General features: G+C 28.1%; 1 protein-coding gene across 1 annotated transcript; it reads left to right on the plus strand.

Annotated features, from left to right (window-relative positions):
• Positions 1 to 5,562: 5,562 nt before the first annotated feature.
• Positions 5,563 to 54,266, plus strand: LOC129960936 (protein LMBR1L-like). The gene is made up of 21 exons (XM_056074687.1): positions 5,563 to 5,766; positions 10,296 to 10,383; positions 25,432 to 25,465; positions 26,403 to 26,542; positions 27,872 to 27,975; positions 28,913 to 29,039; positions 30,737 to 30,805; positions 36,271 to 36,335; positions 37,594 to 37,671; positions 38,558 to 38,647; positions 39,597 to 39,686; positions 40,612 to 40,701; positions 41,207 to 41,296; positions 42,234 to 42,323; positions 43,261 to 43,413; positions 47,140 to 47,215; positions 47,866 to 47,942; positions 49,749 to 49,826; positions 51,949 to 52,022; positions 53,033 to 53,190; positions 53,291 to 54,266. The coding sequence occupies exons 1-21, from the start codon at positions 5,704 to 5,706 to the stop codon at positions 53,491 to 53,493; spliced, it is 2,037 nt and encodes a 678-aa protein (XP_055930662.1). The 5' UTR covers positions 5,563 to 5,703; the 3' UTR covers positions 53,494 to 54,266.
• Positions 54,267 to 72,089: the final 17,823 nt, after the last annotated feature.

Consider the following 72,089-nt stretch of genomic DNA (forward strand, 5'->3'; position numbering starts at 1 on the left):
CGTTTACGTATTTTATGAGCTGGCATGCGACTGCTCAGTGGTCAGGAAACAAGGATGTGTCAATTTTCTTTCCCGAGCGTGGCAATAACGAGCAGCTTTCCAAAAAGAAATTTATAATATATAGTATAGTGAATTGCTAGAAATAGCTCTAGCTAAAAATTTAATTTACATAATTAAATAATAAGTTTCTTATGATAAAATATTTTGTGATCACTTGGTTTAAAGTCGGAAGCTGCTCACATTATTTATAATCCAGGGCTCAAACTGAGTATGAAATGAAACTTAAGTGTGGGAAAACAAATAATATTGAGTTCAATCTTATAGAGCATAATTTCTTAAGACTCGGTCAAGTAATTGTCGCAGTTTGCAAAAGCAACTTAACTAGACGTTAATTAATGTTAGGAGGTAAGTTTAAGAGAAAAAGTAGGCACTTTACTAGAAAGGAGTGATTCGAAATTATTTTAATCAATTTCATTTATTGATGATAATCCCATCAAAATAGAAGGGAGATATGTTTTTAAAGGTTCATGTTAGTCTCTTCCGCTTAAAAGAATGCTGTAATTGAAAATTTCTCTAAGCATGGTTCAGATAAGAAGTGCTAAGTATCACCGCGGCCTGCTTCGACTTGTTAAATGAAAGAGTCAGATTAAGTAATGTACAAACGTATGTCTTCTTTTGTATTTGGAAATTAGCTGGCACTATGTAAGCGGAGAATCTTCCGCCAGCTGGGTTCGAAGTCGCAACCAACGTGATGCAAATCCAACGCACTATCACCCAACTATCCCAGCGTGTAGGTTGAGCTAATAGAGTAAAGCGAGAACTGGGTGTCGTTTTTACAGCGTAGTGTGGGATTATAATTATAAAATGGAAAGAAAAAATGAAGGTCTAGTTTAATGCAGAAATTGATGAATGCTTATTATTAGTACAAAGTAGTAATGGCGAGCTGAATAATCAGAAATGAAGGGGGAAATGTGCTGAAAATCGAGTAAATGTAATGTTAGAAGGAATTTCGAGTTAAAATGGCTTGTTTCAAGACACTGAAATATTTTATGAAGAGAAATTAAGTTAATTTTATCAGTTGGAATTGTTGATTCCGCTGGCGTTAGGTTAAACCAGTTACGAAGAAACTTAGGCAAAATTTCTAGCATGGTGTATTGAGACCTTACGCTTGTATGTACAAGTGGTTAGAGGTTCGTGAAACGGATTTATATCTTTATGAGGAATACTATTTTAATGTTCGGATTTACACTCAGAATTTCGGAAATTAACCCGTTGCACTCAAATGGTGCCTCATTTTGACGTTTTGCTTATTTTTCAATTTTGATTGTCTAAAACGCTTACACCAATTAAAACTGGACTAGAGCGATGAGAATACCTTGCCCCATGTTAATCGTTTTATGCGGGGGAAGAAGTGACATCTTTCCTTGGGGAGGAGGCGGGAAAGTTTAGAAGCCTATTGCGGCTGTTTTTAATAAATGGTTTTAGAGAGTCATGATGCAGTAGTTAAATTCATATCCAGGATTGAATTTCGGTACCTGATTTTTTAGTGCTTCCCCCTCGTTTTAGTACCGATTTTAATTAAAATATTATATTTCTCATAGAACTCGGCGATTGAATATAACTTGAGTTTTTTTTTTTTTTATTCAGCTGTGCTGTTGTAAACCGAAGCGCTATCCTTTTTACAAATTAACCTTTGTTCCAGGATTAAATTGGAGCCTTGGTATTTATTTTGAAAATATCGTATGTCAGAGACATCCCCTGGGACCTGTCGTATTGTAGATAGTAAATTTTTTTTCCAGTGCTTTTAATTTGCATGTATAGGTAGGATATTGAGCAAAGAAAGTGTCTGAAATAATCTTATTTTCAATATTCATTATGCATGCTTATTAGCACCACCGTTTCATATAATGTATCGACTTGTTGTCGATTTACCATTGATTATAGAGAGCTTCATTTTGTTCCTAAATTTAAAAATGGAAAATCGATTTCTTTTTAGGAGGGTATTTAAATGCTTGCAAATTGACTTATCTTTTCTACTTTTATATTATTCTAATACTACGTGTTTATTTTTTATAAGAGCAAGATTTCAGAAGATTCTAATAATCTCGAATTTTTAAATTAAAAAAGTGCTTTCGTTTCCTTATTACATATTAATGTATCTCTCTAAAGTAGTTGCGAATGTCAATCTAACGTTTCGAACAAATAGTGCTCAATTTTCATAAAAATATTCAAAACATCATTCTTCCTTAAATTAAGTTCATTAATGCAATGAAAAGGAGAATTGTCGGAATTAACTAAGTCACGTTGCATAATTTCAAATTAGTTTTGATGGCTAAACTATTAGCATCTTAAAAGCACTCTCGGCAAAAAGAACGCCGGTGGAAATTGAATTTCGTTGAAAAGTAGGATATTGATAAATACTAATTATATAGGATCCCACAAGCCCCTGCCCCTCCTTCTTATCTCGCCGAATGAAACACCAAGACAATCGAGTTGCGTAAAAAACTGTGCTACCGATAAATACTAGTTTAAATTAAACAACACACTTTCCCCCCTTCCGTGATTAATTTAAGTAAACCGGGTGTTCATCAAAAAGCTTCAATTTACTCAGATAAAAGAAAGCAAAGCAAAGAAACAGAACATCGTTAGAAAACAGTAGAGGCTTTATAAGCGCATTGATTTAATCCTATTTTCAGGCCTACGTAATGAATTCTTAATGTCTTTATGTAATGTCTCTTCAAACAATGGTTTGACTGATCAGATTGAAAGGGTTGTTTCATGAGCTCTCGGAGCTCCTTCCTTCCTGTAACACAAATAGTAAAATACGATTTTAAGGGTTTGCATTGCTAAAATTAGTAGAATGTTTTTGAAAATATGTTTTGAATAAGGATGGGTTGTCAAAAGTTTTCTTCAATATTCTTATTTTATACTCCATGATCTCAAAAACAATAGTTGTAGAATTACGTTTTTCTCTGTTTTTAAAGCCAGTTATTCAATAACCAAACGAGAGAGTCGGCATACGGTATACAAGGTGGTTATATTTAACCTTCCCCTATAAACAGTATCCTACAACACAAATGGATGAACGGATTGCAAAGAAATTTGGTATACAGACTATACACGAAATACGCTCACAGAATTTTAAAAAAAAATAAAAATAAATCCAAAATTTCCACCAGAGGGCGCCTTTACGGGAAAAACATTAAATTTAACACAGTAAACGAACAAAACGGAATACAGAAACAGTATTAACGTATATTGACTAGTTTTTGATAATCTTGCTATCGAACCACATTAAGTAAAGGTAAAAATAACAGTACGCTGTTTGAGGGGGGGGGGAAACAAGCAAAAATAAAAGTTTAGTTGGCAGAAACAAGAACATATTAGGACGAAATTGCACAAGAGGAGCAGTTGTTAATCGTGTCTAGGACAATGTAGGGAAAGATGCTCCATGTTACCAACCCACTTCATCTGCAAAATTTCAAGTCAGTGGACAGTGTGTTCAATAGCAGATCGTAACTGATCTGTTGTGATGCTTCGTGCATGAAGTGTTAAGGCGTACTTTTAGACATTCAACGTCGCAACACCTGCACGATACACCAGACTTTTTAAGTGGCCCCATAACCAGAAATCGCATGGACTTAAAACATGACAACGTCTGCAAACGTTTCATACCCTAACCTGTTTTGCATAAAGCTTCTTCTTCGCAAGCATATAGATCTCGACATTTTTTTTTTTTTCCCTAGAACTGACAGCTTTTTCCGGTTTTACATTTTATTACTCATAATTCTTTTTCTCGATTGTTAATATTGTTTTTGTATTCCGTTTTGGTCTTTTATTGTGTTAAATTTAATGTTTTCCCGGAAAAGGTGCCCTCTAGTGAACATTTTGGAACTTTTTTTTTTCGAATTTCAGTAAGCGTATCTTGTGTATAGACTATATACCAAATTTCGTAGAAATCTGTTCACCTGTTTGCGTTGTAGGATGCTGTTTATAGAGGAAGTTTGATAATAAACACCCTGTATGTACTGCATGGCATGTGATGTCTAGTTGTAAATGATTCAAAAGGTTCACAAATTTTATCGAAGGGAAGTTGTGTGTCATTGTGCTTATAAATTTGAAATCTCAAAAATACTAAACTGAGTAACTTCAAAATGGACTAGATCTATAAATTTAGACTTGTAGTTTTCAGATTTGTATTCTGCATCAGATTTCGCCTAACGTCAGCTGTTTAATAAATTTGTCCTTCCCTTTCTCTGCAAGTAAATTGCGGAAATACAAATAGATGAAATTTGGTGTGGCATACTAATACAAGAACATAATACTATCTGCATTAGATTTTGAATTCATTTTTATAATTTTCTAACCCACTTTGAATGCTGCTGATGGGATATTTTTTTTAATAAAAGGTTGCTGTTCGCTGTTTACATAAAATTGTCAAAACAAAGATTATGCGATTTGTAGAGGTGACACGACTCTTCTTCCAAAGCGTGACCTCCGATAGATATGTCCCTCTATTTACCGGAGATGACAAGCTAACAACCCAAGTTTTCAACAGCTCAGCATTGTTCACAAGTAGATAGAATTTCTTTTGTCACGATAATCGCAGTTTTATTTTGCGTTACAGCAACAAACAATATTTTATCTTTTATCAGAGAGGGAAAGGGATTCAAAAGTATAACCTCAAACGTTAACAAAACATTAGCTTAATTAAGCAGATGTTTAGTTTACATATATTACAACGGGCGGAGAGTTTGCTTTTACTTGAAAGTATGGTGAGTCAGAAGAGTGGCTAGATAGAACGTGCACTTTACACGCTTAAAATGATATTAGCAAATAAGCATTCAGAGTCAAACTTGCTTTAGTAGAATCGGAAAAGAAACATTTCTAGTTCATTCGAAGGTGCATCACTCCATTTCGCCGCTTGCATGAATTAAGAATATAACGTCAGTCCCATCGAAGAAAGCGCTGCGGATGAAAGTTTAAATCACATGCATTGATCCCATTAATCACCAATGAATTTGTAATTTCTTAATGAATTAAAATTAAATAATCAAATGCTTGACTTGAAAAGGGAAAGTATAGATATCGTAAGCAAAGATTCAATTTTCAAGATAAAAAATCTACATTGTTAAAAAAAAAACTTCTGACTTGCAGTCCTTTTCTAAGCTGAGGTTTCGTAGGCACTGATCCAGCTTCTCCGTGTTAGTGACGGACCTGCAGTTTGACTCCTTTTGCACAGGAAATTAAAGCAAAGATGCACCTGTTGGTAATCAACTGTATTATGTGATTGTTGCTACTGATAATTTACTTCAACGTTTCGAGAAGGTGGGTAATGCAATCTGAGCACCGAGGTATTTAATTTAGAAATTAAGCCGTTCCAATTTGATTTGTTATATATTAAAAATTATTTAGAATTAAATCGCAAATACTTTTCTGAGTTCTAAAATTTAACACTACTCTCCAAAAATGACAAACGATTCGGGATATCTACTCGTAAAAGTATGGCTAATGTCAAACTGAAATGAATTCAAAAACTGTTTTCCCGTGCTTGAAGTTTTTACTTGACAGTCGGAATCGAAAGTGAGGCAGTTTACCTTACCTCTGACTAAACAAACGTGCGTTTTTAAGTCCGATTTCTGATGATATTGGAACCATTCCTATTTTACGGAGTTGGTATTAGAAAATTATTTGAATTCTAAAATGGAATTAGATGAAGATCCCGAAGATTGGAAGAAGTTTTACGATAAAACTAGAGAATACGTGGTAAGTGATATGATATTTATTTTTGTAGAGAAACTTTGTTACCTTTTCTCTTTAAAAGCAATTCAACTGCAATCGAATAAATATTTTATCATCTTAAGAGCTATTTATTTAGTATGGCACTTTTTATAGTCAACTTTTGTAACTACCCAATCTGATTTTGCTTTCGATTCATTGAAAGTTTTTAATGACAGTTTGACTGACATTAAGAATACCCGTCAATAAAAGGATATTGTTTTGCGTGCAAATATTAAAGTGATTATAATACAAGTGAAATAGTAATAAATGGTATGAAGGAATTTTTATTTTTTCAATGGAATCATAATTTTTGCCATTTCGTTAATGTTTATTGAGGGTATTCTTTTCTCGTTCGTAATAATTGTTCAAATCCGTTTTTTTTTTATTTTAAAAAATTTCAACTGATCATTTGCATTTGCATTAAATTTTATGTATTAGATTACATAAGCAGTACAAGTTGTTAATGCAATATATGCAATTATACTGTTGTAATATGTATTTATACTGTAGTACAAGTCTTATGCTAGACTTTTTATAAAGTTTCCTTTATTATGACTTGTGCATGCTATGTATTTGTTATATGCAGCTTCATCTTGTACTTTTAGATAAGTATTGGATCTAGTTGCATTTTTTTTATTCCTTAAAATTTTTTTTTTATCCTGATTAATAATTAGCTGTATAAATGTTATTCAGTAAAATCTAAGATAAAAAAAGAAATTTAATTATATATGGGAGAAAGTGTATATTTTTAAATCAATGAATGTTTAAATATATGTAACTGTTTAAGTATAAAAATGACTTATTTCATTAAATTCCTACTTGTTTCATGAAATAGCTGATTGTATTTTACGAAATAACAGATTGCGTATGTTAATGGCAACATATATAACATTTATGTAAATTATTTATTCTTATTATATTGGCTGTTAGTTGAAAAATATTATGTCAAATCATATAGAGTTATGTGTTTATCTAGCAGAATTATCTTACTTTTCTCAGATATAATGCATTTCCGCTGAAAAGTGGATATAACCATTTTTGGAATCGAATTTTATCACCCTTGAGATCAATTAATTCTTTTATGTAATAATTCTACAATATTTTTATATCTCAAGTATTTTTATATAAATTTATTCATTTTATTATTCAATTTATTATACATATTTTACTTCTTTGTGTTTATGTGGCACAATTATTTTACGAGGCTCAGCTTTTTATGCGCAAAGCCTATGTCATGTCATGTCTTGTCTTCTATACTTATGATAGGAAATATATGTGCGCATGTCTGCAGCATCTAGGTAATTCTGTTGCATTAAAAACATGATATTTTCTCGCAACTTTTTTCAATAGTGACTCAAAGCCCAAATTTTAAAATTTAATTTAGTAAATTTAATATTTTGTGTTGTTATAGATATTTTTTTTGTACTTATTTGCCCGTATTATTATTCCTGTTAATCTTAGAAAACTGATGTATCATTGAATCGAACAAAATATTGTTTTTCAAATGAAATTCGTTTTGAAGGCCTAACCTTATTTATTAAATTACCAAAATTTTTTTAAAAAATTGTTTTGCTAAGAAATTTTGAGAATTAGACTTAAATTTCTGCATTTAACATTACTTCATACTTTTTTGAAGTAATAGCAGAATTATTTCTCCCAAATTTAAAACAAGTACAGCAGAAATATCTTTTTTTATTCATTTTAAATTATTTCTCTAAGGAATTCAAAGATTTTTATAGATCTTTGGTAAAGCAGGATGAGAAATATTACTTCTTCTTTTAGTATGCTGCTTGTCTTTTGAATCTTGACTTGATAAGGATTGAGATGTGAATCGATGTTCCAAGAATCATGACAATTATTTTTACACAGTTTAAATTATAATAGTATTGTTTGCAACAAAATTTCTAATTTAATCTAGACAACTAAGGTTCTAAGAATGATGACAATTATTTTTACAAAAGTTAAATTTTAATTGCATTTTTTGCAGCAAATTTTCTAATTTAATTTCCTCTTTTTATTAGATGTAAGCATGCAGAATCAATGCTACATTTTAATGATTTTATTTTGGTTTGTTATTGTTCTCTTGATTTCACTGACATTCATCGCAGTGCAGCCAATAATGCAAAGTTGCCATCAAACCACCTGAACCGGGAAAATACAGGGAATTTAAAATTCATCTAAAAAACAAGGTAGATGCAGTGAAATTTGGAAATTTCCATAAAAACAAGAGAAATACTGGAATTTTTAGTTTCTTAGTTCCTATCTAAAAAATGCTGATTTCTAAACATTGCAAGAATAAAATGATCATAGCCACAACATTGAAAACATAACAATTATGTAATCGCTGGAACTCGCTGCTTTTTTTCTACTTGCTGCCTTTTTTTTCTGTATAGATCAGTTTAATTTCGATTTCAAAGACAGTTGTTTTCTTTCCATGAAATTTCTAGATTGCAGTTAATGAGAGTGCTATAAGTGCGTGAGAAAGAATAAATTTCTCTGATGGGCATAGCAACATTTAATTTGCAAAGCATTAAGGTGGTGTTTAGTCATTTGTGATTATTGAGTGATTTGTTTATTATTTGAGAAATTGTGAGCTTATTCAGAGTAGATTAGAGAATTTTTTTTAAACAATGAGTTGTTCAAAATCTGTATTTAATATAGATTGGACGAATAAAAATATGAATCCTGACTTTTCTGAATGGTTAGAAAAGTTCTGCAAAATTTGTTTGCTGCATTCTACTTTATTTGTAAGAAGATAAAGAGCTTAGGTAATATGGGAAAACAGTTCAAAAAAGTCGTAATGGAAAGGAGTACGGAAAATGATATGACAAGTCCGAAATTGTTAAATTTAGTGTCTGAAAATAAGCCAATTTCAAACTTTTACAGAACATTTTGCTGAACATTTACAGGCATTAAAACTTGTTACATTACATTTGTCTTTTAATGCATTCACTGATATATCAAATATATTCACATATGTTCTTCGATAGGTAAAATTGTCAAAAAATATACTTGGCGTCATTCAAAAATATTGTGCATTATTTGTTATGGATTAACTCAATTTTTTAAGCAATCTCTTTAAGACATTTTTAAACAATTAGAAATTTGTAATGTGCTTTGAACCGCATTTCACTAGAATATCAAATGGATCTTATTGTAAGATATTGGTGTCAACCAACCAATTAATTCTCCACAACATATTGGAATGTTCTACAAATAATTCATTGAGTGTTTCGGTGTAAACATATTTAAAGATTGTTCAGCTAGACGTGTCCATTTGCTAAAAGTTGCTGGTTTTCTGAATTTTCGTTGAAGTTTTTCTTTCTTTCCTCTGGGTATAAAATATCACTGTTTGTGAAAGTACTCTAAAAGTTTTTGACAACAGAAAGATATACATTGATTTCATTAAAATTTTTTTCCCCCTGGATCTGCCAAGAGTGATAAAGTATTAATGCTTGTTAGGATAAATTAATTCCGATTAAAAATTGGCTTCTCTTGTATTGTTAATATTCTTCAGCCATTTCTGTAAAAAATTCAGACATCGGAACCAATAGTGATTTTTTTATATTAAAATCTTTTCATGTTTGTTAAACATTTAATGAAAAATGTTGTCAAAAGAATCATAACTGAAGAAGCAAAGATATTAGACATTTATTTTTGTTAGAGCTTGATTATTGAGACTGAGAAAAAATAACAATATTAGAATAATGATTTCAAGTTACTTGATTAGTAGTGGAGCTAAAGAAACTGGAAAAAAAAAAAAAAAAAGAGGCTTTTTAGCAGAATATTTTATATTTGTGAAGATAACTATAAAAATATTTGAACTCGTATCCAAAAAATTTTACTTTTTTAAAAACGGTGTCATGTTTAAATCCCCATTTATTAAAGAACTTTTCCTTTACCACTTTTTAAAACTCTGGAGTACTTTTATTCCGTTATAACTAGCATGAAGTGCTGTTAGCACATTTCCTCTTATATTGCATATAAGTGCAGGGAAAACGCAGGGATTTTTTTTTTCAAATTTGAGTGGCAACCCTGTAATGCATGAAATAAAATAAAATATAAAGAATAACTAGGTTTTGCCTTCTGTTATACTATCTTTTGTTATCTCATAATAGCAATGATAATAGCTAATTTTTTCATTCTTTAATCTTAAGTTAAGCTCTTTAACTGTAAAAAGATATGGAATGCTGTATTTTATTTTTAACTAAAGAAAATGACAATATATTGATAATACTAAAGAGCATATAGACCTCTAATGTATGTTTATATGATAGCTTTCTTTGCTTACATTCTTCTACTTGAATTCTGTTTAATATTAAACATCAATAACTAGAGTTATTATATATATATATATATATATATTATTCTTGCATAGTAATTAATTGTAAAGCAAATAATTCCTGGCCTACTATATTTTTCTATCTTATGTAAATTATTTGTATTTTTTTTTTTAAATTTCATGTTTGTTTTTAGTTTGATATAAACAATATTTTCTTTGTTTGTACTTTTAGGTGTTTCTCCTACTTTTCATCACCTTGTATTTTACATCTTACTGCTTGATTGTAATTTTTAAGAAGAAAAATAATGGTCTTTATGCGGGTAAGGAACTATTTCTATTTTAAAACCTTTTTCTGCATTAGCAGAATGTAGGTATACTGTAACTGGACTATATTATTTTCATTATGCGCTTAATAAACGATAGATATAGTTTGCTATTTGACCTTTACTGTTTTGTTTCCCTTTGTGGATCAGAGCTTTTTAAAGCAATGTTTTAATTTTTGAAATAATAACATTTTTATTAAGAACAAATAGTTGAGTTTAATTTTTCAGGAAGAAAAATAGACATATTTTTTGTTAAGATTCTGATGAGTGTTTTATTAATTTGCATTTGTTGGCAATATGTAAATAATTTTAACATAGACCTGCTCTGCAAATTTTGCAGAACAATGCATATTTTAGATTCTTAACATTTTTATTGAAGGTGTGGAGATAAAGGAATTTGAGTCCATTTTATAAAGTGCATACTTATTAAAGTAGTTAAAAATATGATGCACCATCTAGATATATATAGAAACATAATTAGAATGGAGCTGTTGTTTTGCTGATGAATAGAATTATATAAAAGTGAGTGAAATGATAGTACCAGTCTATAATGCCGAATTTTTATATATTGCCATTGTTTGCCAACATTTACACAGGGTGCATGCATCATGAAAAGTGCTGAAATTCGAAAACCGTTTTTAAGCATCTTAAAAGTATTTATTTTGAAAAAGGTTTAAAAAATACTTATTTTTATTGATAAGTGCAACAAAAACTTTTTGTTTCTCCAGGTGTTATATATGATAAATTGAAACCATGATTGTAAAAGTTTATTTACTGGATATATCAAATAAAAACATGAACCAAAGTGGAGAATTTGGAGAACGAATTCAGAGTGTAAGAAATCCAGAGATGCCAACATATTTTAAAATAATGTTTAATGACATTTCCCCCCATTCCCTTTTTCTTTAATAACGGAATTTGCTTTTATGGAGATACTGGGATGGTTATTCCAATGAGGCAGTTTGAAATACTCTCCATATCATACTTGTTGCAACTCAATACACATTCAAACTTTATTTTTTAGTATTTTATATGGCGAAGAATAAATTTTAGTTATGCCTGATAAATGTATGTTTAAACTTTTATCTGCTGGTTCAAACAACAGAAAATAAGAATATTGCAGTTTCTCATTATTCACCTTGTTGCACCTAAAATTTATGTTTCGTTAGATTGAAAAAAAATATTATATATACACACACACATACATATATATATGTGTGTGTGTGTGTAGTTTATATATAAAGTAAAATGCATAAATAGTTTGTATGCTACTGAAATACAAATTATTGAATAAGTTTTTGTAAAATTTTGCTTTCAAGTACTATAAAGCATATAAAAAATTATGGCAATTGATTGAAATAATCTTTTATCTCTACTAATAATAAAGGATACTGTCCATATTGGTACTCTACGGTATAGATCATATGACCTAAAGTTTTTTTTTCTTTATTTGGAGTTTCATTTCATTTTTCATTGGTATTCTGTGTTTGGCATAAATATACTTTGGAACCTAGGAATGTGTACAATCATAGAGTTAATGGTGCATGGTGGGTACCTTTAGGAAATTTTATTTTTAGTAAAAATTTTAAATAATTAAAAATTAAGTAGGATTTGGGTATTTTCCCCTCTATAACTCCCAAATATGTTACTTCAGAAAACTGATTTTTATACTATCTTAAAACTTAAAATTTTTAAATCATACCATGATTAAATGATTAATATTATGCAAAAGTTGCATAAATTTTGCAATTTTTTCAAAAACAAAATTTTTTTTTTGTTTAACTTTATGCTTATAGGTGGTATAACTGCTTTACCAGAATTTTTTTTTAGCTCTCCTTACTGGATGGTACACCTGTTGTACCAATAATGAATTGGGATTTTGTAAGCTTTCTGGCAGTACTCTAACTGCTCCATAAAATCTCTTCCTTATTTTATCTTACACCATAGGGTCAGTAGTTGTTATAATTTGTGTTGGTACTAGTGAGATTTGTGAGCTTTGTTCTGGCAATTTTTTTTTCAATTGAGCATTTTTAAAATGGATGGAATGAGTAAATATAATTTCATTCAAAAGTTATAATCAACTAAATTGAAGTGTCTTTTTATCCATTCATTAATTTTGCAGTATCATTTTTTCCTGTATCAGTAATATTAATCTTTGATAGTAAATGCTGACATGTAAGAAAAATTTCACACAGAGAAAATTTGTATCATATTTTCAGAGAGAAGACAAAAGCCTTTCGGAATTAAAGCAAATTCCTTTTAAACGTAATAGTATCACAACTGTAATATCATGCTGAAAAGTATTAGTTAGGATAAGGTCTCTGCTTACACACATTTATAAGCATGTTTTAAAGTATAGGCAATTCTTAACACCTTCATATCAAATTCTAAGTAAACCATACTTTTAATCTTAATTTGGTTGAATTAAATATTTAATCTTAATTTGGTTGAATTAAATATTTAATCTTAATTTGGTTGAATTAAATATTTAATCTTAATTTGGTTGAATTAAATATTTTGTAAATTGATAATTATTTATTTTTAGTGAACTTTTTGATAGAAAAATATATTTTTTAAGTCACGATTCTGTGATCTATTGTATATAAAACTGATTGCATTTTTCAAAAGTCTCGTATATGTAATGAGTAATTAAAATTCTCTGCAAGAAATTAAATTTTCAACCGGCATCCTAAGTATTAAAAATATACTATTTATTTATTTTACAAAAGATTTAAACTTCTTTAAGTATAAAAATATAATCAATTTTGTGCATGGTATATTAATATTAAAATGTCTAATTATGATTTTAGTCAGTGGAATAGCAGAAGATTGTAACTTGTGTGATGCCCAAAGAAATAAAGTGAATGCTCTTAAATAGAAAATACACGCAACTAGAATCTTAAAATATTATACATGAATCAATAATTTGTTATCAAAAAGTGATTTGATAGAATTATAAAAATTATAGGATTTTCACATTTTATTGTTCAAGCGTGAAACAAATTAATTTCATAAGAACTAATTAGTGATCCTTGAAAAATTTATTAAATTTCAAATAGTGTTCGCACTCCAAAATAATCTCAGTACAATTTTGTCATTCATATTTTGCATATAAATGATTATAAATGTTTTAAATAAGCATACAGCAGAAAATCTTCATATTATTTATTTAGTATGGCAGCATTTAATTTAATAGTCTCTCTTGCAAAATTAGTGAATTATTGTTTTAGGGAAAAAATGAAATAAAATTGTGATACAAAACCTGCTTTTGGATTCATATGAGGTCATAACCATAACTTGCTTACTATAGAGGAGATAAATGACCCATTAATAGAATGTCAAAACCAAACAGCTTATTTTAAATGAACACAGGTAAAAGAAGGGGGAAGCATCTTTATTCTCATTGAGAAATTTAGAATTTAGAGAAATTTTGCAAAGCGTGGTTTCTAAAAATTAAAGGTGGATTTTTAACAATAGATATCATTGTTGCAATGAAATTCAAATTGTTTTCATTGTTTCATTAATGTTTCAGTTATTTGGTTTTTGTTTGATGTTGAAATGGGAAGAAGTATTTTGCTTAAAGTCTATGTAGTTTACTTGAAGAAGCTGACACAACTGATTGACCTCATGGACTTGGAAAGAAACCAAACATTTATAAGCTTGTGAATTTTTGATTTCTCGTCCTTTGACTTCTACCTCCCTCCTCTGTTTTATGCTGTTATTCCTCATATCACATATTTTTTCAAGATCGTCTATATCAGTTGGTACTGCAGTTATATTGGAGATGAACCTTTATTAAAATGCATTTGAAAGTTTTTCTTATTCACTCACATTGCAAAAAGAGTAAACTAGTTACAGCTTTTATCTTGTCTTGACCTTGATTTACAGTAAATTTTAATTCTTATAAGGGGCAGTAAAACTATCTTCATTCTGAAAAAATGTGGCAAAATGTGTTTCTGAAATTCAAATTGTAAAAAAAGACAGTTATTTAGTATTTCTACTTTAAGGCCTATTTGCATTTGAATTTTTACTCTTCATAAGTTAGTGAAATGTTGAATACTGCTTTTCGCTTGTTGAAGCACTAGTACATCCTAACTGTCACTATAGGGTAAATAGGTTTGTGCCAGACTAGCAGATGCTTCATTTTTTAACTAGGAGAAATAGAAGCAAAGGGGTTAAGTTTTTAATCTGAAAATTAATTTTTACTTTTAAATGTGATTATCTTCAAAATAAATCCTTTTCAGGTATATATAGTGTTGCCACCTCCTTTTTCTAACTGTTAAAAACATCTTAATAATTGTTTTCTAAAAACCCATAAGCATTTTACTTTTTCATTGTAATCTTTTTACAGAATTTTTTATTATCTTCTTATTTCCAAATAGCATTCTTTAATGATTTTTTTTTGAAGGGAGAGGAGTGTTTAAGGAAAAGAAAAATCTCAGTTGCATTTAAATCTGGTAAATAAAGAGATCACGGCCCTGCTTTGTTAGCAATTTCTAGACATGCATTATTTTAGTGAATCACCTGTTTTCTACATTTCAAACTCATCAAATCTTGACAGTAAAGATTATCATTTGCTATAGCTTCATACTGAAAATATTCATAATAAATTATCTTAGAGTTGGTAGGTAGAGGGAAAGCATTTAACATTATTTTGGTGTTTATTTGGCTGCTTGATTGTGCTGCTCAGATACTTAATGATAACATTTATGATAATTGGTATTTGGGGACACTTTATTATTTGAATATTTGTTTCTGATAATTTGATGGGTTACTTCAGTTTGCTCTTAATACTTTTGGCATCTGACAGTATCATTTGAAAAAATAAAAGATTCTAGAGCTTTGCTTTTGTAGTAACTAAAGCCATAGGGTAACATTAGCTACTTTCTGATGATAAATTATTATATATTTAATTTTAAATAATAAATCTTTATTGATGTTTTAAGTGCATTTGACATAAACTTACTATTTGTGAATTGCCAACTCTGTTTCATTTTGTATGTGCACCAATATAATATCCTTTGTGTGTATTTTAATGCTAAAGGTATTAAATATACTGTTAAAATAATCCATACCAAAGATGTGAATAAAGCTGTCAAAAGAAAAAAACATTCTGGGATTTAAGTACAATTTGATGCTTGGTAACAAAGATATTTTTAAAGTTTCTTTGAAATTAGTCTAGATTCATGATTGTTCTATGTATGGTAAGAATTATTCAGAAATTAACCCTGTTAAAAGATCAAACCTGTTTTTTTTAAATCTATTTAAAAATGAACTATTTACTAACAGATAAAATAATAAAAAAAAAAAGGTTGCTTAATTCAAATTAGAGATATTTTTTTAAATGAGAAGGGAAAAAAATCTCCTCCTTATCTGGTTTGTTGACAATATCTAGCTACTTCAGTTCATTTCCCAAATATCCATATACTGGATTTTCCTTTTCTCTGCTTTTAACTTGCACACTCTGGTTTCAAGTTGGATTGTTTTTAAAAAATTGTTAAAAATACGCTAAACATCATGTGTTACTGGTACTGATATATTTGGAAATATAAGTTTCTGCATTTTAAGATAGAGTAAAAATTGCTGTTATGCTATAATTATTTCTGAACTTATTGGAGAAGAAATGAGAAAATTGGAAATTATGTTTATTTTCTAAATAATTAGAAATTTGCAAAAAAAAAAAAAAAAAAAAAAACTTTCCTTTATGTTACTTCGGCATCAAAAGTATGCTTATGCGAAATTAGGTAGCTCTGTGTTCTGGAGTTAGCTCTGTAGAACGCCAAGAAACAGATAAACCGAGAGACTTTGATTTTTATTATTATTGGGTACATAAATAAGGCAAAGTTTTCAAACTTCTTTTAGGAGCTTGCGAATTTATTTTAATATGAAACTCGATAAGAAAAAAAAAAAAATATTTTATTAAATATTTTTAACTCCTAAACATTTCTCATAATCTGATTTGAACCTGGATGTGTCTGATTATACTATTAATCTATGTCAATATGCTGTTATTTTAAAATCGGCAAATGGCCTCATAGAAACCTAACCGATTCATAGTTTGCCTATCACAGAAATAAGCTGTTGGCTAAATATTTATTTGACGTACCTGTATGTGTTAAGGGAGAATTTAAAATATTTTTAATGAATTTTTTTAATTGAATCGGAAAAAATATTGACAGTTCTTTTTAACCGTCTATATATACGTATATGAATGTATCCTTTAGTTTTGGTAGCAAAGGAAATACTGTTTCCGAAAATATTTATTTTATGTTGTTTAGTTTTACTTGTCGGTGGATCTTATCTAATTTTTGCGGTTGTTATTTTTATTCATCTGACCCAGTTTAATGAAGAGTGCTGCTAAGATTGATTGTAATTGGGGTTAGTGGATTCTAAAGCGTAAGAATGATGCTTAGTAACATTTTATTTTTATACTACGTGTTAGATTTTATGATAAGGTTTTGAAATGTATGTGTATGTTTTTAAGTATACGTAAAGAGGCAAGAACGAAGTTGTAATCCTGTGTTATTGATATTGACTAACTATTGGAGAACGAAGTGATATGGCATTATCAGGCAAATTAATAAATTTTATGGTATCTTTAATCGATCTTTTTTCTTTCTTTTGCTTCTTAATGCATACTTTTTACTTTATTGTGTACAAAGTCTATAGTACTTTATATACGAAGTACATAAAGTATTGTAATAATAATATTAAAACAAACCCTGTTTGACATTATGATATATCACCATATTACAGACCCCCATGAATGAGGAAAACACATTTTTGTAATTATAACCGTCGATTTAACATGATGACTCAAATTAAACAGTTTGGAATCATTAATTTTAATATGTGACCATTTCGCCAAAAGTTTTCTATCAAATTTTGGAGAAAATGCATCTGTGAGAAGTTAGTTCGTTCGTTTGTCTATGTCCACGTGAAGCCCTTTTTTCATGGCTTGTGGTGAGATGGATATCGCTATAACTATATGGAAATCTATATGCTTTTATTTTCTATATGCATTGAATACGTGGAGATAGAATATATAATATAAAATATGTAAATGTATCAACAAAATCAATCGCGGATCAAATAACCCCAGTCTAACAAATGTCACTCTCATCCGTGTTGCAGAATTACAAAGTCTTTCTCAAATAACTTTCGCATGACTTCAAGATGTTCCATTAATTTTAATAAAGCCATCTTTTATGCTTTAAGAGACTGTAGATAATCGATTCATTTTCAATGGATTGTTTTCAAGGTGAATGGGAAATGTTTTGGAAAATGTAATGTTCAAAAATTTATGAGGAAAAAGAGGTAATCTGGACAGATTAATGTTATAAAGCAAAATTAGTTACTCATTATTTGTGTGAATTGTTTTACGTTTTTTTTTCACGATCCATAAATATTTTTTGTGTGCTTCAATGATTTTAAAATTTCTACCAAAAGAAAGATTTTTTTACAAATTTTTATGTGAGTAACGCAGTTTATCTTGTTTCGTGAAATATTTTGAAAATCTCAAATGCATTAATCGCGTAGACGTTGAAATTTATATCAGAGTCTTAAATGTTCTTTTCAGGGATTGTTGTTTCTTCAAAACTCCATTTATTCTAAGAATACATCAGATATAATCAATAGGAGTACTTTTTCATTTATTAGATTAGTTTATATGATTTAAATATCGCCACCGAAGGTATTAGTTTTATTGTGTTAATTTATGAATTAGGTATTAATTTAATCAGGAGCTAATCATGAATCATTATTGATGTTCATTTCAATTCTGACAAAAAAAAGTTTTCAAAATTTTTATTGAAGAACGTATTCTTGCTTAGACTTCTTGAAAAATATTTTGTTCCTCTGCTTTAAAATTTCATATTTTTGTTATAAGCCTTATAATGAACAATTAATTAGAAGGAACCTATATTCTTATATGGCAAAAAGTATTGATCCTGATATTTGTGATACATACTTTGTAGCTATAAATTGCTATTGCTTATGTTATTTAAAGTTGGGTTTCACGTCTAATGAGTATATACAAAAATAATTTCTCAATGATCTTAAGGTTGTTAACCTCATCAAAATTTCTGGCAAATGCAAGTAAAAAGATTCAAAATGTATAATATTGGCTATTGCGAAAAACTGTGTTTCTTTAATTATCAGGAATATTTAATTGCTTCCAATATTAGTTCATATTTGCTATTAATGTTAGTAATCCCGACATTTGCAAGGTTTTAGTTTTATTGTATTGTCTGTGTTATTTAATTTCAATTTCAATACAATTCAATAATTTCATGTTGTTGGTAATTTCAATTTCAAGTTAATTCCAACTTTGGTAAAGTGAAAAAAGTTTTTAAAAACGCATTTTTATTAGTGTACTAGACAACCGATTTTTTTTTTTTCTATTTTTTTGATCTTGAGATTTATTATTTCTCAAACTCGCTGACAGGTGACTCTTCTGGGACGGAATCAGAGTTTAATCTAACTAAGAGTTAGCTGATAATTAAGTTCTGGAAATATTAAAATAGTGTATTATTCTCAAAAATATAAAATTATACAAAGTTTCAAAAATTTTAGCTCACGTGGAAGTGAGTAAAAAATCGATTGCAGAATTCCTTCTTTACGAACTTGAAACAATTCAAATGAAATAAAAGTGTTTAAAAAATATGCACCTCCCTTAGCTTGAATATATTTGTAATAATTTAAGAATCGAACTCCGCCACCATTTTATTAAAATAATATGTTGGGAACCAATTCCAAACAGTATGTAAGTAAACAATGGAAGATATTAACTCTTGATTACGCAGAGAGAAATAAAATCTTCTGTGAATTGAATCCATTAGATATTGAAAATTATGTATTGTTTTCGGAAAGAATTAGGATTCAGAATTATATGCATAATTATTCATGTGAATATAAGGGATCATTTTAGAGATGAAAAATAAAATTTTATAGTCCCCCCCCCCCAAAAAAAAAAAAAAAAAAACAGAAATTAGTAAACAGCTTCTTGCGACTTTTCTTATGACTTTCTAAGTTGAGTAATGTCAAATGATGCACCGTTTAGAGTGACGCCTGAGAGGCGTTTTACGACTACAGAGGATTAAATTAGTTGAAACGAACTTTCGTCTTTTTAAATGGTGTAATTTTTCTTTTTCTTTCTTTTTTTTTGTATGCCATTTTTTTTATTTTTAGCTGCTGCGTAGTGAAACGTAATTTTAAAAATTCAGTTTTTTTTCCCTTTAATTTTAAAGATAACTTTAAAATCATCAAAACAAAGCAGGCAAATAATAACCCCTCTTAGTTTCAAACACTATTTAGTGGAACAAATAGAAGGAAAATTTTATTAATATATTATATTGTGCAGAATGCTATTTTTTTTTTTCTGTAATTTGTGAAAAACTTGTGATGTTTAATAATTTCTACTTTATTTCTCTTTAATGGAATAGCAAAAATGAAAGTTTTAAAACTTGTGAAACAGCCCTCCTGAGCAATATTGATGATATTTAAAAATTTTCGTCGAAATGATAAATATAAGTAAATAATTTAATAATGTTATTAATGCTTTGTAATTAATCCATTGGTACTGTAATGAGGTACCATTGAATTTTATTCACACTCTAGATTTAGTAGATAAAACGAATGATTGAGATACTATTCAAAGAATATTTTTCATTCATTTTTAAATTACATTTTAGATTATATATGTATGATATTTTATCATTAACTTCTTTTTCTGGTTTAATAAGTCAATAGTTTTGCTGCACTTAAGTACACGATAGGGAATCTAGATGGAAAGAAACTGTAGGAGGAAAAAATAAACAAACAGTGAACGGTTGACAAATTCTATTCTCTATGCAGACTGCGTGAGTTGGATAAAATGCAAACAAACTCGGATAGAATTCGATATCTGTTCAAGCATATGCTTAGCGCTGCTTTCACTGATGCTGATGCAAGCATAATAATGCTGAATTTAAATGCTTCGGTTTTTAAAAATGATCTCAACCTTGAAAGAAAAAAAAGAAAGCCTTCTAGGTGACTGTTTATAATTTTTAAGCTAACAATACATTATGCTTGAAACTTCATATTTAAGATATAAGAAAGGTTTTCAGTCGCAATGATTAGCAAACTAACTGAAGAAATATATGAACAGCTTAACCAGCCGTTGCAGAATAAATCCTTAAGCATCGGAAAATTATACTGCTTAACAATTCTGCATATTTCAGAAAAGTGTCAATGCTGTTTCGAAACGAAGTGAACTTAAATCGGCCTTTTCTATCGTGTCACTCTTAAGCAAATAAAAATTGAAGGTCACACTTTTTCCTCTTCTTTGTGTGGTCACGAAGAGGGAAAAAAAGTTGTTTTGAAATGAAAACGGAAGTTTTACAAATATGAGAATGATCTAACTTTCTTGAAACTCTTTAAAGGAGCTGCATATTTTTTGATTCTGAGATATAAGTGCAGATGATTAGTTAATTTCAGAATGACAGAAAATTATGTTTACACCTTGACCCACGAATTTATTTAACTCTTTAATTAGATGATACATCCTTAAGAAGGACATTTGTTTTATAATTTCAATCTGTATTAGAATGGAAAGAATACCTGTTATACCTAAGCGTTACCAAGTGATTTTTTCGTCTTTTAGATTGCTAATTAATAAGTACAGATTTAAATATTCAAAATTCTACACTCTGGTACACGAATCGCATGTCATTGTATATAAAGAGTTTGAGCTGTGGGATGGGCTCAGAATTGGCTCTTTGGTTCGACGAGAGGACAGTATTAGTTCACCTTACAGCTATTCATTAATTACGGAGTGAAAAAAAAAATATTGAGAAAATAGTTTTGGAACACAATGTTCATAATCAAAAAGACAGGGGAATTAAATAGTTTGCTACGTGTAATTTACCGACAGTAGCTTGTATTTTAAATTAAAAAGTTTACACGCACACGCGCGCGTGTGTGTGCTCGAAATCCCTCGAACAACAAACGTTAACGCTGGTTGAAAATAAAGGAATGGCCGATTCTCTACTTCAAAACTGATAACATTAAACGACTTAGTGATTACATGAAATGAGTATATTTTTGTGTACATTTGAATACGTTGGTTTGAGATCAGAGGATTTTGATAATACAAAGCGAATTATAACTTTTTTACTGCGATCATATTAATCGGCATCCACAGTAAAGGCTTGTGCAGCCTTAGGGGCAAGCATTATTGCACGGGAGAAGTATTACGTAATGATGACACTCATGTTGAGGTCATTTAAAACCTACGTGCCGTTGCGCTATTTAACTGATTTATATCCACTTATGAGATGTTGATTGCATTGCCTAATTCGTTTCTAATTTATTTACTTAAACGTCACTAACTCTTGCTTAACCTAAGGTTGTAAGACGCATTTAAACCGGCTAGGAAGATACACAATAATTTAAAATTATATGTAGAATATGCTTGACATTAATTTAGGGAACGAATTAATGTAATTTTAATACATTCTAAGCCGGATAAATGATTCATAATTTTGTTCTCAATAACATAAATATCGTTGAACATAATTAAAAGCAGCAATAGTTATAATTTAGATCATAATATAAACAGTAATTCTGATAATATATAAAAAACGCAAAGGAATCGGATATGCATCAATATAAAGTGTATATAAAAAGGAGTTGCCTTTTCATTTAAAAAAAATCGTGACATACGCTTATGGGAATTTGAAATACTCAAATTTTAAGTAATGCAGAACAATTTTTTAAGTTTTTTTTAACCAAAAGTTTTTAACTGATTCATTTAGCTTTTCTAAATGATAATTTTCAATTTATATGCATTCAAAAAATATAATGTACATCTACTTTTCTGCAGTTATAGTTTGGGGAATTCGAAGATTTAAAACGATCTAATTATGATGTAAAAGAATCGTGTATAAATTAAGTACTTATTACTAATATAGAACTTGGATTTATAAGCTCATCAAATGCCTTAACACTAGTTCACTGTGTTTGTGTGTGTTGCTGGTATTTGATTTGAATGAGATTTTAAATAGGAATAAGGGCCAGAACAATTTTAAGTCTCACCAGCTTAAATAACAATTTTTGCTAAATAGGCAACCGGCTTATTCCTTCATCCAAAAGAAATAATTCGGCTATGATTTAAATTCGAGTGAAATCTTAAATTTACGTCCAGTTTTGAAGTTACATCGTCTTGGTTACACCATGTAATTTTCTTAGCTCTTTCTCCAAATTTCCACACGACGCCTACGTAAACACGTAGGACTCATGAGAGATTTAACATGCATTAGACCAAACACAAAGCAGTTTTTCAGTGGTATCTGATTTTAGTACTTTTTGAATTGAAATCCTGCCTTCTAAAAATTCAGTGCAACCAAAGTGGCTTTGTTAGGTCAATTACTCTTTTGCTTCTCACTCTGTCTCTTTCTTCTTAATATATATTACAGGGATGTCCCATGTGAAAAAAACAGTGTAATATTTTATTGTAATTTTGACCCGTTTGATGATTGTAGCTTATTATCTCTCGTTGCTGTACGGACATAATTTTTAATGAATAATGCAAAAATTGCTATTCGTGTTCTTGAGTGAAAGTTGCGATTCGTGCCCTTGAATTGTATATTGTAGGAGCTACAAGCAACATCGGAACGTTTGACCCTTTCGTTAACTCTTATTTGTTTACAAGGAAGGAGGAAAAGTCACGAATTTCGGAGACCACTCAGATATAATAAAATATCATTTATCGCCTATTACCAAACAGTTGTTATTTCGGCAATATTGATGACAGCCCAATCTGATAAAAGCTGTCTAATGATAACGCAAAGGTTTTCAGGTGCCGATTTCGATTACAAAACTTTCCATTTGAAAGATTTATAGTAGAATTTTGAGTTGAGATGTCTCTTTTCTCCCATACAAAATACTCGTTTTTATAAACGTTTAATTGAAAGGAAATGTGAGGCATTTCTGTAGTTAATAAAGTTAATCTTAACGCAATTAGTTTTTTTTTTTTTTTTCTGTTTATGTGTTTGTATCTCAATGACATCTTGCTATTCCCATTTTTTTTTTCTTTCAAAAATTGATTTTTTACGAATAATTTTTATTTTTGAGTCTGAAATATATGTATCGAAGTTTCTCATAAAAATTGACTTTCAAAAAAATTGTTTCATATTTTTAAGGATGAATATTTGCAATCGATTCATGATGCGCTGGAATTACGGAATTTTATACACTTGTGTGTTCTTGGCGGAAATAAATATTTTAAAAATATCAGTTAGTTGGTTAATTTAATCAATTCCGTGGTAGCGGTTTTATTTGTTAGTAAATTTAAAAATAAATTAATTACAAGATTTCATAATATTTATAATGATTTATAAGTTAAAGAAAAAAAATAATTAGAAAGTAAATAAAAAATTACTTTTTTGTACATTAATAAAGGTGCGTTTTTAAAAACTGGTTTTGCTTAATTTGTTTAAAATTGAAAATGTATTCTTTGGTTGGATCTGTTAGAATTTTCTAAACGAATGCGTTTAACTCGTGTAGATGATTTCAACTCCAAGGGTTGCGTAAAATGTATTTATTTATATCATAATAAAATTAAAAATGTTAGATGTTTCAAATGTCAATTTTAATAATTAAAAATTTGTTAATTATTCTCTTCTATCTCGAATAGTTTCTCATTTTATAAACCGAAAGGATTGGAGCTCGAGAAATTACTCTTATTTCTACTAACTCAAAAACATAACAAAATGAAAGTTGGTTCACGGTTTTAGCGTTTGAAGTGTAGATGCTTGTTAAATTTTGTGACAAATTTATCAAGGGTTGTTTTTCTGTACTTTATCACGCATGTCAACCTGATAGCTGAAAAACGTAAGATATTGTATGGTAACGTTGGTATGGTATTTTGTGATTACCATTATAGTTCTACGTCAAATTTTGGTTTCAATCGTTCGAATAAAAGGTGTCTAAAATAAATATTTGATTTTCTGGTACTTGTGAACTAACCGCATATCTGCAATTAATAATAATAAAAAAAAAAAATCTTCCAAAAATCGCGCACTAGATTCAGTAAAACATGATTCAGCCAAGAATCCATTTTTCGTAAATACTGCTCGCTAGTGGTATACAATTGATATATAAGTAATAGTTTTTTTTTTTTTTACTATGCTACGAAGTACAGACTCACACGTGTGACTATAAAAATCTGAGCATTCGTAGCCTTGTCCAAGGTCTGCAATTTAATGTGGGGGAGGGGAATAACACCTTTATACGAGGGTATCCGAGACGGTGAAGACCATTCAAGCTGTTCCCCCCCCCCTGTCCGATTAAGTGGCGAAAACACCATTCTCCATGTTTGATGAAAATCCTATTATTTCGCATAAACATAATAAATTATTTCTCTGCGAATAATAAGGTAATTTAGTGCTTAATTTCTCTCCCCTCTTTTGTTATCATTTATTCATTTTTGTTGTACATTAGAATTTGTAGTTAAATTAAATAACCGATTCTGTTGCTTGTAATTTCTTTTTTATGTAGAAATACCACTAATAATCAGATCCAATACTTTGCAAGCATAAATATTTTATGGTTTCATCATTTTTCAGTAACTTCCAATCTCAAATGCATGGATTCTGCCTTTTTCGATTACAACAATCGGGAAGGTAAGATATAACTTCACAAAGTTGTTATTAGTGGCATGGTGTTTTTTACAAATATGTTCGTAAGAATTCAAGAAATTTCCTGTCCGAAAAAGATTTTATTTGTAGGCTATGTATGGAATTTCCTGAAAAGGTGTTTAAATAAAGTACTTGGTCAAAAAAAAAAATGTTATCCAAATCTTTACCGAAAATATGTAATTATGTACATCAAAGATATTAAATTTTTACCGCTTTTAACACTTCATGTACTACACTGTGGACTGTGCAGAACGTAATGCAGTAATAATCAAATTTGAGTTCCCTTGGAATTGTTTTGCTAAATTTTCATTTTATATGAAATAATAATAGTTTTTTTCCAATTGTTTGAAATTATTTTTTCTTTCAGGAACATATGAAGATGCAGTTGCATATAGAATATCGTAAGTATATATATTTAAAATAAATGAAAAAGCTTTTTTTTGTATAAATATTGCTTGGAATATTTTTTAAGTGTTTGGCATTCATAGTGCTGAAATATCAAACGGTATATTGTTCTGTGTTTTAAATTTATGGAGCACAGCATTTTCATTGAAGTTTCTCCAATTTTTGGTAAGGAAATAATTTTTTTTCCTATTTAAATTAAAAGCTTATTCTTTTAAGTGCTCAAAATTGTTTATTTCACTTCTGCTATTTTCAAAAATATAATTAGAGACATTTAAATAAAACTTGAAGATTTAAAATAAAATAAGTATGATAAGGAGTCATTTTTCATTACTTTTATTTAAGTTGGTAGATATACATCAATTTATGTATTATTGTTTGCCATAAAATATATTTTAGTATATTTTTATAATGAATTTTAGCAATGTTCATAGTAATGTTGTAAATTTAACTTTCAGTTATTCTCATATTTTAATTTTCTATTGTTGTTATAAGCTTTGACAATATACATATAAATGATTCTTAGCTCCCACAAAAGTGTTTAATGATTAGCTAACATATTTATTGAAGTTATTTGGCTAATGAAAGATGAAATGGGTCGATGCTTGTTGTATGGCAGGTCATGGGAAAACTTTTGACTAAAATTAGAGGGGAAAAAATTAATTATTTTATGAAAAAGCATCAATAATCTAAAAATCTGATGACTAATGAATGAAAATTTTTATTTGTTCTTTGTTCCAATTCGAATTTCATTTTCAATTTTCTAAAAATATAATTTTTTGGTAATGAATTTTCATATTTCAGATATGATAACTGAAATTCTTTTCCAGATATCTACTTGAAATTTAGCACTTTGTTATTATTATTTTATTCTAATCATATCTTTTTTATGTAGATAGTTATGTTTGCATTAATTTTTAATACTTTCTTTTACAGACTGTGGGTCTGTACCTTCTCCTTAGGTGTTTCTATTGGAGCTGCTTTACTCCTTCCCATGTCTATAATTAGTAATGAAGTTCTCTTGGCGTATCCAAATAGTTATTATGTTCAGTGGCTGAATACCTCATTGATTCAAGGTTTGCTTTTTTAAAGAATATCGTTTTATATATCTATGTTGCATTTAATTATAGTCTGTGTATTTTCTGGAGGCGGTTCAAGATCACATTTTTTTACCACGTTACTGGTACCAGACAACCAATAACGAGGTAGAAAATGTGACCTTGAACCGCCTATAGAAAATACACAGACTATAGTAAGCTTATATAGTTGATTATCAGAAACAACTTATCACTCTATGTGACTTCATTAGAGTTATATTAAATGAATGTTGTGTTTTAGTTTGCAGAATTCAGTTTTGTACAAACTATTCAAAATAAATTTTCCTTAAAATTTCCATAGATTACATTTAGTTTTGATACTTTAATAACTAAAGAAAGACGATTCCTCCGCCCTCCGCTTCCCCTGTGGCGATCCTGCTTCCATCAAAATGACTGTATTCGAAAAACTATTTTCCTAACTGCGCACCGGAAGTACGAAGCAGTTATCTACGATCAAGCGCGCAAGCTGTGCGAATTAAAAAGATAAATTTCCGGTCTTTCACAAAAATCTGTTGTCTGTCGATGTGTTAGCGTTAAAAATTAAAAGATGTTTATTTTTATATAAAAAAAGTCGTCGCTCATTCTTTATGTGTGGATGTAACTTAACTATCCCAATTTGCAACCTTCTCCACTAAAACATCCCACATTTGGTGACCCGGACGTGATAAGAAAAAAAAGATGGGACTCATAGATAGAAGTTGTGTTTTGATCCAGTTAATTGCAAGGTCGTTGATGTTAAAAAACAAAAAAACAAAAAGGTATAAATGTTTATCTGACATTTTTCTCATACACATCAAATTCTGTGCCTTGGGCAGAAAAAATAGTTTCCAGTCAAAGTGACTGCTTAAAAAATATACTGAATTTTAAACCGTGAATTGGACATTTTTCAGTTTGTAAAGCTTGGATAAAGTAGAAACAATAACATTGGATCTAGATGCATTTATCCCCATGCAAAATATGTCTGTTAAACATAAATTTTCCCCACCTGTCCATTTTTTATTAGTTAAATGCATCCAAGAATAATCTTAATTTAATCTGCACATTCATATTTGAACAGATGAAAACTGTGAATTTTCTATTCCTAAAATTTTATATATCTCCTGAGAATATTTACTTTTGCAAATTTAATAAATTTAAATGCAGTAGCATTCTGTGGCTATTGTTTTATAATTTCGAAATTTAATTATTTAAGTAGTAATTCACGCTGTTCATTTTATAAGGAGTATTTAAAAGAGAATCGGTAAAATATGTTTTTAGACTTATTTTTAGTACACAATTCAAACTAAATTAAACATACTTTCATTGCAGGCATGTGGAATCTTGTGTTTCTCTTCTCAAACTTGGCCCTCTTTCTTTTTCTTCCGTTTTCTCACTTTTTTATTGAATCGGAAGGTTTTCCTGGATCATCAAAAGTGAGTATAATGTATTAGCATGTTTTTGAGAGAAAAATTCGTATTTTGTTTGAAATTCTGAATTGTCTACATATTTTTTCTTCAAAGAAGTATTTAAAAAATGCAATTAATAGTTATTAAACTAAATTGGAACACTGGCCTTCTAATTATTCAATAGGAGAAATGCTGTGTGTTCTTTTTGCAGTACTATTTAATAATTGTTTGCTTATAAAGACTCGGAGGTTAATCAGTAAAATGCTTACATTCTTTCTTGATGTGAAGATAAAAATTTGGCTGTGTTCTTTAAACTCTTTTGTTATTTTAAACATGTTTTAAGAAAATAGTTAAATCCAGTATATTTTATGTAATGTTTTGCTGTGATATATGCAAATAATACTTTTTCATGATTTGCATCTGGATGAGTAAAATTTTCAAGGCAATCTTTAATTATGCAAGTTCAATTTTTATTTAATAGTTCATGATAATTACTAAAATTTATATCTTTCTAAAACCTAAGAATTTTGCTCTGGTTTAGGAAATCCTTTAAATGAATTAATTTTTTTAATTTTCCATTGTGCGTAAAAAAGACTAATTCTGCATTATCCATTTCATTCTGTAATTATTAAATGGATTTGACGGATGCTTTGATAGAGGTAACATTTAATCTGCTATTCTTCCTACATTAAGATGTAATCGCTTATTTTCAAGATTTCTGTAACAAACTCATTTAAATCAACTCAAAGCTAATACTCTTTTACTTTCTGTACTAAAATTGAGAAAAACAACAGTATATAATAAATAAATCTCTTTTTCCCATACTAAATAGCACTTGGTATGTGTTGCGGTTTTTATATTTTAAGTCTACCTGTAGAAAAATTATTTCCTTTCATTTTAACAATTATGTTTTTTCCTTGATTTTGTAAATGTTTTTCCAGTATATCAGATTATTATTCATTAGGGTGTCATGGCAAGAGTTTATGAAGCCACCCTTGTCCTAGTTTTGGTTGGAGTTTTAATAATGGGAATAATATATATTTTGTCGGAATTATTAGACGATGGCCATTATAGCATTACTTCTATTTTTAGTAAGTTTAATTTTATTATTCTTAGTTCTTTTCTGCTTCACTGGAATTGTTCACACTTTTCTTGTATTATATATTGCAAATTTATATCAGTTTGTAACCCAACATGGAAAAATTGAATTATTATCGTATGTCGATAATGTACTTTTGGTGGAATTATACATTTTACTGTTTTCTCACTGTGGAACTCTGAAAAGTTCAAATTTTGTGTTTCTGTTGCAATAGTGAATTGCATGTATTTTTTTCACTGCTATGAACTACTTCTACAAACCACAATTTACTGTTATGTAGAATTTTTGAAAAAAATAAAATAAAAATGAATTATTGTGAAATTTATTTGTGAATTAAAATCATTGAATTATATATTTTCTTTTCGTCTTAAGTAAGTTTAATTTTTAAATTTATGTAACCCATGCATTTCGATTACAGATTAATGAACATTTTAAGAATTTAATATCACTACTAATCTGTTTCATAATACCCAGTTGCCAGATTGCAGAATCATGTTTTCTACTAGTACTTTCTCAGCATACTTGTACAGCATTTTAACTTACTAATTAGGTTCAACGAAATATTTCACCTTTTCTTCCAATTGTGAAATGATCGAAGATAAATTAATTCCCTATTTTAATAGGTTAATTATTTTCTTTTTATGAAACTTTAATAAGCATGCTTCATTGGCATAAGAAGCATTCTGCTAAGATTGAAAGGCCATTTGTTTAAGGTTTGCCTTATGTTTTGTCTGGTAGAGATAAAAGATATTTTAAATGGAGGATATTATCGTCATATTATATTGTGAAATAGTTTGAATGAAATAAGATCTGGAATGAATATAGTTCTGTGGAAATACTGCTCTTAAAAACTGTATTCTAATTTTATGCCATTGATTCATCCATTTTAAAAGCAGTGACATCTAGAAACATACAAATTTGAAAATGCAGTTGAAAGACAATCATTTGACTGTAAAGAAAAAGTTAGGAATTTTTCAGTTTGTAAATTAATCGGATATTAGAGAATATAAAATGTCCTGTTTTAAAAATAATAAATTTAAATGCAGAAATTCCTTCTGTCATGATTCAAAATTGCTGATTGGTAGGATTTAAAAATCCTTAGGGAGAAGGTGAAGCTGTTTCCTTTTTATTTGCATATAATTGGAAAAATTGAAAATCGCACATACTCTTTGATTGAAACATTAAATATTTGAAAATGAAATTTTAATATGAAGTTGTTTTTAAATTATTTGGAATATTTTATTTGCAATGGGTCCCTTGTATTATTTGCTGTAAATAAGAATTTGAAAGCAAATTAATTTTTTAACATTGAAATCTATTTATAATTTACCCTCTAAGCATTTATTTGATTTTTTTTATCAAACAAAATATTGGGTTGTGAGTTTGTCACTTACGATTAAAATAGTATTAATGTGTTTTGAAAATGTATTATCTAATTTTGGATTTTGAACAAAACATTTATTATTCATGAGGCGGGGAGGATGAAATAGCTATTAGAGAATACTGAAGAATTAAATAACATTAGCAATGGGTATGTAGGTTTTAATTACTTGAGTGATTAAATTATTTAATGTATTGGGAAAATGTTTATTTAATTGAAAAATGTTTGCTCATCATTTAATTTTATCTCTGCAGTTTTTACTTTTTTTTCTGAGAATCATAATGTTTTCAATATTTTAATTCTTGCAGATGTTTCAAACTATTATTTACCATTCCTATATTCATGTGTTTCTTTCCTTGGTGTTCTGATGTTGCTCAGTAAGTAAAATATTCAAATTATTGAATTGAAGTACTTCATTGCATTTTATGTATAAAGCATTTTCTTATAAAGAAATTTTTTGCACCTTAATTTTAAGTTGGGATCAATGAGAGATCTTACTAACTGTTTTTGTGTCATCAAGTTTACATTGCATTGCATTTTTTAGAATTTTGAACTCATGTATTGGGAGACATGCATTTCCTCCTCCGTTTACAAAATATTAAATGCAGATTTCAGTTAATTTTACAAACTAATATATAAAGAAAACCCTTAGATGGTACATTTAGTGCATTTTAGATGCTTAAAAAATGTACGATATTTGATGTCCACATTTTATGACCGTGAAAGCGAAATACTATTAGGTGGCACTGCCATGGCATTTACATAAAAATGATTAAAAGTGCTATCTTACCTTATATAAAATTTCTGGACTAATTATTTTTAAAAAGTAAGACAGAGTGGTTCAGTGAAGAGAGAGAAAATTTATTGTATTTTGGTGATGTTAAGGTTTTTAATGATAAGGTGATAGTGGTAAGGGTGTATAATATGCACTTCAGAAATATTAATGCTGGCACACATTCTACCATATCAATTTACTTTATGCCGTAAAATTATTCGTTGTAGGATACGATATTTCATATTTTCCAGTTCAGCTATTTTGGAATTATGAGCATGCAAGTATTTTCTGAAAAGAATTATTCGTGTTGTGGTGACTTTTATATGGATAGTCATTAATTCACGATCTTTTATGGATTTCAAAGTAATTTTTAACTTATTACATTACATTTGGTGTTAAAAAATTGAATGTAATATTGACTTAAAGTGATAGAACTATAAATTTCCGTTGATTAAAAATTAGAAATGGTGTTGAAAGAGTACAAAAATATCTTTTATTTATTTCTATACGAAACAATATCGGTATCATTTTGATTTGTAAAATTTTTCTGAAAAATCATTTAAAAACAACATATAGTTGTGGAAAATAATCCCAATTCTACAGAGTGGCCAAAGATAACTTTCTACAGGTGGCCAAAAGGCTTTAAACAATTATAAAAAAAGATGGGCAGTAATTGTTTTTTGTTTTCATTGAAGAATAAATGAAAGCTTTAAAAATCCTTAGAAAATTCAGTGTTTGCACCATTAGTCATTCAACACATCTAATAAGTCGATAATCTGAGTGACCACTGTAATCAGCTTAATTTTAGTCTTGTAAGTGAACTTCAGAGTTAGTCCGAGGGGTTGTCGATGAGGAGAGTGGACAAGACCTTCCATTGCCGGCTAATTTTGCAGAAATAAATTGCAGTTGTTTTTTTAACTCTTTATTCGTACAATTGTTCAAAAGCAACGTGTTTTCATTGGCTTTTATGGGTGATTACTTCTCCATATCCTTTACATGGATATTTTGGGCATGCCTTCGTACCCAGATTTCTTGGTAATAATTTAAAAAATTAATTAAAAAATGTCTAAGAATTAATGAATTAATAAGAACACGTAAATGTATAATAAATACCCTTTTTACTTAGTATGTGAACTCAAACAATTTCTTTACTACATCTTTTCGCCATTTGCTAATTAAAGGGCTAATACATACATACGAAGATTTTAATGCAATTTGTGCTCATTTCACGTCAAGGAATTGGGTACTTAGATTGTCACTGTTTTCAGATAGCTAGCACCGAATACATTGTTTTGTCGTAATCGGAAGTGTCATTTTTCTTTTAAGAAAAAATTTATCATGTGCTTGAAACCTTATTTTTTAAAAAAATAAATCGGATAACATCCACAAACTGATTGCAGATGATTTCTTAAATATTGCAGACTATTGGGTTGGCAAGTAAGTAATTGCGGATTTCACTCATAGACGGCTTCAGTTGAATTTTTAGGTTTGCAGACGTAGTACAAATGTAAAACACATTTTGTTATTTGAAAGTTGGCAATTCAGCTGTCAATCAGTAAAAAAAAGTTTTTTGATCGGTTGCATGGTTTTCGTTTGGCGTTCGTTGAAAAATGGAAAATCAAAAGGAACATTTTCGTCATATTTTGCTTTTTTATTTCCGCAAAGGGAAAAACGCATCGCAAGCTCATAAAAAGTTATGTGCTGTTTATGGTGATGAAGCCTTAAAAGAACGGCAGTGTCAAAATTGGTTTGCCAAATTTCGTTCTGGTGATTTTTCACTCAAAGATGAAAAACGCTCTGGTCGTCCAGTTCAAGTTGATGACGACCTAATCAAAGCAATAATCGATTCGGATCGTCACAGTACAACACGTGAGATTGCAGAGAAGCTTCATGTATCACATACATGCATTGAAAATCACTTAAAACAACTTGGCTATGTTCAAAAACTCGTTACATGGGTTCCTCACGAACTGAAAGAAACTCATTTAACGCAACGCATTGACAGCTACGATTTGCTAAAGAAACGTAATGAAAATGATCCATTTTTAAAACGACTGATAACTGACGATGAAAAATGGGTTGTTTTCAACAATATCAAGCTGAAAAGATCTTGGAGCAGGCCAGGTGAACCAACTCAAACAACATCAAAAGCTGATATTCATCAAAAGAAGGTTTTGTTATCAGTTTGGTGGGATTACAAAGGAATTGTCTACTTTGAACTCTTACCACCCAACCGAACGATCAATTCTGATGTCTACTTTGAACAACTAACGAAATTAAACAATGCAGTTGAAGTAAAGTGGCCCGAATTGACAAATGGAAAAGGTGTTGTATTCCATCATGACAATGCAAGGCCACACACATCTTTGGTCACTCTCAAAAATTATTGGAGCTTGGTTGGGATGTTTTGCCACATCCACCATATAGCCCTGACCTTGCAACCATCTGATTACTTTTTGTTTTGATCTTTACAAAACTCCTTGAATGGTAAAAATTTCAATAATGATGATGATGTCAAATCATACCTGATTCAGTTTTTTGCTAATAAAAGCCAGAAGTTTTATGAACGTGGGATTATGATGCTGCCTGAAAGATGGCAAAAGATTGTAATGTATTGATCAAAATGGGCAATACATTACAGAATAAAGTTATTTAGTTCCATGAAAAAATTGTCTTTGATTTTCTAAAAAAAAAATCCGCAATTACTTAGTTGCCAACCCAATAAAATGCGACTTTGCCAGACTATATTGAATTCGTTACTTTATTTAATGACATCAAAATTTGTTGCTGAGTTTTTTCTTTCAAGATCACAATAATGCAAACATTAAATTACGTATTTAGAGATAATTTATTTGAATTTATCGAAAGTTTGCTTCTGTTCTGAATATTATAATGGCCTTACTAATCACAATCAGCATCTGCAGAAAGTTCATTCTCTAGATTGAATATTTTAGGATTTTATTAAATATTTTAGAAATTTATTTGAATATTTTGCATGATGCTGTTGATAGTAGCTTGGGAAAAATTTTAAATCGAGAAAAATCGTACTTCTGGGAACTTGTTAACACGGAAACAATAGCTGAAAAGAATATCTCTTGTTCAACAGAAAATAATAACATTTTTTTGAAAATGTTAAAAAATTTAAAAAACAGCAGATTTAGAGCATTAAAAAAGGGTTGATCTTTTGGTTTATTTTTTTAAAGGATTAAAAACGATTTTTAAATGCGTTTTTACATGACCATATTTTCTTAGGGAGATATTTTTCCGTTATGTTTTGGTATTTTAAATATAATTTTTACTGTAGTTTTTATTTCTACAAAACCATTTAAGTAAGTAATTCATTCTCCATCCATTAATTGTCTTAAATAATAATTCTACTCTAGTTTTAACAACTCAAGTACTTTTTGTTTAAATTATTTTTCAGTTAATCAAATTTATTTTGCTTCTCGGTATTTATGTTTGGCACGATTATGAAAATTTATTATTTAAGTCTACCTTTGTTTATTCCAAGCCTGTTCTGTGTTTGTATTGAATGTTCACTTCAGTAAGGGGTGTGGAGAGGAGAGACTATATATCTTTGCAAGTTTCTCTGAATGAATATTTAATAGCATGAAGAACAACAAGGAAAATAAATTTTGTTTTAACAAGTTTTGATACTTCTTTAGTTCTATTTTATGAATATAGGAGTTTCTAGTATGGCAGAGAAAAATGATACAGGCTATTGGATTTTTCTGGAATGAATTTCAGTGATTAACGTTAAAGTGTGTTAAAGATTTAAAAATGAAGGGAAAAACTCCTAAAAATGTTCACTATCATTTGAAAAAGACTATACACTGAAAAGTTTCATTATGGCTATTTGGTTATAAAATTTAGAAGATTGAATCTTTAAGATAAATTTTTCTTCATTTATTGTTATAAGAACTTCAAAGATACTATTTTGCAATTTGATAAATTGTTGAATTTCATTAATGAGAATGTTTTAGCTCATGATTTAAGACTTATTTCAATACTATCATTTCCACTGAGTGTGCATGTGATTTCGGAGTGGAATAGCATTTTATTTTTAATTATACTAAATACTTTTTTACGCCTGGTTTAGATTCTGGATATTGTTCTGTTTTAGAATCCGGAGTACAACAGTAATTTTTGGCAATTAAATGAATTTTTTTGAAATATGCGTCCTTGCTTTCAATTAAAAAAGTTTTCCGCACTCGGATAATATTCTTCTTTTATTTATAAAATTTTTGTTTCAATGTAGTATTCGTGTTGGATCTCTACATTTTTCTAATCATTCTGTTGGGAAAGTTTTTGAATAATGTTTTGAAATATGATATATAAAAATACGTGTTAAATATCTCTTTATAATATATTTGGAAAGCTACTGTTCCTTGTCTTAATGATGATTATTATAGATATGCATGTGCTTAAAGGAAACGATTTATAAGTATTTTACAAAATGCTTAATGTAATTTGCATGTTTAAATTAAAATTATTTGGTGGAACTGTTATTTAAATAGGGGAAAAAAAAACACCCGAAATTTTTATGAAAAAGTAATATGAAATTTAGCATTTTAGATATTGGAATTTTTGGAGCATTTTAGATATTTAATATAGAGGTTTCTTTTACAGTCTTGACATTGAAATGGTGATAATTTTCTGCCTATGACAGCATTTACAACTTATAATAGAATTTATCAGAAAAACAATGAAAGGACTTACTCATTTAGAGGAAATTAGCTTTTATAAGCCTTCTGAATGCATATACTTTGCATTCAAATCAAATCTCAAATATTTAATTTTTGCAATGTACCATCTAATGGAAATTTTTAAGTACATTTTGTAAAGACAAAACATACTGAATGATTCAGTATTAATTTCTTTAATTGCATAATAATTTCAAAATTTAAGTCTATATAAAACAGAATATATGATAATGTAGCTTATAAAAAGGAATGTTATAGCAAAAAATATCATTTTACTTCGCAATAAAAATGAGCACTGAAAGATAGGAGCAAAGCATTCACTACTGTGAATTTCTTAATCATTTATGATTATTTTGAATTTTAGTTTGCACTCCAGTTGGATTTGCCCATCTGTTTACAGTCACAGGAAAACTTCTGACAAAGCTAAAGGTAATTTCATTTATTTTTGATGTATCGTGGAATTAGGTTACAAAACTCTAAAAAGAATTGAAACATTTTAGCATAATTTTTAATATGTTTTTTTGGAAGTCCAATATGTTTTTGCACTTCTGACTGGTAAATTAAAAGGAATCTGTAGCTTTAAAAAATCGAGTAAATTGTCTTGTGAATATTTTTAGTATTTATTTTGATTATATTATTTTGTAGCCTGATTATGTATGTATGATGTTAGATAATTTTAATGATTTTAATTTTAATTTTTTTTCTTTTAATCATTCCTTATGTCTCATATTTAAAAACATTTATTTTTCATTAAAATTATTTTACGAATTGAGCTTTGTGGCATGGATCTTTGATTCTTGTTAAGTTTAAAATAAAAAGTAGCAGGTTATGGCATGCCATTAAATATCACTGGTACTTAAAAATATTTAGTAGCATGAAATAGTTGATGATAACTGTCAAATTATGTAAAATAATGTTATTAAATTTAAAGAAATAACTTATCTTTTTTCATTAAAGATAAGTTAAAAGAAAGGATGTGATTACTTACAGTTCACAAATTTTAAAATGAAATTGTAGAATTGAAATACACTCTTTGTGAGCTGTTTTTGAAAAATTCAACACCTAAAGTTTCCAACTTTTAGAGCTTCAAAACTCTTGCCATGTTTTTTAAGTATTACACTCAATCTGCAATTTTTTTAGTAGATTTCTATTTCATGTTTAGCATTAAATAAGTTTTACCTCCTTCTGGAAATGGAATTCAGATTTTTTTAATAAAAATTTCTATTAATGATAATTATCTTTTTGATTTTATAGTTAATAAATGATTAATTTATTCTTCCAAATCCCGAAAGTCGGAAGGATGAGGGATCCTTCTGCAAATGAACATCAAACATTGTTGGTGCTGGTGGATTGATTTCCTACTTGTAAATTTTGTGAATGTCGTTCTTTCATGTTTCAATAATGAACTGGTATTCTTAGAAACTGATAGCATTGCATATAGCACTAATATAAAATAAGAAGGATGTGATTAATATTATTTTATGTTCTTAACAATTTCATGGTACAACCTGCTGTTTTATCATTAGTATTAGCATTTGCGTTAAATAGTAAATGTATTAATTTAAATTAGTGATGATTTAATGAATATATTTAATTTTGATTAATTTAAATCTATTTCATAATACTAATTAAATTGATTTTTATTTAAGTTAAAAGTCATTCTGTGATGATGTAAATTTTATTTTAGACACCACCAAGACATCACATGGGAGAGGGTGATCTCCCGTATTTGGAGAATGAGATGACAGAATATGATATCATGCAGGTAGGCTGTTCAGTAAGATCCTCTTCCAGTTTTTTGGTGCTTTTTTCCTTTTAATATATTCATTTCTTCAGTTTCGTATATAAAAAACATTTCTTTTAATATTATATAAAAGTGAATTTTGCATGGATTTCTAATTTTTATTTCTTGTTAAGTTTCAAAATATTAAGTTCCAATTTATGCCAATTCAATTGATCACAGTAGAGCATAAACCTATTTAGTAGCATTAAACAAATAATGACAACTGACAAACCACTTAAAATGATGTTGTTAAATTAGAAGAATAGTTTTTTTTTTGCATTAAATTTTTAAAGATTGCAAATTTGAAATTATAATTGTAGAATTGAGATTAATTGATGTGATCTGCTTTTTGACAGATTTCTTCAACTAAAATTTGCAGTATTTTTAATTCTAAAACTCTTGCTATATATTTTAAGCATTACACTCAATCTGAAATTTTTTTAGCAGATTTCTATTTCATGTTTAGCATTAAATAAGTTTTTCCTCTTTCTCTGAAATGGAATTCCGAATTTTGATAATGATTTCTATTAATAATACATCTTTCTTCTGGAAGGGAACTTCAAAGATTGTTGGTGCTGTTGGATTGATTTTCCTACACATAAATTTTGTGAATATCATCCTTTCATGTTTCAGTAATGAACTGATATTCTTAGAAACTTATAGAATTACATGAAGCACTAGTATAAAATAACAAGGATGTGATTAATGTGTTTTTATGTTATTAACAATTTCATGGTATAAATTGCTGCTTTATCATTATTATTAGCATTTGCATTAAATAGTAAATGCATTTCAATTTATTTTATTTAAGTTAACTTATTTTATTTAAGTTAAAATTCATTATATGATGTAGTGAATTTTCTTTTAGACGCCACGAAGGCATCAAATGGGAGAGGTAGGTGATCATCCAAATTTGAAGAATGAGATGTCAAAAGGTGATATGCAGTTAGGCTCTTCGGTAAGATCCCCGGCCTGTTCTTTGGTGCTGTTTTCCTTTTAATATATTCATTTCTTAAGTCTCATATTAAAAAACATTTCTTTTAATATTAATATTATTTTATTAATTGAGTTTTGCATGTATTTTAAATTTTTATTTCTTGTTAAGTTTCAAAACATTATGTTCCAATTTATGCCCTTTCATTTGATCACAGTAGAGCATAAACCTATTTATTAGCATTAAACAATTATTGACAACTGTCAAACCATGTAAAATAATGCTATTAAATTAGAAAAATGGCTTACGTTTTTTTTTTTTTTTTTTTTTTTTTTTGCTTTATGTTGTTGTAGATTACAAATTTAAAATTATAATTGTAGAATTAAGATTCATTTATGTGATCAGGTTTTCGAAAGATTTCTTCAACTAAAATTTGTAGTATTTTTTAATTCTAAAAGTCTTGCTATGTCTTTTAAGCAGTACACTTAATCTGCAATTTTTTTTAGCAGATTTCTATTTCATGTTTAACATTAAATAAGTTTTTCTTCCTTCTCTCAAATGGAATTCCGATTTTGTGATAGAGATTTCTATTAATGATACCCCTTCCTTCTGGAAATAAACTTCAGTGATTGTTCGTGCTGTTGGATTAATTTTCCTCATAAATTTTGTGAATATCATTCTTTCATATTTCAAAAATGAACTGGTATTCTTAGAAACTGATAGCATTTCTTGGAACACTAGTATAAAATAAGAATGATGTAATTAATATTTTATGTTCTTTACATTTTGATGGTATAAACAACTGGTTTATCATTAGTTTTAGCATTTGCATTAAATAGTAAATGAATTTAATTTAGTAAGGATTTAATGGCTATATTTAATTTTGATTAATTTAAATGTATTTCAAAATATTAATTAAACTTATCATGTAATGAATTTTAACTCAAATAAAATGTAGTAAATTTTCTTTTAGACATCACAAAGGCATCATATGGGAGAGGGTGATCATCCAAATTTGCAGAATGAGATGTCAAATTGTGATACATTTCAGTTAGGCTCTTCGGTAAGATCTCTCTAATGCTCTTTTGTCTTTTTTTCTCTCTCAATATATTCATTTCTTAAGTCTCATATATAAAAACATTTCTTTTAATATTAAAATTATTTTATAAATTGAGTTTTCCATTAATTTCTAATTTTTATTTCTTGTTAAATTTCACATTGTTAACTTCCAGTTTATGGCATTTCATTTGATCACAATAGAGCATGAATCTATTTAGTAGTATTAAACAATTAATGACAACTGACAAACCATGTGCAATAATGTTATTAAATTAGTAGAATAGCTTATGTTTTTTTTTTTGCATTAAATTTTTAGAGATTACAAATTTGAAGTTATAATTGTAGAATTGAGATTCACGTAGGTGATCTGGTTTTTGAAAGATTTCTTCAACTAAAATTTGTAGTGTTTTTAATTCTAAAACTCTTGCCATTTTTTTTAGCACTACACTCAATCTGTAATTTTTTAGCAGATTTTTATTTCATGTTTAGCTTTAAATAAGCTTTTCCTCATTCTCTGAAATGGAATTCCGATTTTTTGATAAAGATTTCCATTAATGATACCTCTTTCTTTTGGAAATTAACTTCAAAGAATGTTGGTACTGTTGGAGTGATTTTCCTGCATGTAAATTTTGTGAATATCATCCTTTCATGTTTCAGTAATAAACTGATAGAATTACATGAAACGCTAGTATAAAATAAGAAGTATGTAATTAATACTATTTTATGTTCTTAACAATTTGATCGTATAAACTTCTGCTTTATCATTATTATTAGCATTTGCATTAAATAGTAAATGTACTTAATTTATATTAGTGATGATTTAATGGATATATTTAATTTAGATTAATTTAAATGTATTTCAAAATACTAATTAAACTTATTTTATTTGAGTTAAAATTCATTATATGATGTAGTGAATTTTCTTTTAGACATCACAAAGGCGTCATATGGGAGAGGGTGATCATCCAAGTTTGGAAAATGAGATGGCAAAAGGCGATACATTTCAATTAGGCACTTCGGTAAGATCCCTCTCCTTTTCTTTAGTCCTTTTTTTCCCCTCTTAATATATTCATTTCTTAAGTCTCATATATAAAAATATTAAAATTATATATATTAATATAAAATTAATTAATATTAAATTATATAAATATTAAAATTATTTTGGAAATTGAGTTTTCCATTAATTTCTAATTTTTATTTCTTGTTAAATTTTACAATATTAAGTTCCAATTTATGGCTTTTCATTTGATCACAATAGAGCATAAACTTATTTAGTAGTATTAAACAATTAATGACAACTGACAAACCATGTTAAATAATGTTATTAAATTAGAAGAATAGCTTATGTTTTTTTTTTTTTTTTTTTTTTTTGCATTAAATTTTTAGAGATTACAAATTTGAAATTATAATTGTAGAATTGAGATTCATTTTTGTCATCTGGTTTTTGAAAGATTTCTTCAACTAAAATTTGTAGTGTTTTTAAGAGTTAATATTCATTATATGATGCAGTGAATTTTCTTTCAGACATCACAAAGTCGTCATATTGGAGAGGGTGATCATCCAAATTTGGAGAATGAGATGTCAAAAGGTGATACATTTCAGTTAGGCTCTTCGGTAAGCTAACTCTCCTGTTCTTTTGTCCTTTTTTTCCCCTCTTAATATATTCATTTCTTAAGTCTCATATATAAAAACATTTCTTTTAATATTAAAATTATTTTATAAGTTGAGTTTTGCATGGGTTTCTAATTTTTATTTCTTGTTAAATTTCACAATATTAGTACCAATTTATGACATTTCATTTGATCATAATAGAGCATAAACCTATTTAATAGCATTAAACAATTAATGTCAACTGACAAACCATGTAAAATAATGTTATTAAATTAGAAGAATAGCTTATGTTTGTTTGCATTGAGTTTTTAGATATTGCAAATTTAAAATTATAATTGCCGAATTGAGATTCATTTTTGTGATCTGGTTTTTGAACAATTTCTTCAACTAAAATATGTAGTGTTTTTATTTTCAAAACTCTTGCCATGTTTTTTAAGCTTTACACTCAATCTGCAATTTTTTTAGCGGGTTTCTATTTCATGTTTTGCAATACATAAGTTTTTCCTCATTCTCTGAAATGGAACTCCGATTTTTTGATAAAGATTTCCATTAATGATACCTTTTTTTTCTGGTAATGAACTTCAATGATTGTTGGTGCTGTTTTATTTATTTTCATGCACATAAATTTTGTGAATATCATCCTTTCATGTTTCAGTAATGGACTGATATTCTTAGAAACTGATAGAATTGCATGAAACAGTATAAAATAAGAAGGATGTGATTAATATTATTTTATGTTTTTAGCAATTTGATAGTATAAACTGCTGCTTTATCATTATTATTAGGATTTGCATTAAATAGTCAATTTATTTAATTTAAATTAGTTTTGATTTAATGGATATATTTAAATTAGATTAATTTAAATGTATTTCAAAATACTAATTAAACTTATTTTATTTTAGTTAAATTTCATTATATGATATAGTGAATTTTCTTTTAGGCATCACGAAGGCGTCAGATGGGAGAGGGTGATCATCCAAATTTGGAGAATGAGATGTCAAAAGGTGATACATTGCAGTTAGGTTCTTCGGTAAGATCCCCCTCCTGATCTTTAACGCTTTTTTCCTCTTAATATATTCATTTCTGAAGTCTGATATATAAAGGAACATTTTTTTTAATGTTAAAATTGTTTTATAAATTGTGTTTTGTATGGATTTCTTATTTTTGTTTCTTGTTGAGTTTCCCAATTTTAAGTTCGAATTTATGGCATTTCATTTGATCACAATAGAGCATAAACCTATTTAGTATCACTAAACAATTAATGACAACTGTCAAACCATGTAAAATAATGTTATTAAATTAGTAGAATTGCTTATGTTTTTTTTTTTTTGTTTTTTTTGCATTAAATTATTGGAGATTGCAAATTTAAAATTCTACTTGTAGAATTGAGATTTTTTATTGTGATCTAGTTTCTGAAAGGTTTCTTTAACTAAAATTTGTAGTATTTTTAAACCAATAACTCTTGCCATATTTTTTTAAGCATTATACTATAACAGCAGTTTTATTAGAAAATTTTTATTTCCTGTTTAACCTTTTTTTTTTTTTTTCTCGAAAAGGGAATTCAGACTTTTTATAAAGATTTAGATTGAGGTTCGGATGAATTTCAATGATCATTAATGCTTAGGGATTTATATTCTTGCTAGACAATTCTTTGAATGTAATTATTTCATATTTCAATCATGAATTGGTATTCTCAGTTACTGATAGCATTACATGAAATAGTGATAACAACAAGAAGGGTGACATTAACATTATTTTATCTAGAAAATTTGATAACATAAGCTACTAATTGATTACTAGTAGTAGCGTTTGCACTAAATAGTAGATGCATTATTTCATTTATATTAACGATGGTTAAGTTGATGCATTTCATTTAGAATAATTTAAATGTATTTTAGGGTACTATTTAAATTGCTTTTTTTTTCTAGTTTAAAAATCAATACATGATATGGTCAATTTTCTTTTAGACACCAAGGCATCACATGGGACAGGGTGATTGCCCAAGTATGGGGAATGAGCTATCAGAAGATAGTGTTATACAGTTAGGCCCTTCGTTTGCAGATTCCCCTGCCTGTTCTTTGATGCATAGACGGAAAAGATACCGAACTATACCGTTTGAAGTCAGTCTTTTGCCTTTTTGTTTTCATAATACTTAAATTGTCTTATTTTTCTACCTGTGAATTTATGTACACAATTTTTCTAAAATTTATCATGTTTATCATGAATATTATCTTCATTTCAAGGAAGAGGGATCATTCAAATTGATATATACAGGGTGTACTAAAAAAACTGGAACAGGCTTTTATTACCCTTTATCTTCTACTTAGGCATATACTTCTACTTATAAAATTTCATTATATAAGGTGAATAATTACTTCAAAATTCTTTGGCTTCTGTGGGTGTTGATAGTAAAAATATTTTTTTAATTGCATCTTATTACGTCTCCTATAATGAGAAAATGGTAATTAGTAAAATGTTTTTCTTACAATCACCTGAGCACACACAAGGTTTCACGTTTCTTATTTACAACATTTACAAATATATGCTTATTTTAAAATTTAGAGGAACTAATTACAGATTTTGATTTGAAAAATTTATTACAGAAATGTTAATTTATTCATTACAGAAAAATTGCCAAATGCTGATATTTCTTTAATCATCCTATCAAATTGACTTGAAAGAAAGTTACTAATCACGTATAATATTTTTCGCTTTAGTTCGACGACAATTGCAACTTCGACTTTATAAGAAATTGAAAAGAAACTTTAGAAATTGAATATTTAAGATATCTCAAAGAAATACTGAAATACCGAACATGAAAAATTGTTAAATGTAAACATCTCTTTCAAATTTCTTAAATCATTTTGTCGAAATAAACACCTTCTGAAGCACGCGCTAAATTTTTCCCTAATCAGAGAGTGAACAGTAACAAGAAACGTTTCGAAATATTCACGATTTATGCTGTATGAGTTCGTAACGTTGGCCTTGCAGATTACAGACGTCGTTTTCTGAATTCTGGGAAATCTGGTTACAGAATGGTTTAAGTGATAATAAATTATAAGGTTTTTGCCTTTTGGGAAGATGAAATTATACAAATCATTCAAAAATGACTTACTTTTTAATTTATCCTCATGTTAGAGAAACAAATGTTAGTTCAGATATTAATATTCCAAAAACGACATTGTAGAATATATTTAAAAATAACCGACCACCGTACAACATTCTTGGAGTTCATGGATTGTTACAAGAGTAATATGGGCAACTATACGATCGACGCCTAGTATTTTATAATTGAATCACGCTTCATGTAAATTTAAATTCTTTTTTCCTGAGAAATGTAATTTGAGCCTTCGAATGTCGCTTTAATCGAGAAAAAAAAGCATTATTATTTAAGATTGTCGCTTTTGAAATGATAAAAGTCCATTCTTTGTACAAGAGATTCATCATCATCGGCAATTAAAGTTGTAACAATCCAGAAGGAACTATAAGGAAACACATTTTTATTTAGAGCATTAATTTTTATAAAATCTAAACATAATGTAAACAAATGAAGGTTATCTTTTCCTATGAGAGGATTTAATAGCAGTTGGGTATTTTTTTATGGTTTTTAGCAACAATCTGTAAAGCATTTCATCTTTTGAGAGATTGTTATTGCATTATTATATTAAATTGTCATCTGTTTCTTCATCAACACTTACAAATACTCTTTTATCAAGTTTACCAATTTCATGCTTGTAACCAGAATCTACCTTCCATGTTGAAGAATCTTTATATAGGATATTAATGCTGATAGAAAATCTTGTGTGGAAACTTTTTGCAGTGGGGTTTACAAAGACTTCAGTTTACTCGTTGTTTGTAAACTGAACCATATTTGTCTTAACAGCGATTGGAACTTAGTCATTCAATAAGAATAGAGGGACTGTTTCTGAAGTTAAGTACCAGAAATGGTTTGAAAATTTTTTAACAGTACCCTTGCTGGTTTTTGGATCAGTATCCTGATAATACAAACAGACTCAAATATACTTGAACAAGAAAAAAGAAAAATTTCTTTCTATATATAGAATTAAAATTTATTTTGAAATTGGTAAATCTTAAATTTATAATTGGCCTTTGCCATCCACCTAGCACGACTTGCAGCTCTTAATATATGATATCCCCTGAATACCGCTGAGTAAGTTCTGAGTAAGTTAACTTCAATAATTCTTGATAATTATGTTGCTGTTTTCTTGATAATTATGTCGCTATTTCTGTGTAGAAAGGGGTGGTCAAGAAACAGGACTTCTGTGTCAATATAAACTTTGTTTAAACAAGGGTCATCTACATATTGGAATTTGCACAAACTTTTTGTAAATACAACTTCGAGCTTCGAAAATAAATTCAAATTTACCAAATTAAATTTTCTGCATTGCAAATGAAGCTTACCTAAATATATTTAATTGATTACGGTAATTCAATCTTTCTTTATCATTACACAAATCAAGACAGTGCATTTTTTTACGAATTTATGGTTATGTTATGCATTTTAATTATTAAATTTAGTTTGTATAAAAACCATTAAGTAAAAATATGCAACTCTTGATGGCAGTTGATATGCTGCAAAATAAAAAGCTCTTTAGCAAAGTTTCAACCATTTCCATATGACAATTTCCAGTTGCATTAGTGTAATTCAGAATGGTGCCTTTTCAGGTTTTCTTTGTAGATCGTCTTAACACATCAATTAAATGGAAGTAAAAAAATCGCTAAAATCAAAGAGATAATTAAGCTTATTATTTTTTATCACAGTGTGTACAGTTTTTCTTTCCAAAAACGTTTAATCATTTTTGTACTGAAAAAAAGCCATTTGAATGAAGCAAACAATCGATTCAGCTTGCAGATTCGATTAAGCTGGTATTCAAAACATATTACACAAAACTCATAAGAACAAATGGATGACTGTTCTACATTGCAGAAAATGTCGTATACTATTGGATTTATTAATAAAAATATGGAACAGAATTTTTTTTTTTTGAGAAGTTGGATCAATAAAGTTGAAATGAATATAGTTGTAAAAATTGAACAAAATGAAATAAAAAAAATTGAAAAATTGAAAAAAATTGAACTAAACAAAATGAAATAATCAGTTTTTTAGTCAATGGCTTTAGACTTTAATATTCTATCATCTTTAGAAATAAAATAGAAATTGAAGATGCATAAATCCTTTTCATTGTCAAATGTTTCATAGTAAAAAAAGTGAATATAAACGAAATATTTTTTTAAAAAAATGAATAAATTCGCTGTAAATTTTCATTTAGTATTAAAAATGTGTTACTACACCAAACCTCCAGACCTGGTGTAGTACTTGCTTGATTATAAAAAATATTAAAATTGTATCTTTAATATTATCTGTCTGCCTTAAAACAGAAATTAGTCTGAATTTCGATTTACAATGTAAAAATTGGTAGATATTTTATCTTTGTTAGGAGAACATTAGTTATACAACCAAAATTTCTGTCTTTTAATCCAGATGATTAAGTAATTATCTGTCAAAATTCTAACCCTTTTTATAGTAATTTTTATTGATAAGTCATATTTATAGCAAGTGTAACAATTATAAAGTTTTTTGTCCAGATTTTAAAAAAAATATCAATTAAAAAAAGAGGAAAGCTAGAACTTTTAGAGATGTTTTCAAAATTTATGTGAATTCTTTTAAGTTAATTGATTGAGAATTGTCCAGAGTAAGTTAACATACTTGTGAGAGAGAGACCAACTAAAAATAAATTTTCTTCTTTAGATTTGAAACATTGGTCTATTGTAGTAATATGCAGTTGTCTTTTAACTAACAACAGTTTTTTTTCTCCCTCATGTAGGAATATGCAGATAATATGGCTACATATTTGAATGAGGAAGGCCTAGATCGTATGGTAGAATATTTACAAGTCAAAGGTATAACTGCTTATTAGTAGCAAAGGTTATATTTGTGATGGTTGCTAAAATTGCTCATGTTTGCTATATACCTTGCAATTATTAAATTTTTATAAAGTTACCTATCCATTATTTTTCTGAGCATTGTAAATTTATTGGAATTAGGTGCAGTACTCTGTTTTATATTCTATAAAAAAAAATTGTGGTACAAAATTACTATAATTTTTTAATCACCATTTAAATATACTGTTTAAAAATACATCTTCTCTTTTGTATAAGACTTGCATTTCAGAATACTTGCCAAAATTGAGTTGGGCAACATTCAGTTTATGTTATCCATTGAATTAAAAAAAAATATATATTGGAGCTGTCATTTGCTTAATAAAACTCAACTGCATATGAGATCTATGTTAGATTTTTTAAAAAATTATTTTTCATTCTGTTTATTGTTCACCATGAAATGTTTTTACATTCTATTTAGTTATTCAAGCACAGATTTATTTTAAAACAGTATATTTATTGAAATCATGAAGGTTTTTTACTGATTAAATTTAAATGATATTCAGTTTATTTTATTTAGCAATTTAATAAATCTTTGTTTATTTCTATAAATAACATTTAAATTTTGAAGATTATGTGCTTTTATATTAATTATTTTGTTCATTTTACAGAGAGTAAAGTGAGACAGACTGCTTTTAAAAGAAATTGTCTTTATCCAATGATGATGATATTTCTTGTACTTCTAACAGTAAGTATTTAATCATTCTTTCATATTAGCTCTTATTAATAACTGGTGGATTTTTTACATAAAATGAATATTATTTTTATATGTCATGTGCTGGATGAATAGGAATATAAATGAGATTCAATTGTGTAATTCCCATGAATTGTATGATTTTTATATAAAGGAAAGAAGTACTCCTTAATGAAATTAAAAAATAAATAATTTTTAATGATTATTTTAAATTGCTATATTTAATCGTTTTATTTTAGTGGAAGATGAGGCTTATGCATTGTAAATGTGCTGTAGCTTATATTATACTTACTGTTCTGTGATGCATTAATGCTTTGCATTCTTTAATTAACTTCGAATAACTAATAGATTTTTGACTGTACATAGGCTATTTTTTGAGCGGAGAAAATTTTTCTGTTTAGTTATCAATTTTAATGAAAGATTTAGCTTCAAGTTTCTCAGTTCTTATTGCTTTCGTTACTTCGTTTATCAAGATTTTCATGATTGAAGCTGAACAATAATAATTCATTAAATATTGGTTAGTATTTGCAAGAAAAAAATATGGCGCAATTATTTTAATGAATAATCTTGATTAGCAATTATAATTTATTTCTTTATTTTCATATTTTTGACTGGCGAAAGTTTTTTCTCAATGAAACAACATTTAATATCCCATTTCTTATTTTTATGTAAATACTTTCTTCTACTTTCCATATTTCCTTCAAACCATGTGGAAGGGGAGAGCGAAAAAAACTATTTACTGCATTGTGAGAGAATAGACACTTCCCTTACAGTATTGATTCTCATTGACCAGATTTCGCTGATTAATCTGGGAGAGAAATTTAACATCTGTATCTAATTTAGGTAATTGATTGGGTCGTATAAGCCAGTGAAACAACATTGAAAGAGGGAAACTACTAAGATTTGACATTTTAACTACTTAATCTCTCTGGCTTGTGTGCTGTACATTCCATAGGCAACAAACATCTGTCCTCTCCTGCCTTCTTTGATCCTTTACTTCAAAAGCTCAGAAAGAAAAAATCTACACCTGGACATGGAGGCAAACACTTGTCTTTTGTTACCTCACATTGAGGTATCTTTTTTGTAAGGGAGGGGGACGCATATGGCTGTATGTATTATCACCTTTCTAAAAAGGAAAATTATTATTGTATACAATGATAATTTTCCTTTAATTTTTTACAGATGCAGTTAGAGTGATTATCGCTGTAAAAAGATTCAAGGTACATTAATAAACAGGAATTTTGATGGATCAAAGGAAAATGTCTTTATAGGGGGGTTTATTGTTATAGACGACATCTTTATTCACTGTATCTGTTATTCATATTAAGAAAAAATAAAAATAAAAATAGATATTTTTTTGGGCATATCTTTAAACCATCATTCCAACGTTAATTGAAAATAGAAAAGTTAAACATCAAAATATGCTCATTTAGTTCCTGTAAGATGCAGGGAATCTTAAAATGAAAAGTGGGACAGAAGGATTGTCGATTCATAATAAGCATTTTTTTTTTGTATGTCTTGGAGTTCTGCTCTCATTATTAAGTTGAAGTGCTATTACTGGCTTAGACAGTACTTTATACAAACCTAGTTAATTTCATTTCCTTATAAGGATCTGATTTAAGGAAGATTTCTTTATAATTATGCTCTAATTTAATGAAAATGTGAAAGTTAAAATACATTGAAATAAACTTTGTACGAAAATACTTCAGTTTCCTGTAGTGATTAGGACAGAATTACATGATCTGCATTTTGTTTGTTTATAAATTGTGTCCATTTTTAATTTCCCCCCTTATCTTATAGGTTATGTCTGTATTAATGGTTACACAGAATACACTAGAATTATGTTTTGGAATCAAAGCTTTACCTATATACTCTCAGGTATGACATTTTTTGTATTTACAGCAGTTTTGTATCACAACTCGTCACAGGATATTCGGTTATTGTCTTTATGTTGGTCAAGTTTCACAGCAAATGCAAAGATCACTGAATTTATCTTGTTTGTAAGGATTGTAAAGATTATGTCAGATGTTGCTATTAAGCAAATATATTATAAATATTTTATTTTCAATTTTACTTGCATTGCTTTTTATTTTAAATATGCATTTTTACCATAATAACCATAACATTTTTTAATATATAATGGAATTATTTTTTATTAACAAAATTTTCTTAGAAAAGTGTATATAAGTTCAGCTGTTAGATAGGTTATCAGTTCTACACAAATCTGCTCTATGTTTAAAGTGTGACTGTTAAGTACATGACTGAGTCATTTTATGAGGCATCATTAAATATTGGAATAAATATTTATGAGATTAGAATTTTGTAATCATACTTTTAGAAATATTGTTGCATATAAATTCTATATATATCCTAAAAAACATATTTTAGAATGCACTTTGAATCCTACTTGTATCTATTTCAAATTTTTAATAGTAATAAGACTTTTTCACTTACTCTTGGATTTAACTCTACTTGTGCTGAACATTATTTCATATAATTCTAGAATTTTGATTGTCGACGTGTATTATGGATCATAAAATTTATCTTATATTAAAACTATTACTTTGCGGAATCCATTAAAAATGTTTAACTATAAAAGAAGCTCGCAAACGTTAACAAAATTTTGGAAACCTTTTATTTGTTAACTTCTTCCTCTGCTTCAATAAATGTTCACAGTAGTCCTCATTCAAAAGAGTTTCAGAAAGATGCAGTAGTTAGAGATCAATATAATGAAATTTCCAATTTTTTAATATTTTATAAAGATTTTAGAAGTGGATTAAGAATCAGAAAATGAAATATAAAGTATAAAAAGTGTTTGTAAAATCTTATTTGTATTTACAAATATTTTTCTTTTTACAATGGGTATATAAATATGACTCAGTCTATTAGTAATAAATACCGTTAGTAGTACTGCTTGCCTACAAATAATTCGGGAAAGTTGTATTTGAAAGGTTTCACGACAACCGTTAAAAAATTAGCGTATGAACTCTGGTTAATATTTAATAATAATGGAAACGCTAGCTTAGAAAACGAGTCGAGATTTGTGCCAAACAGTATTGGAAGGAAGTGACGTTATATAATTTAATTGTCAAGAAACCTGCAGCATAAATGCATCGATTGCTACTGAGCATTTATTATGAACATACCCCATGAGATACAACTTGTGATGCACACTAAATCCTTCGGAATCAAATGTCCTCATTCTGGTGTGGTGTGCAGAAATTTGGAGGGGAAGGGGTCCAACTTAGATGTTGTTCTCTTTATCTGACCGTTATTCAAAATTATCAGGTCCATTCCGATATAGCTCTTATGTTGCTCTAAAATGGGACTATAATATAACTTAATGAATACAGTTATCAAAAAATGTTTAAAAACGATGTTCATGCTAGTAAGGGTATGCTATGTATCTAGTAGGATCAACAGGGTGTTATTTATTATGAACCTTTGAAGCTCAAATATACCATCAGTGGTGAACGATACACTCAACAGTTGATAAATTGAGAGAAGTATTGAAGTAGAAATACTTTGAATATATTGAAATATATGACAATGTTGTTTTCCAACACGGCATTGTTCATCCATTTGTTACTAGATCAGTGAAAGAATCTTCAGAATCGCTTCACTTGGATGCATTGCCCCACCCGTTGAATTCACCAAATGTTTTTCCTTCAGGCTACTATTTGTTCTATTCTATGCCGAGTACCTCTTTTGGAAAGGGATTCAATTTTCATGTAGATTTTAAAAAATGTTTTGATGTTTGGATTGCATCAAAACAAGCACATTTTTTTGTTCGCAAAATTCGTTTGTTGGTTGAAAGATGGAAAAAAAAAAAAAAAAATGCTGTAGTTTTTGAGAAATATTTTTATAAATCGATATTTTATTTTTATGATTCTTTTTCTAACTTAATAAAAGATTGACTCATATTTATATTCCCAATATGTTTGACTTGGAATCATGAAGCATTTTTATTGTCATTGCAATATGTAAATTTTGTTTACAGAATATTTCTTTGGGAATTAATTCTTTGTCTACACTGGGACCTATTGGAGCAGCTCTAGAAATAGTTCTTATTTTGTATCCTTTTATAATATACACATATTATTCATTACAAATGTCTGCAAATATTTTGGAGGTTATGTTATTGCATGTTTTAAAAAAGTTTGGAGGGAAAGCTTATTATTCTATTGAAAAATACAAGTGTTAAGATACTATAGAAACATGATAATATTTTAACATTATATGTATAGGCTTTGTCTGAAAATGATATTACGATTTTGCGTCATGAAATTTTTTTGAAGAGTAATTATCATAATCATTTTCCATTTTTTTAAAACCTTAAATTCTATACTTTGCGTCTTGTGATTGATGGAAGTAATAATTTATTATTTATTGCTTTCGGATACGATAGTATGTAACGTTATGATAAAATTAATTAAACAATGCAAGTTATTTGTTTGTTTTATGGCCAGTTCGTGTTTTGAAGGAAAACATTTTCAGTTGATTAGTTTTCATATCTTTCAAACGATGCAATTTTTGAAATTTTCCAGGTTTATATGTTATTTTTATGCTCAGAATCTAGCCCCCCCCCCTAGATCTGAAAAGAAGCAGGGTTGATCATTATGAAATTTAGTACTTCTTAAAAATTCTTTTCTTTATAGAGCACAAATTGGAAAAAGTTAATGTATTAATAATTATTAATTGTATAAAATTGTTTTAAAAAATTGAATTGTAAACTAACATTTATGTATAACAATTTTATTCGATTACTTTTTTCAGTTTTATGAATTGTTTAGTAAAGCTGTTGTAGGAATGTTGCAAATGAAGGTTGAATTAAATTCTAATAAATTTTAACTGTTTTTATTCCATTTTTCCATATATTGCACTTCTACGTATAAGGTTATGAAATACCTGTGTTAAAAATACAGCATTGAATGAAATGTAAAATGAAATGCATCTAGATTGGATTTAGTATTTGCACTAAAGATTTAAGTTGTAAATTATTAATTGAAATTATATTGATTCTTATGATTAAATGATTGACTTATTTTTGTAATTATCGTTATTTATACTTAAGTGAAATGTAGATACCTTTGGTGTACGTCTATTATTGGCTTATATTCACTACCTCTGTTTTGTTATCTGAAACCAAAAGTCCAAAACACATCTATGACTCAAGTTATTGGGAACTGTGCTATATTGCTTATTTTAAGTTCTGCACTGCCTGTTTTAGCTCGCAGTTTAGGTAAGTTGAAACAATTGTTGAGTAAATGTTTTTCTTTTATTAGTTTTAACTTTTAATGTTTCTAAAAAATAACATTTTAAAAGTTATATTTTTTTTGTAGGCATTACGAATTTCGATCTTCTTGGCGATTTCGGACGAATAAATTGGTTGGGAAACTTTTATATTGTGTTATTTCATAATATTGTGTTCGCAGTAACCACTGCAGTATGCTTAGGAACCAAAATTACTGCTACTGTTCGTAATGAACTGTACCTTAGAATATGCAATTTTCATCGCTATTCCATGTTTTATGTTTTCTTATAAGTCATACGGCAATTGATATTCCTTAAATCTGTCGGTTTATATGTTTATAAACTAAACATTTCTCTTATGATTACCAATGCAATTCATTGTACCTATTTTAAGGAAAACTGTGATAAAATTCATCTGAAAGAACTTATTTAACAAATGTCATTTGACTGTTTTGTCGGATCTGTAAACTTGTCTCATTATGTTGGAAAGTGTCAGTAATTGTTATTTTTCGTAATATCTTAAAAGTGAGCATGCTAAATTGGTTTAAATGAGTTTTGAAGTTTTCAAATGTGTAAACATCTGTTTTATTTATTTGCCATTCATTCGTGCTTGTAATATGTATCATGCTTTTCCTATTGTGTGTCTTAAAAGTTGTTTTTAATAAGGATCTACACTCATTTTTAAAAACCAATGTGTGTGTTTATTATTTTTATTTATACAATACCACTTTAATGTTCCTATTAAAAAAAAGTCAGTTTCTAATTAGAAGAATGAAGGGTTTTTTTTCTGTTTTAATATTCTAGTCAATTCGTATAATATCATTCCAAGTTAATTTTTAAATTCTGAACGTTTTTCAGACTTATTTATTTTCTTCCTCATTTTAAACTTAAAAATTCCAATTTAGTTTTAGAGAAAAATTACATGTTTTAAATCATAATGGCCCTTATTTTCTTTAGTGTATTATTTGGAATTTTCAAGGTGTACTTGGATAAGTTATGACTTTTGCTTTAACGTTTTTGACCTTTTATTTTTAAATAATGCCCTTTAAATATCTGTCAAGTTAAAGTTAGGAACATTATTACTCTTAAAAAGCTTTTTTGATTTAAAGCATGCTTCATATATCTATTCCATTATTTTTATTGATTTTTTTAAAGATTACATTTACTGGCTTTATCAATTTTTAAGGTTAAAAACCTGTTTTGATATTTGTAAAATAATTTTTATTGCTTTTATTGAAATTTTTTTTGTGAAGATGTCTGTGTCTTTAATATTATTGAGATTTTACGAAGATTAATCCAGTCATTTCGCAAAAGTTAATTTAAGTCTGCTTGAACTGTAAATCATTTTCTGGGCCACTGGAAAATTAAATAATCTCAATTTTTACATATTTGTTCATTTTATTGACACTTCATTTTTTTCTTTGACTATATGATTCATTGTGTTGTTTGGAGGTATTTATTTACTGAAGAGTTTCAGAAATGTCTCCAATAATTGCCTTTGTCAAATATTTATTTTCCGAGTATGAACACAGTTATATTTTGTTGTGAATTTTTTGTGTTGTTAATGTTATTTATATGGTTAGCAGTTATAATTAATGTCACTATGTTGACCTTTTTAAATCCTGTCCCATAATTACATAAAAATGATTCAAAAGTAAATGGTTTTAATTTAATGGTAGTGAATAACTAACTATTACAAAAATTTTTAAGAGTTCTATATGCAACCATTAAATGGAGTTTAGCAGTGATTGTTTATGGTAAACAAAGTTTAGCTATTGCATAAATTACTAAAGATGCTTTAAAAAACAGTTGTTAAATTTTCAGTTTAACTGAAGTTTTTTCCCTTCTGAAAAGATTATTTTAGGTTTTTGTAGATATTTTTTTACTTTCTATTTTTCGTTTGTAAATTATTAAGCAAATGTATGAAGAGATGGGCAAAAATTTTCTCCTAACGTAAAAGACAAAGCAAGGTGTATAGAATATTACTTCTTACAACTTTTCAAAAAGCAGATATAAATATTCTTTATTGTTAATTATCTTTTGACAGTTATTCATTTTATCTAATTACTTAAACATGAAAGAACTGGCATAATATGAGTAGGTTAAATTTTCTTTTCATCCCATTTTTCAGAGCACAATTTTGATGAGCTAATTATGTTTATTGAATCTTTCACGAAACGTCGTTTGTTAGACCTTTCACAAAACATTGTTAGAATTGTTTCTAAGAACAAAATTTTGTGGTTTTAGATATTTTTTCAATTAGATGCTATCATTTTTGAAGTATAAAAGTTTTTCAAAGTATTTTTGATGCCGATTTCTAAAACTCATTAAAAAGAAATTTATCAATAATAGTCGGTCAGTATATTCATTTAATAAATCTGTATTTACGAATAAAGTGTTGAGATATTTTAAGATTATGTGTATATTTTTGTTTTTGTAACGGTAATTGAGAATCTCATCATGATTGTTAGAATTTTAAGTCTTTTGTGTTCATCAATGTTTCTGTTTATTTTTGTTTAGTAGTTATATGCCTTGCAATATACTTTTTTCGAATTCAAATGTGCTTTATTTTTCGTTTTGTTGTAACATGATTATATCGTTTACCTTCGTTTTTGTTTTTTCACTATCTGAAAACTTTAATTTGGCATTAAATATGAGTTTTGAATTGTTTTAGAAGTTCCTTTTAAAAAGGATAACTTTTAAAAAAAAATTTAGAATTCATGCTTGAATTATTTATTATAAGAAACATGAAGAAAAAAATTGGCTTTCTCTAATTTACTGAGAATTTGAAAAAAAAGACTTGTAACGTTTAGCATGTTCATTTCATGATAAAATTCAGAATTGTTGCAATTCTCACATTCCTTCTTATAGCTCTTGAAACATTATTCGGTGAAAAAATTGTACAGCATGTGTCAATGAGCTTTAAGTGTGTCAAAGTACAATTTAAGGGCTTTCAAAGCTGTGATTGTTTTGATATATTGATTTTAGGCATTGAATATGAACATATCACCATCATTGTAGTTTTTTTTTTCCCATTGATAATTGATATTTATATCTAGCTTTATATGATTCGGTCAGTGTTTTGTTTTGAAGCTTTAAAACTTCAGTTTGTGAATTGTCTCATTGTAAATGTTTCATTACATCACTTTATTCCTTGATGTCTTTTATTGAATTTAGGAATTTTAAAATATTGTACTTGTGTAAAAGAATTTTGAAGTTATATTTAGTTACTGCTATTATTTTCACTTGCATTTTTAACAACTTTGAGACCTTTTGACGATAAAAATGAGAAAATAATTGTTAGTTGTTTACTATTCGAACCAACCATAGTTGAGACATGTCTATTTCAAATGGAACAAACGTATTTACTATTTTTGGAGACTATATTCAAAGGTATTACCTATTTTTTTGATATTTTTTGTAATGGATGATGAAAAAAATTTTATCTATTGTATCATTGTTGTAAATGTATGAGTTCATTCATTCTAAGATGCTTTAACACATAGTCATTTTCAAAATAGCTAGTCATTAGAATCTTGAAAATTTGAATGAAAGTGTATGTTTATGAAATAGATAAATGAAATTAGCAGTTCTGATTGAGTATTCATGCAATTTTCCATTATTGCTCTTCTAAAGTTCGTATTAGGTTAATGTTTCAGTTTTTGAAAGATGAGTGGCATCAGTACTTGAAAGTAATTCCGTTCATCTGGTTTAGTATTAACTTTAAAGTGATTAAAAAATAGAAATATCTCCGCTACATTATTTACTTAAGATTCCACATTGTATTGTATATGTCCATTTCTATTTAGCCTTATAATTTTCTTTCTGTTTTTACCTAGTCTATTTTTTATATATTAAAATGCTTTAATAGCGTGCACGCACGCGCGCGCGCATACACACCCATATATAATTTGAGAACTAGTATTTGACATTATTGAAGAACATTGATTCTTTGCATTTGAAAGGAAAACTTATAAATATTCAAAAACACATTTAGAAGTTATTGTTTTATCAGTTTTTATAGCAGTAGCAAGAAAAATTGTTAGCAATATTATGCAACATATTTAAAAATTTTCTTTCATTTCAATTCTGATTAACGCTCTAAAGCAGTGATAATTTCTTTTAATATATAATGTATAAGCTAATAATGTTTGCTTTAACATTGAAAGTATTTTTGTTCTAGTGTGCTATCTTTGATTGCTGTTGCATGTATGTCCTGTGAGTGTCTTCGAAACTTTTAAATATGCAATGGGTTTCTTAAACATTAACGGATATCATGTTAAAAAAAATGTGTTTGGAAAGTTTTTTTTTTTTTTTTTTCTCCCGATACTTCATTTCATGTAGTTACAGTATAAAATTTTAATCTAATTTTTATCTGCTTACATAACTGTTAAAAATTTATACAGACTTAGACGAAGTTGAGTGATTTCACATATATTATTAAAAAAAAAATCTTCATTTTTTTGTGTCTGTATGAAGTTCGACGTTGTGCAGTGTAGTTTTTCTATTAAATTATTCATTAATTAATTTTTACACAAAAAATATTTGGTTAAGTGAGAGTGGATATTGTTGCAAAGTATGAAAGTGGAAAAGTGTGATGTTTACAATTAGGTGTAAATTCTTAATTAGATTATTTCTAATGAGGGATACTTTTAGTCAGCTTTAATTGTATTAATACAAAATACGAAGCAAATTTTAATTCAGAATATTTTTTAGAAACATAAAATTTTCAATAGAGCAACTTTAAAAAAATACACCTCGATGCTATTTTTTATAGTGGTTTGGAATGAATTAAATGAGGCAAATCATTCAGCTGTTATTTTCAATTAATTTCTGGCATCATATTTTGAGTTAATCTAATTAAAATTATCTTCTTTGACATTACCTTAAATGATAAACTTTATAACTTAAAGTATGTTATCAGTTTTGATGTAAAAAAATCAATTTTTGTTTCACAAACATATAAATTAATAATTATTTTATTAAATTTTTAGATAGGTTTGCAAAATGTAATTTATTTGCTTTTGAATACAAAAGAAATTATTTTAGCTATCTGTGGAGCAATAAAGGTTGCAAAATTTTAAAATTTATATTATATTTGCAGTTACAATTCAATGAAAAAGTTTAAATTTTTGCCATTTCGAATTTCTTTTCTTATGAGCATTTATACTCTATGAATTATCGTAATTACAGTTTAAATGTCCACATTTACATCTGAATTGCAGTTTGAATAAGAAATGAACAAAAAAATATCAGAAATATTTTTCTGTTATGTGTTTCATATTTTGATCTTGACCAACATTTTATTAATGGTCCAATCCTGATAAAACATTAGGTACATAATATTTTGATTAAATGTTTGGTTGTTTGCTATTTTTGCTGTTTTCTGATTTATTTATTTGTATAAATACATTTTTGTACTGCTGTCATTATATTATGTAACAATATAGGGGTCCTTCCAAAAGTAGTGAATACTAAAAAATGAAAGGCAATCATGGGCTAGTGCTAATATATGTATATAATTAATATAATAGCAGTGAAGTTATTTTTATGTAGTAATAAATTAATAAGTACCATTATTCTTGAGTACCACTATTTGAAATACACAATATTGCTTATAGTCATTTTTAACTGGATAAAACATAGTTGTTTAACTAATGATATGAAATTCATCATATGCTTTGTGTTGCTGTGAATGTCATGTAGATAGCAAATATGTTGATGGCATCTATTCATGTTCTTTTTCTTTCTTTCTTTTCATCAACGTTGGTTTGTTCCATGATTCTGTATGTATCAGTCACTATTTATTATGCCATTTCCTTTATTTTCTGATGGTTGTTGCAACCAGCTTTTGTAATGAAACTGTAGATACTAGTATTTATTTGTTGTCCACTTTAACTTCTTTATGTACTTAAAGTTTGTAGCTTTATCCTTATATTGCAGCTTGAAGTTTCTGTCTGTGTACGATAAAAATATAGCAGCTTTTGTTTTTCAAAATCTTCCTTTCTTAGTTATTTCTAAACTGTTTAAATTTATTTTTCCTAAATTGTTTTTTTCACTACATAATTATAGTTAATATTTTACCATAAGACAGTACACTAAAGTATATCTAATTTCATATCATTTTAAATTTGCTTTGCAAGCGAAAGCTTTACTGAAAGATATATATATATATATATATATATATATATATATATATATATACAAACTTCTATTTCTTTTGGAATGACCCTAGAATTATTATTATTATTATTATTTAATATTTAAGAATTTCTATCTTTTTACATTCTATATTTGTTTATTCAAACAGTAGTTCTTGGACATTCCTGTGGAATGCAATCTAAGCCAAAGTTTTTTTCCCCCATTTATATTTGGATAAAATGTATGTTTAAATCTCTTAATGCAGACTATTTTTTTTTTTGAACTTATATATGTATTTCTTACATGTGCTTGTATGTGAATCTTATGTCTGAAAGAACTTTGATAATATGTATCAAATTCTTGGTATAATGGCCTTGGTGCCTTAGATTTATACCATGTACATCATAGTGCTGGAATATTATTGAAATATGATTAATGGAAGGTTTTTGGTATCGTTTTGTAAGTTGTGATTGTGCGCCTACATTTTGTAAAACTGAAAGTGTTATGGCTCAATAAAGACTTTTTATAATATATTTTGTGTTTTCAAAAGTAATTTGATTCTTATCAAAAAACGAAATTTGTTTGAGTAAAAAAGTTGAACTCCTTTTTAAAAAGTGAAATTAATGCTTATCATTGCTCAGATGCATTATTGTCATATTTTTTATCCTTATATAAGTGAAAAAATAAAAACATATATAATTATCTTATTTATTATGATAATTATAAAGCAATTTTTTCGGTTTCTATGGTTTTTTTCCATGTAAATTCTATAATTTTTACGGAATGTTTCGATTTTGTAATAAATTGATACTTAGTATTATGGATTTTGAGAAGTACATTGGAAAAAAAATAGCAGTAGTTAAGAGATTTCAATTTAGGATACTTGTATGATATAATTTTTTCATTTTAAATTTTGTGGTAGCCATTGTTCTCCCAAGTTTTTTTAATGTGGATAATTTAAGGAACAACCATTTGCGCTTAAAGAAAGTAAAGAAATACAGTGGATAAACTAAGATCGAGCAGTAATTTAACATGTAGTTTATATTTTTTAAAGTTATACTTTTATTTACTAATAACTTCGATTCAAAAACTTATAGAATTGAATATAATTCTCCTTCTCAGAAAAGATAGTTCTCTTCATCTGAATGAAACGAATAATCAAAAAGGACCTTATTGTTACTGAAGGTTTCCATCTTTCATTTAAACTGCAAAACACTCTTTATTTCGAGTCATTTGCTTATTTCGATCCTGCCAGCAGCATTAGAATATATTTTTCTTGTACCTTTTCTTTAATTGAGAAGAAATAAAAGGAGTAATGAGTAAAAATACATTTATTTGGTTAGAATCTATCTAATTACTTGAAGCCCTTAAGTTTTGTTATAATGCATTTGACTTATCATCAAGACAGATTATGACTTTTTCTATCATTATCATTTTGTTAGCTGTTCATTAGAATAGTTTAACACTTGTTTTTCTTGCAGTGCTTTAAAAAAATACTGCTCTTCTTTTTTTGTATGTGTGTCCGTTTCTACTTTTAGAAACATCTTGAATGCAGTGGCATCTACAACAAGCACCAAGTTGTAGTTCTACCTTGGAATCTATTGGGTGATTCAAAGGAAAAATATAATTTCCTCCAGTGTGAAACTGTAACAAATGAAAATAATCAATATTGATCCATTTATTCTTATTATTGAGCTTCTAAATACATCACTACTTGAATTTGGAAATTTATAGATTATTCAGTCTTCGTGTGCTTTTCAAAATCTCTTGATACTTTTTATCTAGTTAATAAAATATGTCTTATGATAATTACGCAGCAAGTATTATATAGAAACATTATTACTGCAGAAATTTAGTATTAAAAAAGGCGGAAAGTTTAGACTGCACTTAAAACACTGCATGTTACACTTTGAATTCATTTAGTGTGCTCCTTTATATTCTGTTATAGAGTGACCACCTATTACAATTCTATTTTAAATTCAGTGCTGATGTTCATGATAAACGTTAGGGATTTTTATTAAAAAGAAATTACAAACCAGAATGAACCGAAGAAAGGGAAAAATGCTCACTTTGCATGAACTGAAAGGAATACAAAAGTCATTATTCAACAAAAAATAAAACGTGGAATAGGAAGAAACCTCCTCCCTCCTAAACATAAACATGAATTACAGCATGGAACTTTAAAGAAGGAAAAATTTCTTTGTTTGTCTGGATTTAAAGTTATATCCTTTTTATATTTTTATTAAGTTACTTTAGATAACTCATTCTGTATTACGAAATTATATGTTGATATAGAAAAGTTATTGTTTCATTGATTCCAAAGACTTAAAAACATATTCAAAGATTTAAAAAACAGCAACGACAAAGGGAAGGTGGGGTTGCCTGTCTTTGGAAATTTCTAAACTTACCCTTACTCTTTAAATCTGTTCATTGATTTTAACTACCATATGATATTTTAGCGTCATATTCAAATATTGATAAAACGAATGTACATTGGTATAAATGAACATTTTTTTCTTTATTTTAACAAAATTCAATTAACAGCATGTGTATCTTATAATTAACATATAAGCACTAACAGTATATATACTGTTCAGATTATTACTGCGAATATATAATTCAGGTCTTGAAATTATTCTGGTAACAGCTTTGGTAAACTGACAATATACCTGCTATTAACCAGTAAGTCGTCTTTTTTTCCTTTTTTTTAAAGTAATGTCTTGCTTATGCGCAATAACCGGCATATTACGATATTTATTTATGATATTTTTGTATTAGTACTCTGAAAAATTTCTACTTCTTCTCTGCATAAGCTATTCATGTTCAAGACAGTAGGATACGTTTCTTAAACAGTGATCGTTCATGTTTTCCTCGTATTCTTATAGAGATTATAAATGCCTATAAAGAATCCAGAAAAGGGAGTTATGAGTTAAATACGGTTATTATATTATTTACCATATCTTGTGCAACGGATTTGAATTGAATCGATAGCAGACTACTAATATTGCAGTTAACAGTTGTGGACCCCAATTGTTCAAGTAATATTTCTGCGATTTCATGCTTTACAATATATTTTTGTTTTTTATTTTCTCTTGGTAGAATTTTGCATTTTTTTGACTTTTTTGGTATGATTCTTTATAAAACTTTCTGTGTTTTTGAGTGGTTCAACTTCTCGAGATCTTAATATAACATCACTGGAACAGTGCAATACTTCCAGGATAATTCATCTGATATAACAATACTATGTATTAGAAAAGGCGTCAATTTACTCTTAGATCCATTTTAAAACTGTCCTATATATTCGACTTTTTTTAGATTAAGTTATACTATCTTAATGCTTTCACACTCGTATACTTGGGTTATTGGATGTTGATTACAATATCGATTTTCATTTAAAACTTTAGGTCTTTAACAGCTTCTTGAATAGTTGGAATTCGTTCTGATGAGAATCGAAAGACAGTATCTCAAGATGAATGCATATAGTACAAAGGCTTGCCATTCTGTTTTATGAATGATCTGAGGAAAAATTAGACTTTTTCATCAAATTTCTTATTTTGGCGAATTATATATTCTCACGCGAACTGTTTGTATTTTTCTAGGAATAAAGTTTATTGTAACAAATTTCCATCCATTTAGTGTATTGCACAATATATATATATATATATATATATATATATATATATATATATATATATATATATATATATATATATATATATATATAATGATATTTTAAAATTTAATTTAATCCTAATTAATTTCCGAATTTATACTTTATATACTTTAATATAACTTCATTCTAATTAATATTCTTCTTCTTCTTCCATATTAACTTCATTCTAAAATATCCTCTTATTTTCTGATCCAATTCCACCTTTTTAAAATTTAATTAATGCAACAGAAGCTCTGTAAAATTGCTGACATCGACAAGTTCCCACCATCCGAGTGAAGGGATAAAAGTTTGTCTATCTAACACATTCTTTTAAAAGGTCTGTATAGTTCCCTTATCTAAATCGACACGTGTAGAGAAATCCCTATCCAAATCTCACAGTATATAATCATGGGGATAAATATTTCATTACCTTTTTCTCTTTACGCTCTCATGTTTTGCGTTGACGTGCGTCTTCGCTCCTGCTTGTACATATATTATGTCTCCCAGGATGGAATAAAGCAAGTTTAAAATTCGAAAGTGTCTTCTCTCTCTTCGGCCTCTGCTTAAAAAGTTTATATATATATATATATATATATATATATATATATATATATATATATATATATATATATATATATATATATATATATATATATATATATATATATATATATATATATATAACTTCATTTTACTCGGGAGCGTATTATGTACAGGAAAGAGGCGATGATAAACCAGACGTCTACGTCTGTTCACATCGCGACACAAAGAGCAAAAAGTGACAGAAATTTTTTTCCGTCAATGATTTTACTATGAGATTTCGATAGAAATTTATTTGATACATGTAGATTTAGAAAAAGGAGTCTCATGTATCTTTAAACGAATGTTGTAAGCATTAGGGATTTTTATCTCTTCACTCGGACCCTGAGAAAATGCTAAGGCCATCAGTTTTCTAGAGCGTGTGTTAAAAATTATTAAATAAAAAGTAGGAATTAGATCAGGAATAAGACAATTTAGAATAAAGTTAATATGGGCAAAATTAAGATAAAAATCAGGAAATTAATTAATATTTAATTTAGATTTTAAAAATAATCAGGGGTGTTTGTGCTCCGGGGAAACCCCGGAATTCCGGGGATTTTGAACTTCGATACCCGGAAATTCCGGGGATCGTCGTTCAAAAGGAAGTAGGAATAATAATGAATTATTTATTTTGATCTGGGCGATTTTGTTTGCTTTGAAAGTAGAAAACGCAAGGTCAGCGTGTGTGGTGAAAACTTTTCCTTTCTTTCTCCAAAGGCAGTGATAATGCGTGAAAAGGGGGAAAAAACTTCTTTTTTGTTCTTTCCTTATTGCGAGTTATGACTCATTCCCCCGTTTCTCGGACATTCTCTTCTGGATTCTTTTTGGCAAGTAGGCGCGGCAGAAAAAAAAGGGAGAGACTTCGCGACCAGATGTGCGATCACGTGACTCTGGGTTCAAAGGTCTTATCTCTCCTGGCGTGGCGCCAATAAGTAGAGAAGGGGGATTTTTCGCCGTATTAGCTATTTGTCATTGATCGCTTCGCAACTTTTTTTTCTCCGCTGTGTAAAATTTTCGTTTCATTTATTGATGCACGTGTAAATTTTTCGTTTCTCTTATTGAAATATTTTTTTTATTTATGTACGCAAGAGAATTTCACTTTGAAATTTCAGCATATGAAACAGAAATTACCCCTTAAAAATTCATATCTAATTAGTTTTACAGCATTAGATCCAGAGCTAAGAGGTAAAACCAGTACAATATTAGCTTTTGAAAAATTATCATCTTTTATGTCCCATATTTTTAGTGATAATGAAAAGTCAAAAGTAGAAGCTGAAATAAGGTTATACCAGAGTGATATTGATATCACCAAAGAAATGCTCTACACATCTGATGAAAGTGGAAATCAAGTCAAGTGTACAATTGATAAATATTGGTCTAAAGTTTTTAATTTAAAAGATGATTTCACAAATGATTATAAGTATCCTACATTGGCTAAATTGGTCAAAGCCTGCCTTAGCTGCTTCCATGGCCCATTAGTGGAAAGTGCATTCAACTTAATGGATACACTTGTCACTGACTATAGAACCTCTCTTAAGATTGATTCCCTAGATGCAGTGCAGACTATTAAATATGATTTAATGGCTTCTAAAGAAACCTCATGTGAAAAATATGGCTCAAAAAATCCAATGACTGATCCAATTCACAAAGATCTCTTACTGAATATGAACAGAAGTTGGAAAACATATCAAGAGGACTTAAAAACATGTATTTCAGATGAGTCACCTATAAAAGTCTCTGAAAAACCTTCTACATTAGCAGAAAAGCAAACTGCTTCTACCTCTGCATGTGCAGTTCTCGAGGAAATTTCTTCAACTGTAAATGAGGAAAATAAAAGTCAATCTTCCTGCAATTATGAAGTTCACCACAAAAGAAAGACAAGCCCACTAACATCAGAAAATAAAAAAAAGCAGCAGAAATTAGATAATTTTTTTAAAAGAATTAATTCAGGTAATTTAAAATATTTGCATAAAATTTAGTAGTTTATATGTTTGAAAATTTATGGTTATTAATTTTGCAAAAAAAGTAATTCATTGAACTTTTATAATTAGGTCATTCAATATTTCATAATTGTAATTTTTCATTTCTCCCCCCCCTTCTCGAAACTCCAAAATGCCGGTAGTAAGTCCGTAAAAGTTTCAGGGGATTTTTTGGGGTCCCACAAACACCCCTGAAAATATCATTGCATATATTAACAGAGTTATCGGCAAACACCTTTTAAGCTTAAGCCCTTGAAATTCAGAATGGTGTCTCATATAACCACGGAAATAACGTATACTTCTAGTGCCTATGTTAAATTTATGGGGATAGGTTACGGCGCATTTGCGGCGAAATAAGGAAGTTTACCAAAAAAATGACTCAAAAAAATATACAAAATCAGCCAAAAAGACCAGTTAGAAAAATGTACGCTATACCGTAATTGAATCACAAGAAAAAGTTTCACGGAGTTGTCTGTAAAAATAGCGGAGATATTTGCTATTTAAATTATAAACTTTCCATGGCTTGAAAAGGGGGTAGCCTAATTTTGAAAAATATATTCTCCGGTATAATCATAAATGTTTTCGAGTAAACGACGCCGAAATGATATGTAAACAACGATGAAAGCAAATAAAAATAATTGAAAAACACACTCGGGGGGAGGGAGGCGAATTTGAGGACTCATTTTTATATGCAGCTGAAAAAATGAAAGTCTAACCTTTTATACTGTTTCTGGGTTCTAATAATCCTATTTAATAAAATATTCTTCGCACATAAACATTTTAAACAAAAATCCTGTTCTCAAACCTGGCCGAGTATTGAGGCCTCAGATTATCACTGTTTGAGACGATTCTTGTATTATTTCAACGGGCGCGTTAAAGATCATCCAATCAATTGACTCCGTTTCCTGGAAGTCATTACAAGAAAATTCTCATGTTTTTTTAATCGGAAATTGTAGATGCGTGTCAAATTTTCAATCAAACACTATCCAAAGTTAGACAATTCATTAATTTTTGTGCTTGTGGACTCGATAACTAAAAACCACTATGAAGCAGAAGAATGAAATTTGGCATATAAACTTTGGCAAATTAATGAATTCAGCATTTAAAAAACTCTTCCAAAGATCAGTTAGCCTATACTATTTCCTGAGACTAATTTATTGAAAATGAAACAATGAAAGGGCGATGCATACGATATTAGTTTTAAAATCTGAACAATATAAACGCATATCATATGCTCAGGGTCAAAACACAAAAATTATGTCTTCGAGAATGACCACTACCATTTTTTCAACTTACGATTTAAATTTGAATAAAAGTTCATTTTTCATTTATACTCGAAATGGTTGGGTATAATTTACTATAATAAGGATTTTTTGCAGTATTCAGAATATATTCAATAAGCCGTCGATGAGAACATTTTGTTTATTGTTAGTTGTATTCTTCATTTCGCGACATTTGCTTAAGCACTGATCATTATGATAGTGATTAAATTACTTTGAAAATCTTCTTAAAAACATTAATTTAAAAAGTTTAATCTCGATAATATTTTGAAGAAAGTTTTTCAGGATGCAGCGTTTTTTTGTTTGTTTTTTGTTGCCGTTGTTTTCCTTTACTGTCACATCTCTCATCTCGCATTATGCTGTATCTCTTAGATTAATTTTGAGATTGCATTGAGTTAATGGAACCGAAAGTAAATATCAGATTTCTTTGAGATAAAAGATCAGCTTAATAGAATCATGGTATTCTTCACAGAAGATAAGTACTTTCACACAGCTGAATTATGTTGACATCTAATTTACTGGCTTAGTTTGTTAAGAAATATACTGCCACCGGAAATTACACCGACGAAAGACCAACTTCCAGGATCAGCTTCCAAAAGAACGGCCAAGATCAACTACATTGAATAGCTGATCCCATTAAAAAAGTCATTATCTTTTCTTGTTGTCGAACTCTCCAAACGCTATTTTTTTATCTAAGAACTACCGAGTCTTGTGCTATATTTTGTTGAAATAGTAAAGAATTAGATTACTTAGGCGAACGAGAATTTACATATGTTGATATTCATTGTTTTTACAATGGTGTTTTTAGCTAGTCACTGTTTCTCTTTGACAGATTAGCTGTTGACACACCTGGTGTTGCTCGAGTTTAAAATTCTTTCTATTTTTAACGTAGAAACTTCTTTTGTATAATGTATTATAACATTCAAAATCAAGTCATATGTATTGAAATAAAAAAGAATTTTTTAAAAATAGAGTAGTTCAACGCCTTAAGGTTGCCCAGAAAAAGGAATATAGGAACTAGGAGTTAGTTGTAACACGCAAGTTAAGGCATGGTTTAAACAATTTTTAATCACAATTTTTACTAAATATGATTCTTATTATGGGCTCTATCATGCTAGCACTGTCAGTGCCCATCTGAAATGGATTGTGAGAAGTTGTGGAACGAGCTTTATTTTAACTAGAAAATGGAGGAAAAAATATTTTGAGAGTTTCGATTTAAGTTAATTTATTATTAAAAAATATTTTAATAATAAATTGTTTTTATTTTGTTTATTTTGTCTGCGTATAAAGTTTTCCAAATCTGCTTAAATTTTTTTCCTAACCCCAATATTTTTTTAATAAATAAACAAAAATGTAAGAAAATTTGCAATGGGGCAAGTTGTAATACATAAAAGCTTGCGAGATTTCCCCTTTTTCGTGTTTGATTCACGTATTTAGACTTTCTGTTTCAAATATTGCCATGCATCCTCAAACATAAGAAATCTCTCTAAATATTCACCTCTGAAAGAGTCTAACACAAACTGTAAATTAAAAAAAGTAAAATTTCTAAATTTGTCCTCCTGATAAAGGAACAGGGGAAAAATTGATTATATAATTAATAAGAATGAAAGCAAGAAGAAAGGACAAGAGAAAGGGAAAGGTTTAAGGGGTGGGGGTGGGAATACGAATGACAGAATAAAGAAAAAACGGGTGAAGAAGAGGATTTTAAGCTAACATACTGCTTTTATAAAAGGAGAATGGTTTTTCTCTAGCTTATGGAAATGTGTACAACAGTGATAATATATTACATTTCATTAGCATCCCATTTTGAAGCTATTTTGGGATAGACCATGTAATTTGGAAAGCACTCAGATGACTAGGATAACGCCACAAAATCGTCAGACTCGACGGATTTGGGGTACACCAAATTCATTTACATGGTGGTTCTTCGATGAAACCGGATTTCAAAACAGGAAAACTCTAGCCTGAAAACCAAGACATTACAAAATATCACCGAGGCCCCCAATTCTGATGAAGAAAAATGGGTTCAATGCTTAATTTGTAAAATGTGGATACGAACTGTACACTGTAGGAAAAGTTTGATTTGCTCGCGTTTATTGCAATTTTGGTGTACGGATTGACTTCTATTATAATTAGTTAAATAATTTTATCTTTATTTTACAGTAAACCATTCGATATAATTTATTATTATAATGCTAGTAATTGACAGTATTTTCCAAATGCCTTGTGCATTTTAATTACAACAATTAAAATTAAAATTACAATATTTTATTACAATTACAATTAAGAATGACAACGGAAAAATAATTTTAAATATTTTGGTTTTTACTGTTACAAATATTTTGGTTTTTATTGTTATCGGCTGTTACAAATCCGGGCACTTTGTAACAGCCGATTGGTTTCAAAAAGATATTTTAGGTGCTAAAATCATCAAAATTATTGAACGTTTCTCTTATTATATAATGAATGAATAGTTAAGTTATAAAAATTAGTAGTTATAATCGTGAAATCGCGAGTACATTTAAAAACATAAACATTTTTCTAAAAGTTGTTGCGACTAGCCCCGTCTCACTTATCTATAAATTTCTGTATTTCAAAATTATCTGCATTAATTTTAATTAAAGGAATTAATAACAAATGAAAAAAATTGCTCGAAAATGAGATTGGTATCATTAGAAAAATAATTTTAAAATGGTGTAATTTTTTTTCTCTTGAAATGATTTTTTCCGAAGGTTCTGTGTAAAAAGGCAAAATATTGGTTAATTTCTCATAAACTGAAGCCGCTGATATTGTCGAACATCTGTATCATTCGCTCGTAAGAACTTTACTTTTCTTGTCTCCGTTTAACGCGATTGACTTATGTGTGCTTTTATGCATTATGTTAAATCACTATGGTGAAATATATAAAACAGCTAGTAAAAATATACGCATTGAATTAGGAAAAAATAGTGTAGAAAAATTTAAAATTAGCAATTTTCATACAGTTAATTTAAAAAAAATAATAACAATTGGAAGTAATATTGCGTAATTGAAATCGTGCAATATTGTGCAATTGAAATGAAATTGATATAATTGAAATGGTAAAATTTTGAATTTTAAGATGGTTTTAAAATATTTTTTTCTGGAATAATTCCCCCTGAGGTTATTGTGGAAAAAGAGAAACTTTGGTTAATTTTTAATTAATTGAATATTTAATTAATTTTTGAATTCTGAAATGTTTTCGTCTTAGATAATAAATATGCAAAACAGGGTTGAATTCGACGCAGTTGTTAAGGAGGAGACGTGAAGCATAAATAATATAAACATGTATAGCCACAATTACTTTTATTTTTATTAAGATCAAATATTTGATCAAGTTAAGTTCTGAAAATTAAAATTATTAATTTAAAAGTAATCAGAATTCAGTCTTAAGTATAGTAATCAAGCTTAATTCTTTTTGGGATTAGTAGAAATTAGCCCAAAAAGAATTAATTAATTATTAGCTCAACTTTAATTCTTTTTGTATATTTCTACAAATGGTACTCAAATTAATATTGCAAACTCCAAAATGCAATTCTCCAAATTATATTTATATATGAATTTCAATAAACATTACTGATTTTCATTGAGGAGTCTTTAGTTATGATTTATGATTAGGATAGGATAAATGAAGAGAATGGTTTAGCTTCAGATTTAGTATTTGTTAACTTTTTTCTGCGCAAACTTATTGCTCTTAGATGCATAGAAAATAGGGAGTGTAATTATATTATAATACGCCTATTAAAAAGTATTTTCAAAAAATGCAAATAAACTTTCATTTATTCAATACTTAATAGAAAGTTTATTACTTTTAAGAAATTTTCGCATTTCAAAATTATCTCATTGAAGTAAATCTTAAAACAGTCTCTAAAAAAATCTTATTGAAATCTGAGGCTAGAATTTTCTAATTTTTACGGTTTGTTTTTAATGTTTCAAAATTAAAATCTTCTTCCACCTAATTCCTTACCATTTGAGTTATTTTGATATTTTAAGAGTAAAGGTCTTCGCAACTATTTCGCTTTCTTTTACTTTAATTTTTGCAGAATGAGTTTTAAAAATTATCGATGCAAATGTTTGAATGTTTTTAAAGGTGAAATTAAAATGTGAAATCTGCTTTATGACTAGCTTTAAGTTTAATGACACTTTTAATAAAAGATGTCAGACAGAATTTGACTGAAGGATAATCGGTATTGATTCACTGTTTCCATTTTTGTTGACTATTATCAACTTTTTAACATGACAAAGAATATTTTAAAATAATTAAATATACATGAATTATGGGAGAGGGAGCCTCAAAGAAACTGATTTTTTTTTTGTTTTTTAGACATAACTGAGATACATCTGAAGTTTTCGAACTGTATCCAGGAACATGAAATTTTGGCTGTGATTAAAGTATCGCGCTCAAAATCGACTTGTTCGATATAGGCACATTATACTACTAAATAGTTTCTATCAGTGTATGCTTAGATACTCGGAAAATATGAGGCTTTATTTTAAAAAGTTATGTAATCTTATGTGCATTCGCATTGTCACGGCTTCATTAAGAAAAAAAATGCAAATCTTAATAGGCAAGTATTAAAATATAAAATACAGAAAACAATTATCTGGAATTTCTTAAAACTTAATTATGGATAAGTAAGAGCTCTGATTGGTTTAGTAATATTCTCAATGCTGTAACATCACTTTATCCTTAATGAGATTGTGTCTTGAATGAAAACTGTTCATTGTTAGTAATTGCCTTACTTTCAAATATAAATCTATTCTGAGGTTTCTACTTTAAATGTACTTGAAAATTAAATTAGAAACTTTAAACTGTGATATGAAACACAAAGAATTAATGAGATGAGTATTTTGCTCTCAAATTAGTTAAAGTTAGCTGCTATAAGAAAAGGTTAATTTCGGACAACGATATCTGCGAAGTTAATGTGAGTAGGAAAACGGAAATCTAGACTTTTTTTTTCATAATTTGGAACAAATGGCATCATACTGTTATTTATGTGAACTAATTATTTAACATGCAAGTTGCAGTTTCATAAACACAAATTTTATTCAGGATTAAAATTACAAGGATTTTTACATCATATTTTATCTATTCTACATCATATAATAAAAGCAGTACTATAGGTGATTAATGATATGCATAGTTGACAAAATATCGTTACAAAATTGTAGACTAATAAAAAGTATTAATAACTTCTATTACAAATACTAATTAAAAAGCAGTATACATTCATTTACT

The sequence above is a fragment of the Argiope bruennichi genome, chromosome X2 (genome assembly GCF_947563725.1).
Source record: "Argiope bruennichi chromosome X2, qqArgBrue1.1, whole genome shotgun sequence".
Taxonomy (NCBI): domain Eukaryota; kingdom Metazoa; phylum Arthropoda; class Arachnida; order Araneae; family Araneidae; genus Argiope; species Argiope bruennichi.

What these genes read in the sequence shown, in the direction of transcription:
- LOC129960936 (XM_056074687.1), top strand. Translation starts at nt 5,704, where the DNA reads ATGGAATTAGATGAAGATCCCGAAGATTGGAAGAAGTTTTACGATAAA. An exon ending in AACTTCTGACAAAGCTAAAG is followed by an intron (nt 36,336 to 37,593) that starts GTAATTTCATTT and finishes ATTTTATTTTAG; the next exon opens with ACACCACCAAGACATCACAT. An exon ending in CATTGCAGTTAGGTTCTTCG is followed by an intron (nt 42,324 to 43,260) that starts GTAAGATCCCCC and finishes ATTTTCTTTTAG; the next exon opens with ACACCAAGGCATCACATGGG.